The sequence below is a fragment of the Mesocricetus auratus genome, unplaced genomic scaffold (assembly GCF_017639785.1).
Source record: "Mesocricetus auratus isolate SY011 unplaced genomic scaffold, BCM_Maur_2.0 Super-Scaffold_2245, whole genome shotgun sequence".
NCBI classification, from domain to species: Eukaryota; Metazoa; Chordata; class Mammalia; order Rodentia; family Cricetidae; genus Mesocricetus; species Mesocricetus auratus.
The window spans coordinates 9,034,500-9,106,588 of NW_024429180.1; the positions used below are offsets into that span (position 1 = coordinate 9,034,500).

Here is a 72,089-nt window from a genome sequence, read left to right on the forward strand (position 1 = left end):
GGTTCACAGGCAGGAAGATGGCCCATGAAACTTCACAGCAGGGTGTGACCTCATTAAGATAAATGTGAAAATAGCTCACAAATCCCAAGTTACAGAAACAGGAAATCAAAGGCATCGCCTAATGCAAAGGCCCCTCCCACATTTGTGCACGGCATCTGTGAGTTTCTGTGAATGCTTTCTGCCTCCCCTTATGTCTCTGGCACTCAGCTACTCTGTCTGTCTGAGAAGTGACCATCCGAAGGGAGGGCTGGAAGAACACAAAGCTCAGTCGGCACAGAGGGATGCCTCCTTAGGTATTTCAAGGCCGAGGGGCACCCGCCTCCGAGCCTGAAGACCTGAGTTGGATCCCTTGGAGTCACTCTGTAGAACAACACCAGCACCGTCCGTTGTCCTCTGACGTCCTCTATGACACATGGGCACCTTCCTGACTCTGCCTAAATAAATACGTAAACGTGAAAAGAGTTGCCACCAGTAAAAAGATGCTCTATGTCTGTAAGCAGCCATTTTTAATGCAAGCTTTTAAGCAGGTGGAAATATGGTTTTAGTCGTTGTTAGCGTTCAGGCCCTGGGCCAGTTCAGGTCTGCACTGCAGCCACTAAGAGCACTCTGCTGTGTGCACGTGCTTACCAGTGCTCAGGCATTTACATTGGCCAGACGTAAGAGTCCCGACAGTATTTCATCAAGCCTCCGCTGCTCTGTAGAGCTCTGCCTGTGCGCATGCGCTGTACCCCCTTCTAAAAAGGCGAGCCCCTCCTGTCTCCAGCACCCCTCCGAGGCTGGGCTCGGCTCCCCTTCCCCTCCCCCAGTAAACCTCCCACGCGAATTTGTTGTGTGGCACACCACTCAACAACAGTAGTAAGTTTCTAAGCGTTTTATTGTTCCATTTCTTTAATCAGACCCAAAATTTAAAGGAGAAACCCACCCCCTGCGTCTCCTGCCCCTTTGGAGTTCCATGTATTTAGTTCTTAAACCTGGAAGTTGTAGTTACTGAACACACAGTTTTTCCATAATGTGACTGTTTCCTAAATCATTTATAATTTAACCGCAACCTGTTTTTCCCCCATTCATACTCAGAACACGACTTCAGAAAGTGTGTCTCCGAGGAACGAGGTCTTTCAGTCGTTCCGTGTCTCTCTTACTAGAGCATAGTTTGCAGTGCATTCTCTCACATCACGCAGGAAGGAAAACTACGCTTTGCTTGGTAGAACCGCTAATGACTGCGTGGTGATCTCTGCAAACAAGGCAGAGTCTTCGGGGGGGGGGGGTGGTGCTGTAGCATTTGCTGCTGTGTGATCCACAGCTGCACACTCGGTCACAGTTTGCAAACTTGCCAATGCAGGAGCTCTGAAGGTTTTATGATGCTACATAAATGCGTACCAGAATCCCAACAGCCAAAGTACCAGAATCAGGTTTTATGTGCTCCCGGGTCTAATCAGGTTAAAAGTGGTGGCACTGGGAACAGCCCTGGGTCAAGGGAATTGGTGACTACCAAGAGCCATAGCAGAGAACTGACTTATAGAATGCGTGGTTTGAAAAGGTTAAAGGAGCCATGGGTTACCAGCCTGAGACACACGTTGAAATTAGGTGGAGACCTCTGTAAAAGTCCCATCATTTCATTGTCGGCTGAGTTGGACCCGACAAGAGAGTTTTTTGTTCGTTTGTTTGTTTTTTTCCTTAAAAGTATTCAATGTGAGTGCAGACTGAGAATTTGAGTCTGTTTTTCTGTCACTGAATGACAGTTTGGTAGCACTTTGATAAAGTCTTCAGCTGCTCAGACCCCCACGTACTGTCAACAGTCTGAAGAGTCGTTTTTTCAAGTTTTCTTCTTTGGTTTGCTATCTGTGATGTTGATGGAGATGCTAACAGTTTGGTTTGGACTCAGAAAATCAGTATCTGTTCCCATATCAGATAGGGTCTGAAGGCCCTGGTGACACGATTCTTTTGTGCAAATTATTTAAAATTGGCTTTCTCAGATATCGCAGTGATTCTGAAATCTGCATTCTTAATTTTATCTTGAAATATGCTTTGATATGTGTTACTTACCGAGTGGTTTCACTGCTGGGACAGCACTTGCTTTGCTTTCCCAGAAGTCGCCTCCTTTAAGTCCTAGACGCCCCTTTAATTCTGACCTAAGATTGCATAGTACATGTGGTATTGAAATTTGTCATTCTACAGGCTACGTATGTTGTTAGGCATAAATCCCATTTCATAAAAAATGAGGCCATATCTTAACTACATTTTTAAAGGTCATATTTGCTACTGTTTCAACATTTTATGTAGCTAGACTCACAATCTAAAGTAGACCCTACTAGTTAAAATACCTTAGTTGTTCAGAAAATAGTCACATTACATTGATTTTTGTTTCTCCCCTAAATCTTAAGGAGTATTTATCCCTATTTTTTATTTGTGTAATAGTCTCCTTTCTCCTTTGATTTTATAGCCTTTCCTTATTTTCCATCATTATAATTTATAAGTGGCTCTTGTCTGGCCCACAGAGCAAATATTGATTAGCTTTTATTATACCACAAATTGCTCAGAAATTCTCTGGCTTAAAACAAAGAACTTTTATACTCCCTTTGCCTCTCTAAGAGTTGGCTGATGCTGCAGGTCTAGCCTGGGCTCCACTTGTGCTAGCCTGAGGGCTGGCTGATGCTGCAGGTCTAGCCTGGGCTTCATTCTGCAGCATTGCTTTTCATTCTCTACAGGTGAATGGAGTGTAGGTGGCAGGGGCTGGAAGGGTCTGAGTGGCCACCTTCCCTATATCTCTTCTTCTAGGAGTAGGGAGCCACACGGAGTGCTTTCCTCTTAAACATGGCTGAGCCATAGAGAGAGCAAGTGGAAACAGGGCACTTCAAGTCTTCTCTCAGGAACCGCACACTCCCGCCCACAGGCAATTGGCCAAAAACAGATTTCAAAATCAAAATTGAGTCCAAGTATAAACACACTCTACTGCACCCTGATGTGGGCACAGAGGCATGGAAGGGGGTGGAATCGGCGTGTCAGTCTGTCACATGGACTGCCCCTCATTTGGCTCACAGTTGACCTGTTAAATGGCTTTCACTAAACTGAGGTCGGCTTCAGTATTCCTTAGCTTCAGCCTTCTATGAAGCAATGTCAAACTGATTCATTAACGAGACAGACACTGCTTTCCCTTCCTTATTTAGTGTTTATTTTCTTTATGACTCATTGCCCCCTTTTATATTTGCGATGTTAATACAACAAACTGTTGGTACAGTTTGGACAATTGGTTTAAAGCCTTACTTATGTAATGTATTTTATTTCATTTTTGTATTCTGTTGGACAAGATTGCAAGACACATATGACACTTCACTGTCTTCGTAAGGTGGCCAATGACACGTTAAGAATAAAAATCAAGCGTGTCTCATGCTTGATATGGAAAGCATTCTTTGGTTAGGAGCTTTTGCTCCCACCCCGTATTTGTGCCTGTGTCCTGTGGTTGTGGGGACAAATGCAGTTACAGAGGTGAAATGCACACCCATTGCATAGAACACCAGTTCCCCAAAACTTGACTGATACCTACAGCCAAGTGACACAAGAAAGGAGTACAACTTTTAAAGGCACGGAGCTTTTGGTGTTGTTTTCTTAGTGTTGACTCTAACCTATCATGAATAATCATTCTTTTCCCCAAACTGAGGTTATGGGAAATATAATACATAAATAAATGCAGCTAAATGTCCTAAAGGAGTAAGAGTAGTACAGATCTACCAAAGGGAGACCGAGGTAGGAGAAGGTGACTCTTTTCAAATGTCTGAATCCCGCCGGGCATTGGTGGTGCTCACCTTTAATCCCAGCACTCAGGAGGCAGAGGCAGGCGGATCTCTGTGAGTTCGAGGCCAGGCTGGTCTAAGGAGCGAGTTCCAGAACAGCCTCCACAACAATACAGAGAAACCCTGTCCTGAAAAAACAAAAACACAAAACAAAGCAAAAGTCTGAATCCCCTTTTGTGACCATTGTTTACACTTGAAATTCCAGGCCCTTTGACCAGATCCCATGCTGGTCCCTTATCTGGTCAACGAGGAGAAAATGAGTGTGAAAATGGTGCCCTAAAAGACCAGCAGGGGGCATCCACAGTGAGTTTCCCTGGCACCTGGCTCAATGGGAGGGGTGTGTTTGGAGGGGCTGTCCCCCTTTCTTTCCCAGAAGGCTGACCTAACCTTGGGCTGGAATTTAATATGCTTCTCCTACAGCCCTCTCCATTGATTTGCCTGCCCTGAAAATTAGACTTTGCTCCTATTTTTGTATCTTGCAAAGTGTAAGTTTCAGACAGATAGATAGATAGTAGATTCTGGGGCTTTTGGCAGGGAAGTGTCCTAGTTCATAAAATATTTATGAAAAAAATTCTTAAGTTAGTCTTAAGTCCCTTCGGCATCATTCTGTGTTTTTGTGTGCGACCTATCGTGCCTTTGAGAAAGAGTTTGAGTGTTGGATATAATTATACCTTAAGACACTGCCCAAAATTATCTCCAAGTTTTCAAATGCTAAGATGCCACTGTGAAGTCTATCATTTTTCTTATACGAGTGTCACTCGGTGAATTCTTTTCCTTCAAGATGAGCTCTTGCCATGTAGCTCTGGCTTGGAGCTATGGAGCTATGGAGGCCAGGTTTGCCTCAGCCTCAACTATGTCTCTGAAGTACTGGGATGAGAGTGTGTGCCATGGTGCTTATCTTCTGCACCCAGTGAATTCGTAAGTATCAGTAGAAAGCAGATGCCGTGTGTGGGGCTGTCCCTCTTCCCGTGGTATTGCTATGCATTCCCATGAGGCAGCCTGTGTCTGTGCACGCTTTTCCACCTGGCTCTCCTCTTGGATGTTCCCCCCCCAGAGGTTTCTTACTTGGCACTCTTGCCTGTTCGTTGGGCAGTCTAGAACTCAGGATGTTGCCTGTTCGTTGGGCAGTCTAGAACTCAGGATGTCTTTGGGAGAATCATTGTCTACCATTGAGGATGCTGACATCGCTGTCTCGTTTTACCACCCATCCAAACAAATGTTTCGTGCTCCTCTGGATTCATTCCTTCCATAGTGGTCTAAACCAGGTTTCCTGTTTTGTTTTTTTCCTGGTTCTCAGAACTGTTAAATTCCTCCAAGGGAAAGGATGCTCATGCTATCTCTTCACTGCTTCATGGACTTTTCGCGTCTGACTCATTTGGTGTCAACTTTTGTTGTTTGTGTATCAACAGGGGGTGTAAAATAAATGACTTTTGTGTCCAGTTTGCTTTTCTTGTTCTTTGGGAGTGCTTGCTGTCCACAAACTATTTTGCCATCCTTGTATTTAGTATTGCGATTTCATTTCACATTGTGACGGGGCAAGACCGTGCAAATACTCCTCCATCTTGTAGTCTTGTTGAGACCATTGGAGGTTTAGCTACAGTTTGAACTCCTTGATGGAGAATCCTGAGGAACACAACACAACTCTATTCTAGAAACTCAAGGTCAACATGTCCCACCTAACTTATCCCAGCTTCTGTTAAATGGCTTGCTTGCACAGAACACCCCCTCCAGCTAAGCGCTAATCTTAGCTTCTGTCAAATTGCTTGTTTACATGCAGTCCTACCCTGCAGCTGGTGAGCAAGATGCCAGGATGTGGTTTCTGCCTCCAAAAAACCCTGTGCTTTGGACATTCGTACCGCACTTGTGTCTGAAGACCTGGACGTGGTCCAAGCCAGCTGGAATAGAGAGTATCATTTGGCTGTAAACTGTACCTGGATGGTCATGTCCGGTAGACTTCCTGTAACAAATTAAAAAGTGATTTTTAAGCATTAAGATTAGGCTAAAAATGACTCACATGGAGCTTTGCAGCCATGAATTATTATTTACAAGATCACTTTCAGAAGTAAAATCAACAATAAAAACGGGCTCTACACACCCCTAAGAATGCAGAGATATTTTACCAAACAGTCTTTCCTCTTACTTGCATTGAGTTCTATAGTGCCTTATACAGCCTGGGGTCAACGCTATATAAGTAACTTTGGTCTCACAGATGGACCTTGGTGTGTGGTAAAGGGCAGTGAGCTTGCGGCGACCTCGGGTATAAATAATTGTGTGGGTGGCTTTCGGGTAACGTTCTCAGGCATTTGAACCTGCTCAGTTTCTGCAAAGGGGAGCACGCTTCCTTCAGGAGACTCTGGATGCTCTTCTTATGCTCTCTTTCCATCGCAGTAGCAGGGTTTCTTGCTCAAGCCTCATTAACTGAAACTTCAGATTCACCAGTTTTAATAAAAAGCCTGCGTTCGCATCCTAGATCGCTTTCAAACGTAGTTTCCTCTAATCATGTGCTTGTTGTCCTTACTATTCTTAAAAAAAAGTCTCTGAAGAAAATAATTAATGGAGCATTGAATGATCGAGTTTGTACCATTAATGAACTAGAGAAGATAGAATACTAATATTCTTTTCAGGTGATATTTTTTAAAATGATATTCTGATAGATATGAGTAATAATGTGAGGAAAAAGTAGTTTCTGAGAAATCAGGGCCACATATTTATGAAGATTTGCTATGCCAAATGTGCTGTTTTGGCTCGCTTTCTTGGTATGATCACAAAATGGTTTGTTTTAAGATGCCATTACACAAGCCAATTATGGTATCTCTTTTTCCTGTAACAACAACTCTTACAAGTGACACTATACAGACTAAGCATACTGTATTTATGTATATGAATACACACACACACATATACATGTATAGATAAACATATGCATGTAAGAGTAGTTAATGAAAAAAGGGCTCCTGAATTTAAAATGAGCAAGGACTATTTGGGAGAATTGGAAGGAGAAAAGGGGAGGGATAAATGTTGTAATTATATTAAAATCTTAAAAAAGGTAAATAATTTAAAAATTCCAAAACATGTGCAAAATACTTAAATACACCATGACTAATTTAGTATGTGTTTCTATATATGCATGAACACATATACAGGCACACATAACTAATGCAAATTAAGAACTATTCTTTTAAAGCCCTAACCATAGAAGACAGTCATTAAGAGCACGCCATCTTGTTACCTTTTCATGAATGGAGGATTCCATTATATGGTCTTTTTTTTCTTAGAAGAACTTTTACTTGATAGTCATCATGCTTGAAATCTTATGAGAGAATTAGGTTTTTACAAAGCCTATGTATTTATTGGACTTTAACAAAATTGCACGCCTCTGAACGACTTGGGCATCAGCAGGAAGCGACCCTTGGGAGCCAAGGCATCACAGCTGGGAATAATTAAGCCTGATTAGTTTGCTGCAGAGAAAAAAATCAGACTGGAAAGAAACTTGTCTTGGTATGGGGGAGGTGAATTCCAAGCTGCATTCCCCAGCAAGTCCCAGAAGATTGTGCTTCTCCAAGGGGCTGGGGGAGAATGCGGATGCCAAATGCTTGGAAGTTTTCTCTGCTTACTTAGTGGCCATCTAGCCGCTGCACTGGGCCCCTGTGGCATTTGTTAGAAGCCCAAGAAAATTGGCTCAACTTTTCTTTGCATATATTTTGCAACTTTTTCATATATCCTAAGGATTCCTTCAGGCTTTCTATTGACCTGATAAATGGACTATTGATGGCTTAATAATAATTTCTGTTCACTTCACACAGATTGGGATAGCTGAGGTTTCTGAGAGCTCACCAAAAGCATATAAATATTAGTTCCTCTAGAAAACCGTCACATCAGAGGGCATAAGACTGGCTTGAATTATCTGGTAGAAGCTTTCAAAGAGGGCATTGCGAATTTAAACAAGTGCCATGCAGACGCACTATCCATCATTCCTGAAGCTGCCCACCCTCGATAAGGAATTGGTGCCGAAAGGGCCAGAGAAGCTGTGCTTGATAAAGCAAAGTAAATGAAATGATAATTGAATTCGTAGCTTTTATTAGCTTCTTTTTAAATATTTGAGTTATAGATATTAATTGAAAACATAACATTGCTTTCAAATAGGATGCTAGATCACTAACAAATTATGCATATAAATCAAACATGACGCTGTTACAGACATTTAAAAAAATCTATCCGCTTGCTTATTTTCAATTCTGTTGTCAATGGGTGCTCACATTTGTTGCTTTATTATAAATGATCCAGTTAAACCTTCTGCCGCAGAAATAGTGTGACTGGATAATGTGAGGTTATAGGCAATAATGATAAGAATTTAATCTTTCCCTCTTAGCAGGTAAATTATTTTTACTGTTACTTTTAATTTTTTTATGTGTGTGTATGCACACATGTGTGCATGTGTTTGTGTGCATGTGTGTGTGTTTACACGTGTATGTGCATGCGTGCGTGCGTGTGTGCATGTGTGTGCATGTGCAGGCACAGGCACACCTCATAGAGCTTTTGTAGTGAATGGACAACTTTCATAGTTGGTTTTCCTGTCATGGGTTCAGGGAAGCAAACTCAGGTTATTAGACTCAGTTGACAGGTGTCTTTACAGGACAAGACTTCTTGCCATCCCCAAACGAATTAGAGTTTAACAATCTAAATGATAATAATCTGTTATATCCAGATTCCTTACAATAGGTCTTCCTTCTGCTCCTTCTTTTCTGTCTTCCCTTCTCTCATTTGTTCCTTCCCTTTCCCAACTCTCCTCCTCCCTTTCTCCTCTCTACCCCTCTTCTCCTCTCCTCTGCTCTCTCTCCTACCTCCCCTCTTCCCCTCTGCTCTCTTTCTCTCTCCTACCTACCTCCCTCTTCCCTTCTCCTCCCTTTTCCCTCTCTCTCCCTCCCCTCTTTCCCTCTCCTCTGCTCTTTCTCCTACCTCCCCTCTTCTCCTCTCCTCTCTTTCTCTTTCATCCCCCTCCCACCTCTCCCTTTCTCCTCTTCTCTCTTTCTCCTTGAGGCACGCTGAAAATATCCCATACAAAGAACAAGAAGAACAAGATTAACATTGTTTTCTGAAACATACTCTAACTTCATCACCGTGAAGAACCGTTGGCTCCAAGACGGTTCCACTGAAGAGGTGAAGCATGCTACCTAGAAAAGATGAAGCCTGGTAGGATAGAAAATGCTGTCTTGGGTTCGCCTCCATACACTATATAACTGTGTAACCTTGCTTGCTGTCTGTGGCTCATTTTAATGCTTCAACTGCTTTTGGGACAGGTGGTGCCGCTTCATCGTACAATCTTATCAAACATGTCAAATATTATAACTAATTTCTAGTTTGTGCCAACTATTATTGCAGCTATAGAAAGTTCTGGTTCACATTCAGCAATCACTGCCTGAGGATGACTACTGGCTGGTTACTGGAAAATTATTTTTCTATATACCAAACCAGCAGTTCTGAACTTTTTGCTTCTTAAGTACAATGGAATCTTCAAGAAAGGAGGATGTGTTATAAGACAAAGACATCAAAATTTTGTTTTTCTTTCAAGATGAGTATGGCTATATTTGCCTGTATTACATAGTACCATGCAATGTAAGAAACAGATGATTCATACAAACAACAGCATGCATGAATCTTGAATCTCCAATGTGCCCTAAGCTAAGTAAAAGAAGTCGAATTCAAAGTGTGACTGCATTCACAGACCATTCTGGAAGAGTCTGGCTCACAATCACATCAGTCAGATTGATAGCTTGTAGGGGATGGGAAGCAGGACTAGACTTCTAAGGTCCTGAGGGAGGTTGGAGGTGATGGAATTATTCCGTATCTTAGTCATCATCGGGGCTCGGGCGATATCTTAGTGTATTTTTTTTAAAAAGGAATTGTTAGTTCCTATTTACTTTGCTATCTCCACAGGTATAGACTCCCACATGAAGATCACTTGGAGCTGACCCAGAGGTTTTGTTTTATTTGTTCAGAAATTTTGAACAAGAAAGGAACATTTTCTTGGTGCTGGCTGCCCTGAACTATTGAAGGCTGGAGGCTCCTAGACCAGGCTTGCAAAGCAGAGGCTTCCAGCTCCAGGCTCTGAGATCCAGTGGCCATCTGCTCAAGCTTTTGAAGCCTGGGATCTATAGCTCTGGGTGCTTGGGTCAGGGCTTATGGCTGTGGATTTTGAGTTCCATTGACTCAGCACCCAGAAGCTACTGGATGACTGGAGGGTTTCAGGTGGGAAGCCCTCAGCTTTTTAACCTTGGTGGTTCTCAGAAACTCTCCGAGAGATGAGAGCTTGCAGCTCTTACCTTCGGTTCCTAGGGCCACTCATCTTCCCACTCTGGGCTTCTGCAATAACTGTTCCTTGTGGCTCTCTGGACCTGGTATTCAGCCATCTGGTTGTTACTGTGAGGGTCTGTGGCTAAAAGACACACACATTGTTCTGTTAGTCATCTTTCTTCCTAGAGTGATGTTTATTTTCATTTGTGCATGTGTGTGTGTGTGTGTGTGTTTGTGTGTGCACTCACATATGAGTGAGTGCCTATAGAGGGTAGAGGAAGGAACTGGATCCCTTGGAGCTGGAGTTACAGACATTTATGCTGCAAACTACACAACGTTCCCCATAACAATACAGCAAGTACAGTTAACTGCTACACCATTTCTCCAACCCGTTCCCTTGTTCTTCAGGCAGCCGACTCATCCAATACCCACAGTAAAGATCAAAGTTGGCGAGGAAAAGCCATTTTGGAGAAGCTTTTATTGGCACCTCGTATTGCAACATCAGGAGTAGTCTATAGGAAGGAAGACTAGCGTGGCTAGAAGACTCTCAGGCTGCTTATACAGCTAGAATCAAAGGGACAAGGCACATACGTGTCCAGTTTCCAGGTCTACTGTCACAGCCTCGCAGGACTGTGGTGTGTTAATCCCCCAGTCACCAGGCATGTGCTCCCCTGGGTCTAAGTGAGACTCTACCAGAAGGGTAGGGTCTTCAAAAGACACTGAAGCTTTTCAAGGCAAGTAGTCTCTCCCTGGAGCTGGTTTCAAGCTGTCTGGAACAGTCTTGACTGAACCAAGGCCTGCTATAGCTGAAGTGACTTCAGTGGTGAGAGTGATTCAGTGGTGACAATGATTCAGTGGTGACAATGATTCAGTGGTCTTTGTAGCTAGTTTTGGAGCTGCTTTGATGACAATCCAGGCAGCTCAAGACAACCAGGCACAAGGAAATGGTGACACTTGTCTATCAGGTGGCCAATTTGAGGTCACTTAAAAGGAAAAAAACATCACAAAGGGCTTAGAATAAATACTTACCATGGCATTAACATTCACAACAGTACTTGTAAGTGATTAGCTCCTGGATGAAGTCCCTAAAAGAGGGTTGGCCCTTCTGATCTGTCTGACAAGCCTACTTACCTATCATACTGCTATAGCAGTTCAATTATTGTTCCTTATGTTTCCCCATAAAACGGGCAGGAAATTTGTCTTGGCTTTGGACTGTAGCGCTCCATGGAGAAGGTTTAGCTTCTCAGGTACTCACCTAGTATGTGGGCAAGACCATCCCTACTCGCGTTCCAGAGTCACTGAAGGAAAACGGGTGTATCAGCTAAAATCCACATGCTAAAGAGGGACCCCCCCCCCCGCACTCTGCTCTTTCTCTTTAAAAAATATTGGGGGTTCTTGAATTCATCATGCAAGAGGAAACAAGTTGAAGCCACCGCCTTTTCTTCCTTTGGGGTTGTGTGTGACTAAGGAAAACGCAGTCTATTCTGCTCTCCCGATGAACGGTGGGGGCTGACTTGTCTACTGCCCACACCTCAGCCGTGTGAAAGCCGACATCAGTCACCAGCCATCTGTGAGCCCACATGCACGGATCCTCCACGCTAACCTTTGTCAGTGAGACGGCCAGCACGCCAATCATTCTAACACTTGACTCTGTCTTGTCTGATCTTGCAAAGGATAAAAGGGATGCTCTTCACAGGTCCACTGTCACCTAGTCAAGTAACGTCCAACGCACAGAAGTACCCCCGGTAAATTACCGTGTGTCTTCCGGGCTTCGTGTCCTGCGCCGCACACTTCCTGAGTGGATTAACCCAGACCCCGGAACTCAAAGCGGCACTGCTGTACTGTGAACTTTCTGCAGTCAGCCAAGTAGCTATGGGCTGGAGCCGGAACCCTTTCCACCGCACTGTACAGCAGTGGTCTTTGTACTTTTCCTGGGCCTTTGAATGTAACGGGGTCAGGTTACATAGCAGTAGTGTCACCCCATGTCAAACTCTCTAATGGTGTCACCAGCAGAGCCAGTCTTACTCCTGAACTGCAGTGTGTGCTCTGCGTACAGGGAAAGCGAACCCTCCAGGGTTAGTGGGAGACCAGTGTTCCCTTTGAAGCACCAAACCACATTTTTTTTAAAGGAAGAAAGTCTTTATTTTGTGGGATAATGGAGGTGTCATCACATGGAACATTATCAGATCGTTTTTTTGTCAGTGACTTCAAAAGCTAAACACATTACCACATATGCCTTGAAGTTGAAAATCCTTGTTTTAAAATGCCATTGACGGCAGTATGACATGACAGAGGTGTACTAGCCTTTGAAAAGAATTAAGTAGGCAATTTCTCCCCTACCACCTTTTCCTAGTACCCTCCAGCTCTATCCTGTTGGCATGTTTCTTCTTTAGCGGATACAGTTCCCACTATTTCTGAAACTAGGCGAGTGATCAAGAAAAATATAAAAATGATACCATTAGAGTGTCAGTAGTTATTTATTATGTTAGTTCCCTATCCAGTTCTAAGTGGTTGACTCCATCGTCACACATATCTGCATGTCCTGCTCAGAATACTGAGGTTGGTAGTTTTGGCCCCTATTTCACAGGGGTTAGAATAGATTAAGAGATAATCAGGAAAGGACAAGTGACAGCTAGAGGTTGAAGGGGGCCAGCAAAACAGGCAAAAGTCTGCCACTCTTTTGTAACTGATGGCGTCTATCACAAGCCTGGGCCACGAAGAAATTAATTGGGTTTGTAATGTTTATATAATGTTTAGAACGCTAACAAAAGAAGGTGGATTAAATAAAATTTCCAGGGCCCAAAGGGAAAAAGATACCGAGAGGCTCAAGATTCATTTGAAAGCAATTTTGTCTGTATAACAAAGACAAGAGGCATATGAAATTCCCGAATAGTCCCTCTAATTATGAGCGATTGTTTTCTGTGTGCTACCATTTTATCAACATTTTAATTTCTCCCAGTCTCTGACAAATAATGTTACTTCTTATGTAGGTAGAAACAAACATTACAGAAATAGAATGTGTAGGCTTATCACAGGACAGTATAGCATTTCTGCATTTTAATTTATAAGTGATTAAAATCTATTAATAGTGGCCTAGTTCTGCTGGAAAAGAAGCTTTCTAAATTAATTGCTATTCAAACCAATCAAGACACGCAATGATTTGATAGCTTTTAAACACATTCATAAGATCCATTTGAATTTTATCATTAAGACTGTTTTCAGATGCATTGTGTTTTTATTTTTTGTTACTTAGACTTGTCTAAACATCTTAAGCTGATATTTATCAATATGTCACAATTAGCCAGGTCACAAGCTAGCCTCGTGCATTATTCTTTATGATAGAGGCCAGCTCAGAGGAGGAACTCATCTGTAGACCTGCTTGCTTATTAATAAGGTTTTAAAAATTATAACCACCACATACCCCAAGAAATAATTTAGGTACATAGATTTACCTGACTATCTTCCTGAAATAGTTGTTTACACCTGCATTATTTTCTGAGGATGTCAAAAGAATGAGATTATGCTTTCACTTAGTTTATCCTAAAATGAGAAACAATTTAAAGCAGGAAAAATATCTCTCCCTCTCAATAAATAAATGAAAGAGACCAAGGAAGGCATTAACTGTTTCACTATTCCATCCTGCATTGTTGATCTGAATAAATGCCCTATGTTTTTGTTTTAAAACATGTTTTAAAATGGTAAGCATCCTCAAAACTGTTGGTTTGTATGACACTGGGTCTCTTGCTGAAGGTTTGGAGGAAAAGAAAATCATCTGTATTTCTCCTCTCCTTTTTAAAAAGTCAGGCTTACAATGGATATAAAAATTTTAATGATTTTGCAAGTAATTAACTTCAACCCCTGTTGGTAATTATGTTAAAACCTTTTAGGTTTCTGATACAATTTGCAACAATTATCTGGGAAAAATCAAAAGAGTAAACTTGTGCACCATAGAATTGTGAGGGGTTTTTATTAACCCTGAAGGAGAATAAGTAGCATCGTGGAAGGGAGCTCACTTATTTAGATCTTTAGCACCTGGGGCTGAGCTCTGAACTTCTGGTAGTCAGCTGAAAAGGTCCATGAGAGCCATCGAAATTCTTCCAACTCGGTCACCTCACTTATGAAAGTAAAAAGCTGAAATAGGGAGATAATGAGCCGTGCATTTCTGGTCTCGTTTCCATCCACTGCTCTGATTAGAGTTCTGGTTCTCCCCCACCCCGCCCCGCTTGTGGACATGGCTACAAGGGAGAACACTAGCTTGCTGAGGACTGGCCATTCTCCCAGCCCTGTGTTTCTGTGAGAGACCCGGCGCAGAGCAGAAAGAAAGCCCCACTCGGTGTCCTTTACAGCCTCAACCCACACCTGATGGGCAAGGTGACTTCATCCTAGCCCACACGTTTATCATCTGTTAACTCGGAGCTTAAAGGGGGCCCAGGCAAATGAAAGAATTTCTTCCTCGGCCGATGTTCTTCAGGAAATTTCTCATAGTGCTGAAAACGGACGGCTCGAACTCCCAGTTGATCACAAAACCGTCGATCTGACATGGACTTCAAACATGAGCATTTGCTTACAGCAAATAAGAACATTTTTTATAATGTTGCACGTTAAATTTCATTTTCTAACGTCTGTCACGCGGTTGCCGGTTTACAGTTAGGGCACCCTGAGATGGGGAGTTGAATAGAAGAGCTCTGAGGGTATAACAAGGGAAAACACACGGATGATTCGGGGTGACGAAGGGAGAAGAGAAGGGCGGGGGAGAAACCTGAGGAAACTCCCTGTGCTCTTCAGTCCCTGGAAACACCCTGCTCAAGTTCAGCCCAGCAGGGTGCGTCTGTGCAGGGGCGGTGCATGTCACACCTTCCATTTGTCCCTATCACAGATTAGGGAACCTGAAATAGGCATAGACTGACACTACCTGCCATTACTTAGTTGCTGTGAGGAATGGGAGGCTTTTTTTAGGTGCCCTTTTTGCTTTTCTGGTGCATACATGAAGGGGTTCTGGCAAACGGAGGAGAATCTCTAACAAAAACAGCCAATAGTGCTTTGGGCAATGAAAACAAAAGAAATAAGCTAAGAGGTGTAGGCAGGGAATGGGCAGAGTCCTGACCGGGTTTGCTGCAGACCATTCAGGGCTGTATCTGCTGAACCATCACGGAGCTGATAAAACAATATTTAATGAGGTTTTTTTTAAAACAGGGTGTAGACCTCATAGCCTGCTTTACAGATAAGCCTCTGTGTTAGCAGGACACAGATGGCATGACCCACTGCGTAATTTGAGGAGAGTTGAAGAAAAAGGTGTTTTCTAAGGTACAGGCAGAGAGTCAGGACTCCCAAGCAAGCAGTGTGGTTTGGAGGGAGGGTGTGCCCCCATCCCTAGGTTTGGAGGAGAGAGGGAAAGATGCCTGTGACACCAGCCCTTTCTCAGTAGGTGGGAAGGATGTCTGTGGAATGCTAGCTCCATGCATCCCTCCTTCCTCCTCCTTCCTGTGTCTGCCAGCCCAGCTGTCAGGCAGATAGAGCACAGGACGATGGGGAGACCCTGCTTTGATTCCTGTTGGAGACTCTGCAGTACAGGGTTAGGGTCAGGAAAAGGACAGGGGGACACAGGGGCACATGGAAGTTTCTCACAGGGTGAATGATGGATTGTTAAATGATTTTAAAGCAAGTGAAATGTCTGAAACTACACCCACAGGCATTTCCAGACCCCTCCCCCCCAATCAGGAAGATAACACAAACCATTGCTTTAGAGTCTTCAGTAATGAAAAGGGACCCACCAGACCCCAGTTTCTTTTGCACTGGAACTGCCACATTTACTTTCAGATTTACTAAGAGAAAACAAGTCCTTAGTAGCTATTTCCTATGACCCAGAAACAAGGCTGCACCCCGGTGTCTCAGAGCCAGCTTTGGCTGTGTTGAGTGTTGGTTTCCCAATGTTTGAGCTCTGTGACCCTTCCCTCATTACACAGATTTCTTCCTTCTGATCATACATATCATCTAAATATATGCCCAGAGAACATATTTTTTCTTTTTCTTCAAAAATTAGCTCCAATTTATCTAATTATATAACATATACTCGCTATAAATAATGCCATAAACACCAATTAAACAAAAGAGTTAGTGAAATTACATTTAGTCTATCAACACAGGTACAATAATTGCCACACTGCTTTCTGTCCATCCAGTGTTTTTCAAGTCACACACATGTATGCACATAGACTTCCTTGTAAAGACAAAATAACTCATTAGATAATTTATATTCCCTTAAAATTTATTGAAATCCTGTTGAGATTTGGGTAGTATATCTAGCCAACCCGATTATCACTATGGATCTCTCTCTCTGTGTGTTTGTGTGTGCAAATATTTCAATGTGCCCTCAAGTCAGGATTACCTTTGAATGTCAAGCCTCAGGTGCTGCCCATCTGTGTTTTGAGAAAGGGTTTCTCACTGAGCTTAGCAATTGTGCAGTGATTTTCTCTAAGGTAAATCTCCGTCTTGGTAGGATGCTTTTTAAGATGTAGGATGCAAGGGGGAATACTCCATCCTGCAGAGAAAACACATTAAGCTCAGGAAGTAAACAATTCAAAAGCTTCACCAGGTCCCTAAAACTGGTCACATGCCCTAGGTCCCTTTCCTCCTCAACTATATATATGCAGGAAGGCAGCTGAGAGATAATCTCAGGCCAACCAACCCACCCCAAAGAGACAGAGACTAGATGAGCTGCTCTGAACACTTTCACACCAACTGCGCTACTAGGAAGTAACACTGTCCAACTTGTTTAGGGACCTGCAGGCTGCCGCTGGGCTCCAGGTCCCTAGCTTTCACGAGTGTCACACGTGCTGGGGTGGGCTTTAGTGATGCAGCTGCCTTTGAGTGGTTCTGCTCCTGTAAGTAACCCCTCACCCACACTGCTGTAAGTGACCCAGAATGAGTCATCAGTTCATCAATTTGACTTCAGGGTTATCTGGGCTTTGGGCTGCCATTGTCCCCTCTCTGTGGTGAAGAGATACTGGTTCCTGTCTCCTGAGGAAAACTGTCAAACAACAGCAATCCGTCTGGGCTGACAGCTAGCAGTAAGCCCTGGAGATCCACATTTCCTTCTGTCCAGTACAGGGATTGCAAGCACACGCTACTAGGCCTGGATATTTTTTTATGGGCAATCAAACTCTGGTCTCTGTGCTAGAACTACAAGCACGTTCCAGACTGAGATATCTCCCAGCCCACCACTGTAAGCTTTACAGCATAAGAATGATAAGCAGTCTATAAGGTTTGATGAATTCTACAATGCTGATCATACAGATGATGCGTAGTTATTTGGCAGTTTTTGCTATTGTGAATAATGTGACTATGATCTACTTGCATATGTTTTAAAATTTTTTATAATTTATTTATTTGTTTATATTTCACTCTATACTCCAAACACAGTTCTCCTTCCCACCCCCCATGCCCCCACTAGCCCACACCCAGTCCACTCCTCCTCATGGATAAGGGCTCCCATGAGGAGTCAACAAAGTCTGACACATATATTGGGGCGGGGCTAAGCCTCTCTCTCATGCATTAAGACTGAGCAAGGTATCCTACTATGGGGAGTGGGCTCCAACAAGCTAGCTCATGTACCAGGTTTGTATGGTGGTCCTACTGCCAGGGGCCCCTCTGATAGTACAAGCTTCCCAACTGTCTCCCACACACAGAGGGCCTAGTGCAGTCCCCTAGGGTCTTTACCGCTGTCAGTCTAGAGTTCATGAGTTTCCGCAAGCATGGCTCAGCTGTCTCTGAATACCTTGCTCATATACTCACTCCCTCCTCCCTCTTTTAGACTGGATTCTCAGAGCTAGGCTTGGTCCTGCATCCGTTGCCACCAGTTGCTGGATGAGGGTTCTATAATGATAGTTGTCGAATTCACCAGTCTGATTACAGGGGTAGGCCAGTTAGGCTTCCTCTCCACTATGGCTAGGAATCTTAGTTGGGGTTCTCCTTGTGGATTCTTGGAAATTACTCTGGCACCAGGTTTCTCCCTAACTCCATAGTGGCTCCCTCTATTAAGATATCTCTTTCATTGCTTTTCCATTCACTCCCTCCTCATACACACACCCACACGCACACACACACACACACACACCAGCGTGCAAGTACCTCCCCAACTACATACAGATAAATAAAAAATAAATATGCATAATAAAAACTTTAAAGTTTTGACACATGCTAGAATGTCTCTCTTTCCATTACTCCTGGCTGGCAGCCACCGGTCATCTCCATTGTGTTTTACTGGAACAGTACTTGTAGTACTTTTAACTTCTACGTTTCCTCCACATTGTCTCAATTAGGGAACATAAGAAAACCTTCAACTTGCTATTTTTTACTCATTGACTGCTTAAGGAAAGCTTGTGTCTAACTTTGCATCTTAGCAGGATGACCTCAAAAGATCTGTATGATTGAATTTGAGAAATAAGAAGAATCATCCTTTTTTTTTTATATGTGCACTCTTGAAACTCCATGAGATTTAAGACATTTAGTTCATGTTTGTCGTGGCTACAAAGTGCATCAAGTGATTTTACATGCTTTGACTTTCTCTGAGTTTGACTTTATTTGGTTCTAATTTGGATTTATATGCATGTTTCTATCTGAAATTATAAGAAACCCTGCTTTTTTTTCTTGTGTTTTATTTTCCACTTTTAGAGCATATAAATTCCCTATTGTCACTACACAGGTTGACGTTTATCTCTGCAAGCAGAACTATAACTATGTGTGTACAAACATTAGTTTTAAACAGTTGGTCAACGTACTGCCTGTGATTATATGTTATTATTTGATTACTTGACTAATGGAGAACATCAATGTTTCTTCCAGTACATTTTATGTACCAGGTTAGAAGTAGGTTTATATTTAGGTTTTCTTGTAGGATTTATATACAATTCAGAACCTTTATTAGCTCATGATGATTAGTTTCTATCGAACATACCATAAAATTACCTTACTAATATAAACTACTTTAGAAATATAGGTTTTGGGGGAGATTCAATTAAAACAAGATGATATTTTAGCACAGATATATTCCTTTTCACCTTTACTCTCCTATAGCAAGGAATGCAACTGTTAGACCTCCCAGCCTTCCTTCATTCTCTGTCTCTTTTTGTCTCAGATAAATTTCAATTATATAAGCTCCATTTCCTGTGGCTAGTAACTTCCTCCAGTCAGAATTCCTTAGCTTGTCATTAATGCGGGTATGAAATCGCTGTCATGTGGAGAAGCCAATTAGCAGACCAGGAAATGCTGTAATGTCATCAGGATATGACCAGAAACCCATCACAACCAAGTACAAGAGGAATTAACATCTCCAGGGGGATATTTATTAAATAAACGGTCCTAAATACATCTGAAAAATACATTATCTTTTCCCAAACTGTCTAATTACCAAGGTCCATTTATCTAATTAAGTGATCCTCACATATCCTATTTTTTTTCTCTTTTGAAAAATCCTTTATGTTGTAATGAATCAATAATGACGGAGCCAGCTGGTTAAATGGTTATCAGGAATATCAACTCATTTGTGCATCTTTGGGAGACAATATGAGTTTTTCCCTTAGAAGTTACTGTGATGAGAGGTGTTCTTAGTGTGGAGATCTAGGAGATGATCTACCTTTAAAACATGGAGCCTACTGTTGTTAATTGGCTGCTCTATGATCTCCTGCTTTCACCCATTCCGTGTTGTTTATTTCCCTTGCATGCATTCTCCAACCGGATAATGAGACAAGCTTGAATCTAGGGAGCCAGAGGTCAATAAACCATTTTCTTCACATATTTCCAAGCATCAGGTACCTCACTGAGTCAATGAGAGTTTTCTCTTGTTTCTTTTTCAGGCAGAGTTGAAGAACAAAGCTATCAGCAGCTGTCTCCTACCTCCGATGGAAGCGGTTGTAAAGGGTATCTTTGAGGAGGGCACCTTAGATACAACAAAGACACATTGCAGTGGTCTTTCTTTTGGATCTGCTCAGTCAGGTTCGAAGGGAAGTCATAATTAAATACAGAGATGGGGTGATTGCATCTGTTCATAAGTAAGAAAAGACAATCATGATTAACACTTCCAAAGATCATGCTAATGTGTTTGCTCTCTTGCTCTACAGTCATGTCAGCTTAGAGACTCAAATTGCTGTAGTAGAGCAGAGGCTGAAAATATCCTTTTCTTTCCACTGTATATGTGGGCAGAGACTAAGAAGCAAAAAGAACTCCTGCCCTGGTAGTAAAATTAGGCCTGTGGATCTGGGGGCTGACAGAGTTACAAGGTCAGGAACATCTTCAGGGTCAAAACAGGCATCTTCCCCAACTTCTGCATAGCAAGATTTGAACTTGTCTACAGACTAGAGACTAGAGACTGGCCTCTTCTTGTATCATTGTCTGTGTTGAGTTTCTGACCACATTCTTGAATAATGAGAGAGGCATGCGATCCTCTTACTTGAGAGTTTTGTCATCAGGAGAATCATCTTTGCAATACTGCTTGAGCTACTAGTGGAGAATTTATTTGTGTTTTTCTTGGGAGACAGAGGGATGTATTTTTTCTTATAAAAACAAAGGTGGACAACAAGTAATTTGGTGGTCAAAGGGGCGGGTCATGGCAATAGCTGCTAATGATACACAATCTTCGAAGGTTGAGTGTTTGTTTATTTATCTAATTCAAATAATACGGCTTACGAAAATTTTGTATTCCCATTTCTCAGCTTGCTTTGTACCTGATGTGTGCCTTTAGGGCCGTTGTTTTAATAGAAAGGACCACAGTCATTTTTTTTATTCTGGATTTTTCCTTTGTGTGTAGGAAGTACACACAGCAATTGGTTTTCTTATTATGTTTGCCAACACAAGAAATTTATTATCCATGAAGAAACCACTCTCCTGGTCTACACAGTCATGCCAGCTTAGATGACAACAATTATTAAATCAATGAAGCCAACCCTGATGTCTGTCAATCTTGGAGCTGATGTACTGTACAAATGTCAGAGAGAGAAGGGTGAATCTAACATTTTTCACGTCTCGTGCATGCAACTATGGCTGGATTGGGTTAGCTGTTTTTGTAGATTTATTTTGTTTTTAACCATGTGTATATGCATGTGGGAATATGTACATGTGAGTGCAGGTGTGCAGAGTTCAGAATTCTCTTCAACTAAAGTTACGGGTAATTCTGAGCTGCCCAACAGTGCTGGAGACTGAACTTGCATCATCTTCAAGAGCAATGCATGCTGTCAATGACTGATCCATCTCTCCATCCCTGGAATGTCTACTTACAGGAGTGATTCTCGAGAGATCATGAGGTAACTCACCTTTTTTCACCCAGGAACATTGGACAAGGTCTCAAATATTTTTGTTGCTTGCAATTGGGGGTGAGTTACAGCTGTCTTCAAGAAGACAGACAATGTGCTAAATATCCTAACCAAGTGCTTAACAGCTCTACAAGACAAATAAAAATCTACTCCCAAATTAATAATGACAGGACAGGAACACAGATTTGGGTTGTGTTGGTAAAATGAAGAAGAGTGGGTAAAAACTAAAGTAATGACTCATTTGCTGGGAACAAACAGTAATGGCACACATATAAAACTGTGAAATGTAATGTGCGATTTGAGAGTTAATATTAGTAATTAAGGCTGAGCTAAAGGAACCGCAGTTGCCAACTGCTCCCTATATTGAGTGCACGAGGAGTGCTTGGAGAATTACAGACACTAAAAGTGATGGAGATTTATTTTGTTTGATGAATTCTGGCATTGTAGATATCCACGTGTGTGTTCATCTATGTCCCTGACATGGGTTGCTAAGCAACAGTGAGGTAGAAAAGCAGGAAGTGGTAATGAGAAGACAACTCAGTGGAGAAGAGTACATTGCACACATGCGTGAGGACTTACATTTGGATCCCAGCACCCATGAAAAAAGACAGGTGAGAAAGTCTGGTGTGGCCCCTGGGCCCATAACCCCAGTTCTGTGGAGAGCTAAGGTAGGAGGATCCTTGGGGATTGCTAGTCCTAGCTTGGGTTCACTGAGAGAGCCCATTTCAAGGGAATATGGCAGAGAGCTATAAGGCATATACCCGCTCTCCTTTTCTGGCCTCCAAACATGCACAGAAGACCATACTTGTGCACACAGGTATATGGATACCACATTTACATATACCACAGTGAAGTACATGTATACACAACACACACACACACACGTAACAACAATTTATGAAAAATACCACAACTTTGAAAGAGAGCAAGGGGCAAGTATGCAGAAGGGCTTGAAGGGAGGGAAGAGAAGGAAGAAATGATTTAATTAGAATATAATTACAAAATAAAAGAAATGATTAAATATTATTATGAAATAATGTGCTTTGATGTAAACACATTCAGGAGATTGACTGTGTAGGGACAGGTGTTCTTGTGAGATTACTGGGTGAGGAGCTGCCCCTGTTCATCTATGTGCTCATGCTCTGTAGTGTCCACAGACTAACTGGCGATCTGCTGATGCGTGTCTCAGAACAAGTCTGTGCTTTTGGGTGAACTACAAGTGTGTGTGCAGCAAACAGCTTCTGGGTCCAGGTTATATATTAAGAATTTCTCAATGCTCGGTGCTGTAAGTGCACCTAAACATAGCTTTCCTGGAAAAAATGGAGGCCAATGTAAAAAATCTATCATCACTTTTCAGCCTACTAGAATGTCTCAGAATGAGTAATTATTAATTCTTAAGACAACTAATTTTTCTCAGGAGTCAATGAAAACTGAGGATTAAGAACATATTTATTTAATTAATTTCAAATTGTAAAGCTGTTTAAAAGTTATTAAAACAATTTAAGACTGGATGTGAGAGAAATGAACCCCGAGAATTATGATTTGAAAGCCTAAATAATTAAATCATTAGGTTCTGATTTGATTTTAATGTTTCACAATTACCTCTCACATACAGTCTATCTCCATGGAACTGCAGTGCTTTCCCACTGCTTCTTTGGAATGCTGACTTCCTAAATTACTAGCTTCCTAAAAGGCATATAAAAAATAAAAACCAAACAAAAACTCAAGAAACCACCAAATTCGAGAACAGATGATCATTAAAAATGTACTGTATATATTTTAGTACTTTTGGAAATTAAAAATAATCATTTTTCTAATATTTACAAAATACCTCTAGAAACAGGAAAACCCCATGGCCCCCATCTGAATGTCTCGTGAACACTTAGTACATACCACCAAGTTTACTTGGATTTCAATTTATTACTGATTATTAATATAGCCTTTTATGCATGTTTCTAAGTCAGAGGCACTCCTTTTTGCAGAATTGAAAATAAGAATCTGATTTGCTCCCTCTGCTGGAGAGATGATTTTGAGCCCTGCAAAGTGATGTACTCGTTTTTGCTTCTCTAACTAAAGAACTCAGTTGGTAATCAAAAGTCACGGCACCCAGGGAGGGAAGGAGAAGTCTGCTTCTACATTCACTGCTACATTCCATTTCAAAAAGAAGCCAAATAAAGAGACTTACTTTTGGAAAATGTTTTCTTGAAAAGGGAGAATTACATCTGCTTTCTATAACTTCCGTTACTGTTTGTTCCATGGGGTCTCTTCCTGCAGCTGCTTGTCTATCAGGATGGCCAGTGTTTTGTGTTCATTCGTAGCTGGTGTGGACTCTTGAGGACTGCCTATTAAAGCACCCGTGCCCGGCAAACACAGCAGAGCGTTCCTCCATTTTTCTCATTGTCTTGCTACTCCTGGAATCTTGGACTCTATCTTCTGGTGAAATTGTAGTGCATGTGTTCTAGGCAGCGCGTGGTCTATGTCAGCTCGCAGGCAGAGGAACAGCAAAAGTACTTAGCTAAGTGTTGGAAGTCTGCTGAATCCTTTCTGCAAATAGTCTCACTCAGTTCCTACTGAAGTAGACGAGGGCTGGCTTTTTCTCATTTTCTTTTTCTCTAGCGGTGCTGGAGACGGAATCCAGGGATTCACAAAAGGTTGCTAATCACTCTACCACTGAAATACTTCCCCAACTTTTGAGGGTTGGTTTTAAACACAACTTCATTTTTTTTACTGATGAAGAATTTGGAACCTAATGAAGAGCTTTAAGCCCAAACACCTGGAGTCACAATGTTAAACCTGGGCTTGTGAGTCCAGACTGGAGCCTGAATATTTAACCATAGTGAGAATGTTTGAATGATATCCATAATTTAATGTCACAAGCAAATGACATGTGTAGTTTCTGTACTAGTAGACACTTTTTATAAGTTACACCAAACCTGCCATTTCTTTTAATAAGCATCATATCAATTCAAGTTATCTAAGAGATGTAAGTTTGGAGGGGACTCTATGTTGTTCTCTGAGATTCTGCAGGGTAGACTGTGTGAAGGTTTTAAGGGGGAAATGTTTGACACATTGAACTTCATTTGCATGTTTATCTTGGGTCAAAAGGTCAACATTTGTTTGTTTCTTTTGCCATCCTTTAAAAGAGCTGTGACTCTGGAAGAGGAGTCATAAAAAATACATTTGAAATTTCTGCAAGATCTGCTCTGCCTTAACTACGGTTTTTATTGCTGTGAAAAGACACCATGACCATAGCAACTCTCATAAGGAGAACGTTTAATTGAGGTGGTGGCTTACCGTTTCAGAGGTTCAGCCCAATGTCACCATGGTGGGGAAAATTGGCAGCAGGCACACAGACGTAGTTCTAGGGGAATAGCTGAGAGTCCTACATCTTGCAGGCCGCCGGGAGTTGGCTGACAGTCACAATGAAGGAAGCTTGAGAAAAAGAGACCTCAAAGCCCGGCCCCACAGGGACACACTTCCTCCAACAAGGCCACACCTCCAAATAGTGCCACTCTCTTTGTGGGCCATGTTCTTTCAAAACACCACATACTCATTCTTGAAACACTTCCTGTTTCCAGATGTATCTTATTGTGTGTGTATGTGTGTGTGTGCACGTGTGTATGTGTGTGTGTGCACGCACGCGCGTGCTCATGTTTACACACATGACTACAATTACCTAGAAGATGGTGTTGGGTCTATTGGAACTGGAGTCAACAGAAGGCTCCCAGTGTTCTGGGAGAACAGTACTTACGCTTAACCATTAAGCGATCACTCCAGGCCCTGGAAATGTGCTATGTAGTATGTTCTGTAAATACCCTGGAAAATCCTATCAGCACAAAAGGTGATTTGATGTGTAGTTATATTCTTATCCACCACATATTGTAATCCGGTAGAAATCTACTTGAAAAACATCTTTTTACATCATTTAGAGGATTCAGTTCAATGGTCATAAGTTGAAGACTTTCAAATTAATGCATTTAATGATCTGCATATTGACTTCTTGCAACCTTAAAGGAAAAATAATGATATGCTGCTGCTTTCTGTTCATGGCCTCAAACTATAACAAAGGGCTGTTGACTGGGTAACCTCCCGAGTGAGTCAGTACCTCCTAACTGTCTCAGCAGGCGACCCCTGATTAATTGGTTTGACCACTTACATATCTGATTATGAATGACTCATAGGCCTGCTTCACTGAGTGAAAACAGTGGTATGGGAATTCATAGTGTATGCAAATATGAGCAAGCAACTCAGGGTTTAAAGTGTAGGGGCTATAATGGCTAATCAGAAACATTTTAAACTATGACTATAGTTAATCACAGGTAATTGATTTTAAAAATTGTCCACTGAGTTTTGTAGTTCCATGGTCACAGCCATAAAGTTGTACAATAATTTCTCCATCAGAAAAGGAGAAAACCACATTTCTGTTTCTATTATTGAAAGTTTTCCAACATGGCATAGAAACATCTCTTCTGGAGAATTGTGCCAGTGGTGTTGAAAAATCTTCAAAAGGCCCAGTTGGTAGTAGATATAACTTCTATACTTCCTTAAGAAATTAGAATTAAAACCAAAGAGAACTTAGTTTCTGATGCATTACCACAGGGAGGTGTTAGTGGATGTGTGGGTAATGTTCAGAGTCACTGAGAAAGTATGTGTGGGGATATTTCAGAAGTCCCATTATAGAGGCTCCTTTTAGAGGTGAAATCATTCTGTATTGCTTTCACTGTGATTTTATTTTTACTTTATGACAACCGTGACCTGAGAAAATACAAGTACATTTATATAAGTTACATTGTACATGAAAAAGTTATGACCCAAGGTGTGTGTGACTTTCCCGAGAACAGCACTTTTATGGTAGAAGATGAGTAGTATTTTGGGAAAGATATCCTTCAATATGGTAAATATCATAGTTGAAGAAGGTTTGTGTTTAAAGATACAGACAAATTCATAGGTTCTGCTTGTGTAGAAGGAGTGAAATAAGGGCATGTTAAGTAAATGGTGGTGTATTCTTGTAGTGAACTTCTGTGCAGCTCCTGTAAATGGTGAGGGCAGGTGAGGGATACATCTCTGTAGTGTCTGCTGTGCAAGCATGAGGACTTAATTTTGATCTCTAGAATCCATATAAGAGGCAAGGTATGGTGGTCTGCACCTGAAACTTAATGCTGCGGAGGCAGAGGCAGAAAGGTTCCTGGGGGCTTGTTGACCAGCCAGGCTAACACCAAGTTCAGTGATAAGTGAAGAGATCGAGTGAGGAGGAAACTAAATATCAATCTGTGGTTTACACACATGCACACTCACACACAGAGTCACACGCTTACATGTATGCCTGTACATACACGTGCCCCCACACAAGAACACATAAACACAAACACAAAGAAAAAACTAACAGTGAAGGTATATGCGAAGGCACTATTATTTAAAGATGTATTTATTTGACTTTATGTGTATTTATGTATTTTACCTGTGTGTGTGTGTGTGTGTGTGTGCACGTGTGCCATGTGTATGCTTAGTACTGGCAAAGTTCTGAAGAGGGTGTCAAATTCCTTGGGACTGGAGTTTTGAATGTTTGTGAGTACCCTTTGGGTTTTGGGGAACAGAACCCAGGTCCTCTGCAAGAACAACAAATGTTCTTAATGACTGAGTCATCTCTCCAGCCAATGGAGCCACTATGGATAAAACTGAATTCTAAATTATTCACAAAGAAACCTCAAAGAGACAAGAAGAATAAGAAAAGAAAGAGAAAGTGTGAATAAATGGAAAATTGTACAATTGCAGATAAACTTTAACATATTAATAAGTTTACTAACTGTTTATGATCTAAGGGTAAAGAGGAAAAATCAGATTTTGGCAGTGTCTCGTAAAATATCAAATTATATCCATAAGAAATTCATATCTAATGTAATGACATATGTTGATAGAAAGTGAAACGGGGAAAGTACAGACCATGTAAATGTTAAGGAAAAGGAAAGAGATGTAGATTTCTTGGTAGCAGGTGCAGTAGCTCTCAGCACAACAAAAGTTAGTAGAGAAAGAGGCATTATACAAAGACAAATTGCAAATGCCCGGTGAGTGCTTGGGACACACAAGGCCTATTTTAAGTGTCCGTCTTCACAAGCTGAGCACACAGCCCTCTCTCCAACACTCTGGCTTCTGTGTTAGCGAGGCCTTACGATAATCGCAACCCGTTTTTTAAGATGATGTCTGGATAGGACAGACTTGGCTGAATTATCTTCCTGGGGTGATTAGCTCTTCTTTTGGGTGAGCGGCTTGATCACTTTTTGTGTCAGCTCAAAGTTCCACGGGATGCCTTCCATCAAGCAGGGTCGTGTTCTTCACTTGGTTGCAGAAATGGCAAAGAAGAAAAGCTGAAACAGCAAAAACAAAACAAAAACCCAAAAACAAAACAAAACAAAACAAAACACCCCCCCAAAAAACCCCAAAACCAAACCAAACAACAACAACAAAACCAAGGTAAAGCTTTTTAAGAACCTTGAATTTGCTGTTGGAAGAGGCACGCCATCCTTTCTGCTCCCTTGACACTGAAAGCAAGGCCCACGGCAAAGCCCAACATCTGGGAGAGAAGGAGGACTATACGTACGGAAGTGTGAATAATTGGGGCTAACGCTGATGTCTAGTGAGCATCTGTCAGTCCCTCTCACTAATCAAAGCCGACATGCCTCTCCATTGATTTTTCAGCCAATTTTTGGTTGGCTCACATTAACTACTATATCCTACTCCACACAGGACCTTGAGATAGGCTGATTTGTAAGTCAATGTCATGATGAAGGATAACAGCATTCTACTCTTTTTCTTTGCCAAACTCCTCACGAGGCATTGTTAAAGGAAAGAGAGCTAGCTGTGGTATGGGTTGCATCATCTAGAAAAAAAGGAAATTTTTCTTATGTGTCCAGAGATTTCCCTATCCATCTGATAACTGAATGCATATAATAATTTGACATTTTTCCCTTACTATTCTAAGATAATGGCCTCACTGGGCAAGAGGAATTTGGATACTTTAAATGTTATTTAGTTTGAAAATAATTATATACTTTATTTCCTAATTCTTGAGGCATAAAATTGGAGGGTGGGCATTTTCACCTGCTTTGCCTTTTGATTCCTCAGCTTGTGGTAAACGTCATAAACTAGCAGGCTAATTCTTGGTACGACGACAGCACCCTTCTGTTTAATAGTATGACTAAATCAAAATTAGCTTTCCCAAAAATCAGTACTCTATTTTTTTTAATGCTACATAAGAAGTTATCATACTCTTCCTTACTGGCTCAAAGCGATGGGTATTGATCATCCCAGATGCAAAGCTTCGGTCTAGGACTGGCTTAGCTGCAGACAAAGCCTCCTCCTGGGCCAGGATTCTCATGTGGAACCTTATGTGGGAGGGCAATGTAAGTCACCATCTTACGGACGACTCACCGTGGGAGACCAGATGGCACAGCATGAGGATACACAGAAAGAAGTCCTGTGGATGAGCCCACTGGGCGTGGCACCGAGGCTTCCTGTCACACACAGGGTTCTGTCAGCAGATTTGCGAGTCTCTCATTCTGGAGAAAGATTCTTCTGCCTAGTCAAGGCTTTCTCCAACTCCAGCTCCAGCCAGGGTCCCTTCATGAGAAAAACCCCAGTCAGACCCATTCAGACAAACCATTCTCGGCATCCCACCTCAAATTCTAAGATCCACAGCTTTCACCAATGCAAAGAGTTCACTTCACGGATTTGAGCAGCCGTCATCAGATAGATGTACAAAATATTTACTGACTGATTCCATGTCTATTGAGGAAACTCCTGAGGATGGGTTACAAGGAAATGTACTCCTGACAGACTGTACCTCATATTTTTGCAAATATTTTCAAGCTTCTCCCTTATTGTCCCCCTCTGAATTGATATTAACCCAAGATAAGAGTTTGCTGTTTTGAAAACCAAGATGTCCATCTTATGCCCCATGTCCCAATGGGAAGAGGCTGTCACCACAATAGCCTCCACTTCATTAGCATACACATCTCAGAGCTGCCTTCAGACCTTTCTACCTTGTATTATAAGACTATGGTTTGCTGCATGAGCAGTCTTAGGTCAACACATTTTCTTCAAAGGGAAGTTCAAAAGACAAAAAAAAAATATGAGAACACTCATTCATGGATGGTTCCAGGTGAGTGACACTTTGGTGCCAAGGCAAATGAATTTGCTTACAGGCTTCACTGGGGGGAAAACATTCAATAGATAAAATCTCCAGTGAGAATGATAACACTGGAAATCTTCAAAGAATTGAAATGTCCTTGGCAAGGCCAGAGTTGTCCTGCTCTCCAGCTGTGAACACAGGGGCAATAGCAACAACAAAGAGAAATGATTTTCTTAGTGGGAATAAAATAATTGGGTCTAAATAAGAAAGTAATCCTAAGTTTAAGTTAAAAGGGAATTTCCACATCATTATCAAAATGAGTGGCTTTACAATGAGACGTTAGCCAAGAATGGCAGTTATCATTGTTTGTTACCACTTTTATCTTCCTATTTCCCTTTTATCATCTACGCATTCCACCTTTACAGATGACTAAACAATGATAAAATATATTCACTTTTCAATTTTAAACACTGAACCTCTTAGAAGAGAAAGTGGGAGGTGCCCTTGAACGACCTGGTGCAGGAGACCACTTCCCGAGCATAACACTAGTAGCACAGACACTGAGGTTGACAATTAATAAATGGGACCTTCTGAAACTGAGAAACTTCTGTAAGGCAAAGGACACAGTCAGCAAGACAAAAAGGCAGCCCACAGAATGGGAAAAGATATTCACTGACCCCACATCTGACAGAGGGATGATCTCTAAAATTTACAAAGAACTCAAGAAGCAAGTCTCCAAAACACCAAAGATCCAATTAAAAGGTGGTCTACAGAACCAAATAGAGAATTCTCAATAGAGGAGTCTAAAATGACTGAGAGACAGTTAATAAAGTGCTCAATATCCCTAGCTATCAGGGAAATGCAAATCAAAATAACTCTGAGATACCATCTTACTCCTGTCACAATGGCTAAAATAAAAAATCCCATGACAGTTTATGCTGGAGAGGATGTAGAGAAAGGGGAACATTCCTCTATTGCTGATGGGAGTGCCAACTCATACAACCATTTTGGAAATCAGTATGTAGATTACTCAAGAAAACGGGAATCAGTCTACCACAAGACCCAGCAATTCCACTCTTAGGCATATACCCAAAGATGCACATTCATACAACAAAGACATCTGTTCCACTATATTCATAGAGGAATTCTTTGTAATAGCTAGAATCTTGAAGCAACCTAGATATCCCTCAACTGAAGAGTGGATAGAGAAAATGTGGTACATTTACACAGTGGAGTACTATTCAGTGGAAAAAACCTAACAGAATCTTGAAATTTGCAGGCAAATGGACGACACTAGAAGAAACCACCCTGAGTGAGGTAATCCAAAAAGACAAACATGGTATGTACTCACTCATTTATGGATTTTAGACATGGATCAGGGGAGTGCCAGCCTACAATCTCACTGCCAGAGAGTCTGGGAAACATGGAGGACCCCAAGGGAGATATACATGGTACCCTAGAGAGGGGGAATGAGGCAAGATCTCTGAGCACATTGGGAACATGGGGGGGAGGGAAGGGGGGGAAGAGAGGAGGAGAAGAAGAGGGGAGAGGAGGACATGGGGGAACAGGAAGGTTGAATTGGAGAAAGAATAGAGGAGAACAGGATGAGAAATACCATAATAGAGGGAGTCATTATAGATTTGAGGAGAGATCTGGCACTAGTGTGAGATTTTCAGAGATCTACTAGGATGACACCAACTGGCAAACTAAGCAATAGTGGAGAGACTACCTTAAATGCTCCTCCCTGATAATGATTTTGACTACTTCCTTATATGCCATCCTAGAATCTTCATTCAGTGACTAATGGAAGCAGAGGCAGACACCCACACCTAAGCACTGAGCTGAACTCCTGGAACCCAGTGACAGAGAGGGACGACTGATGAGCAAAGGAGTCAAGACTGGACTTGTTTAACCTAAAGAACCAGATGATCTGAACCAAGGGGAGTTCTTGGACCCCAGACTTATGGCTGGGAGGCCAGCATGGGACTGATCAAGATCCTCTGAATGTGGGTGTCAGTGAGGAGGCCTAGGCAATGTATGGGGCCTTGGGTAGTAGATCAGTATTTATCCCTGGCATACAAATGGACTTTGGGTACCCATACCACAATGAGGGTTGCTCTCTCAGCCTGGACTCTTGGGGGGAGGGCCTAGGCCCTGCCCTGAATGAAATGACAGACTCTGGAGATCTCCCATGGAGGGCCTCACCCTCCCAGGGGAACATAGTGGGGATTGATGGGGGGCATGAGAGGAGGCCAAGGAGAGGGAGCTGGGATTGACATGTGGAGCAACCTTCTTTCTAATTTAAATGTAAAAAAATCTTAAAAAACCTATTTCACAAATGACCTTACAACTGCTGCTTTCAGTACTGGTATTCTCATGGCTAAATTGAAGTCAAGTAATGTATACGTCAGTGTGGAAGGAGCAAAATGCCTATTGGCTTAATTTAATCCCAACTAAATTGTGATATTTGTGACTTGAAGGGGTAAATTTAACAAGGCTTGGATTTAATTTATCAAGTAGACTGAAGTAGGTAAATAACAGCATGAAGCCTGATGCATTATGGGATCAGTAGGTAAGCCCTTCATAAAATTACTTGGGGTGTAGGAAAAATCAGAGATAGCAATTATACTTAGCAAGAAGAAGCATTTCTAGAGAGTGTGAAACAATTAGTCAGATTTACAATCTCAAAGTAGAAAAGGGAAAATTACTTAGGTTCAACTAAGAAGCATCCTAAATCATCATTACACTTGAAGGCAACTGGCTAAAAATGCTTGGTTTATCTTGACCACTAAATATTTCCATAGAGTTTGGCTGGAACTGAGAATATACAGCTCAGCATCTGCAGTGAATTAAAACATGTAGGACTCTGCCATTTGTGAATGTCTTTTGGAAGAAGACTTTCAGAACACTGGAGAGTCAGTGTTAATCTATAATAAGGCTGTGTTTTGTGGTGTTCTTACCAATACATCAAAGGTTGGAATATACATTTAAGGAGGATGAAGATGTATTCAGCAGTAATTTTAACTAAGAAATAGGCAGTGGTACTTTAGTTATTTGGCTTTATGTCAAAGCATGTCATTGCTCATTTGTTTGTTGAATAGTCTCAAATATTTGTGGGCAGGTTTATTTTCAAAGACTTAATGTCTCTCAAACATTGCACAAAAGATTTTGAAATGTGCATCCTTATGTTAAAATATCTACTGAGAAATGTTCTGTCACTGATGTGTCTGAAAAATTACTGAAAATGTCAAGCTGTTCATATTGGAAGTGTGTGATGTCTTCATCTAAAATTTTGGATGGGAAAGAGGAGCACAAAATCACTCCTGCTTGCCAGGGAATTCTGTCCTTTACTTTGTCTCAACACTGCTTGGAGATAAGTAGTCATCATTTGTACACTTTTAGCAACAGGCTAACTAGTTCTTCATGGCGAAAGGGTAATTATTATTTGTACTAATTACCTACTAGATATGTGGCTTGCGGAGAAAAGCGAGTGGAAACAAGAATGCTTACAGTTTCAGTAGACAGACCTGGTGCTGGTTTTGGGTTAGTCATGTGACCTTAAGAGTTTATCAATCGGTTTCGATCTCTCTCTCTCTCTCTCTCTCTCTGTCACATACACACACAGACACACACACACACACACACACATGCACGCACACATGCACACACGCACACACAGGTGTCTGTGGAGAATTTTTTTAGATGGTCCATGGATATTAGTACTCAAATAGTACTCACTGGATAGGTTAACAAGAGTGACCGCCTTTCAAGGATCAAATAATCAGAACTTCAAAACCTGATGTACTATTAATAACAACCAAGGTGGAAACTCGGTAGAGTCATGAGATTTGGGTCAGTTTTCCCCTTCATGGCCCGTTTTGCACGTTATTCTCTGTTAGTAACAAATCTCCCCTTCTTTTCTAGAAGTTTATTGGGCCCACTTAGCTTGTGAATTAAACATGTTTAAAGAGTAAGTGCAGTTGGCAGTGCACCCAAGGAGATATTCACTTCCTCGCCACGACGACGATCTTTATTTTTGGCAGAATTGGGTTTTGCTGACATTTTGGCCATTGTTTTGTGGATACAGTTGTCCTGGCTCCTCTATAACTGAAGAGGCCCTGCTCTAACAGAAGCTTCATATTGAGTTCACTGAGGGCAAATACTGCTTCGCATTTATGGTTAGCTCTTGAGAATTTATGCTTGCCTCTATTTTATCTTTTAAACAACTAAAGTAGACAGGGTAGGTGATTTGTTACCATTATATAGATAAAGAAACTGCAAATCACAGATTCTAAATGTCATATCCAGAATCTATTAACCACAGGATGGACCAGGGAAGCAATCTTTGGCTGCTTGACTCTGTGGTTTTTCTGTTAAGCTATTAGGACTCTCTATAGACAACTCAACTAAACATGTGCTAGTTGTTTGGGTGTGAAACATTGTTGGTGTTTATTATGATTCTGACCTCAAGGCAAAAATGTTTAATTGTAGGGTAAGTGCTGTTTGCAATGGACAAATCATTCATAGCTGGGCAAGTCAGTTCGGAGTCTTTTGCAGATGAGTCTTTGTCCTGGGTAATGTAAGGTGACTGGACCTGAATGCACCAGTGTCCTGGAATTACAGAGTCCTCTCTAGGCAAAATTGTGAAAGCAAATGAAGATGAAATAATATTTTTATTTTCCCTTTATTGAAAATATGTTTTTTTTCTCACATGGCATACTTGGTTATAGTTTTCCCTTCTTCTGCTCTTCCCAGCCACTCCACACATCCCCTCCTATCTGGATCCACGCCATTTCTGTCTATGTGGAATCCTATTCTATAAGTAAAAAAAAAACATTTGAAAGATCTTAAGTCAGTAATCAGAAGACGATATCCCTCAAGCAAAAGCCTGACAATCCAAAACCTGTCAAACTTTCATTGTGGTGATACAGGGAAGAAAAATAAAAGGGAATTACCATCCCTTGAACAACTGACTCCATGTACTTTGCCTTTTGCTTGAGAAGTTCTTTCAATCCTGTCAGGACTTCAAGGTTGATAGTACTGCACCATTTTATACTGGGAAGGACCAAGGCTCAGAGGAGTCAGTCAGCAGTAATGTGGAACTCACGTTAGAACAAAATGTTCCCAAGCAAAATGGCACTTTCCTCCTATTCTCTTAATAAATATGGATTCCAAAGCCAAATGTCTACATATCTTTTATCATCTCAAAGGATGTGTGTTTGTTTAAATCTTATACTAAACAGAAAATGGATGCTTGATTAGCCAACATTTGCGTTTGCCTGAGGAATCAAGAGAAGAGACAAATGTGGAGCCAGGTGATCACCACCAGTCAAATTCTGACTGCTGTGTGTTGACTGTTAAGACTGTTGAGTGCTCAGCCCCAAGTGGGACATCTGTGCTACCCTGTCTGTCACCTAGGGGGCAGGGACGGAGTGCCAGAAGACTGTGAGAGCTAAGGGATAGGAATGGTACACGGAAATGCGGTCTGCTGGATTTAATATGGGTGTTGTCACCATGAACACTTAACATCCTTGATCATTTGCACAATGCTTGCACACACACGCGCACACACACGCATACACGCATGCGTATGCACACACACACACACACACACACACACACACACACACACACACACACGGGGAAATAGCAGGGGACCAGTTGAGAAGAAGGAGATCACCAAGAGAGGGAAGACAACAAGAGAGAGTGACGAGGGAAAGTATGATCACAATACACTGTGTACAAGCATGATGGCCCAAAATAAACTAATACTTCGAAATCTACTTAAGTTGAGAATGCAAGATGCATTAAATAATGACAAATAATTGATCCTTGTGCATAATCTAAATTTGATATTAGGGAAATATATCTGAAATCCCTCTTTTAGGATCTTCTTTAGTTCTCCAACACTCTATAGCATTTGACCCAAGTGTATGAAAGCTCCTTTTCACAAAAGCAGAGTGCCATCAGATTAGTCAAGATTTGATAACATGAAAATTTAGAAGGCATCATCTTGTGTAGCAACCTGTGATTGAGTTGATTTAGTATTCATGAGATTTTTAAGTTCTGTTTACAATTTTTTAAATGTAATTACCCTGGCATATGATTCAAAGCAAAGTGACCCCTTAGCACTATAATTTAACAACTACAAAGATTTATCTTCTCTGAAAAAGAAAAGTATGATTGACTGCATACAGCATCCCTAAAAAAGCCATCCAACTTTGCTTCTTCATATAAAGTTTTCAATTTTAAAAGTATAATCACTCATTAAGGATTCATTTTCAATATGACTGTTTGCATTTTAACTATTGCTTGGTAAATTCTCTTTCCGACATTGGTGAGATGATTTAATTTGCAGTGGCTTCTGGATTATGCAGAACAACTGTAATAAATCAGCACTGTGAAAAAATCCTGAGTACCACTGTATTAGCTTCAGGCCATTCAAACTCAGCAAAGGCCTTTGTTCTGCACCAAAAGAAATGTTTAATTCATTGCTACAGGTAGAAAAAAAGCGTGTTTATGCTTTTGCTGGTATTTTGCTTGAAGATTAATCTTTTCTTCACTACCGGATCTGCACAAAAACAAATTTATTTGAAAGGAATTAACTGTCACGCAGTGTGTGGGTCTCAGTTTCTTAAAGGGAATAGGAAATGGCTGAGGCCTAAACAATATGTCAGTCTGAGGGCAATGTGCTTTTTGGTTTCTACCCTGACAGATTCCCTCCTGGTCTCCGGAGAGGTGAAGAGAGATTGCCTGCATGACAGACGTTGCCTAAAGCAAGTTCTCAAGCCAGGATTCATATTATTCATTCTACTGAGTGTTAATTTCCATAAGTTTGCCAAGAGTCAGAGTTCAATCTATTTTCTTAAAACAACATCAACAACAACAGCAAACAAAAAGCCTTAATGCCCCCTCCTTTTTTTTTTAAACAAATGAAGTTATGTGTCTCAGATAATGAAGGGAAAGAGCAGAGTGAGGAAGGGTGTCGATGGAGCTAATTTTTCTCTGTCCAGTAAGCTGTATAGAATTGGACTTTTTTTTTTTTTTTGGTTTTTATGAGACAGGGTTTCTCTGTATCGTTTTGGAGGCTGTCTGTCCAGCCTGGCCTCGAACTCACAGACATCAGCCTGCCTCTGCCTCCTGAGTTCTGGGATTAAAGGCATGCGCCACCACTGCCCGGCTAGAATTGGACTTTTAAACAGGTTTAAAATTTAATATTAAAGTATGTATCTTTAGCTGTATGAGAGAATATGGAGGGACCCCCTTCCCCATTTCTGGCTACAAATAAGAAGCAAGAAAATCCAGCATGGAAAAAATTATATTAGAAACCAGGAGACTGTGCCCTCCCCCAATATCAGCAAAAACAAAAGACAGCATAAACTTAGTCTGACATGAAAAGAATTGACTGATCTTGTCCATGTTGATGTGTCCATTTTCATTGTCCAATGTATTCAGTGGTGGGTGGCTGAACTAGAAGAAATTGCTGCCCAAGGATCCCGTAATAAAGCTATGGGAGTCCATAACCTTCGTGGGTAGCAGTTGGTGATATGTCGCTATATGGAATTCTGTCTTGAAACCAAATAATATTCTGCCGAAGCATTCCAAAACATAGTAAGTATGTGAACACTAAGAGTTTGACAGTTTTTCAACCAAGAATTACATGGTAAGCAAGTCCTATGAGGTCATGGGACTTTCCCATTCTAGAATTAGGTGGAAGGGAAAGGAATTAGTCCAAACTGCATGAGTGGCCTGTGTTCTAGATGAGAATTATTTACAGTGTTCCTTCTCTGATACGTGAGTACCGGCGCTTTCCATTTAAAACTCAGTTTCTAACAAAAATTCTACAGTTTCTACAGTACTGTGTTTTGACTTTGTGTTCTTTTTTATTGAACACAATATAGCATCTGTATTATTTATGTATGGAAACACAAAAGTATAGGGGGCACACATTTCAAGGGTCACGTGTGTCAATAAGGCCACTACAGTTTAGAGCTCTCATTTGTACATTAACAATAACAAGAGGAGGTGGGATTTAAGTTTACAGTCTCACACTTTTTCTGAAACTACTACGGTGATGAATAGTTTCATTATTGACCGATTGATTCTACATCGTAATTTTTCTAGTTGACGCTCAGGCCAGTTCCCACCCAGAGTTCCCATGGTTTAACCTTACCTGAGTGGCCCAGACCCAACACGCAGCAATAACTATTATACCAGTTCTTATGAGTCAGCGTCTGCATCCCATGCCTGGTCTATTTACAGATGTTTTGTCTTTGTGATTCCTTACCAGTTTATCTGATTTCTCGAAACTCAATTTCTATTAGCCATGAGCAACAGGCTTGACTAAATCATGCTTTCACAATAGGTAACATAAACACCTTTTCTTTCAGGATTTAGTATCTTATCACTTTCGTCCACAAACACTCAAATAAGTGACCTAGGTTGAAGGATAAAGCCCTTCTTGCCATAGGACAAAGACACATTATTTGCTGAGCTGATTCAAATGGAATTGGTGTCAGTGGAAGAGGAACTGTTTGAGACGATCTCTGGCATACTCGTGAGAAACGTGGAAAATCAAGAGAGCTTGAAGAGGTAAGATGCAGCAGAGAGCTTTAGGGCAGAAGGCTTATAGGAAATGAACCGCCCAGCAGGTGGGAGCAGTAAGGAGTACCACATGTCTTCTCAGAAGGGAGAAGAAAGGTCATTTCTCTATCCTCCCTTCTCTCCTAGCTAAAGCCCACCTCCTACTTTCCCATTTCCTTGTCACAGACCTCTGTCCTGCTATCCTCCTTTCTTGAGTTCACCCCTTCCCCAATGGTATCTTTTTCCTTTCCTGGTTTCTATGGTTACTCCACATTTTACACTCAGATCTAAAGATTTGTGGCTAGGACCCACACGTAAGAGAGAACACGTGGCATTTTTGTCATTCTAGGTCTGGGTTATTTCACTTAATTTACCACTTTCTAGCTCCATCCATTTAACTGCCAATTTCATTATTTCATTTTTTTCTTAGCAGCTAAATGTGTGTCACATTTTCATCACCCACTCATTAGCCGGGAGATGTTTCATGTTTCCCATTTCCTCCCTGCTGTGACTGGAGTGGCAGAGAGCATGGCTGAGCAAGTATTTGTAGAGTTTCCACAAATTCTGTATACTTCAGTTCTCTCACCCGCACGGTTATGGAAGTAAAATTGCCTTTGCTGGACTAAGTATTGTAAGACTCAAATGGGCCTGTGAATTTAAATTTGTGTTAAGTATTGAATGCAGTCACCCAGTGGAGAGAGATCAGGAAACTGTTACTTTCTGAGTAAAAGAGAATTTACCAGATTGATTGTGCTCATGGGAAAAGAACTTAGCCAAAATTTATGCTCCCAGGAACTAATACTGCTTATATTGAACTTCATACATTTTTCTCCCTGGTTCTGGAAATCTAGACCTTTCCTCATGTCTCCCTGCAACTGGCGTACATTCATCTTTAAAGTGTTCTCCAATGGCGAGATTAATTTTACTCCAGAAGAAATGTCAAGCATTCTTAAATATCTCTAATTTTGGTATATATTTTCCTGGAAATCTTGGAACGGAGGATACTGAGTACAGGAGAGCCAGGAAAAGTTATCTTTGGCGTGCCTAGTGAATTTGACTTAATCACTATTGTCTTTATGGTACTGCTGCAAAAACTATGGAGACTGCAATATGCCACTGTTCCGGTAGATGGCAGAAGCACCCTGCGCTCTCCCTTGGAGTGGGCTGCATTTTGAAACTTGTGTATTGAAGGCATGAACAAATGGTTTCAGCCTGTTCTAAAAATTTGCCTTTGTTGTGTTTGGGACACTGTAGATGTAAAGGAAATTGTAGCATTCCATCACAGACACGTCTGATTCTGACAGGTTCTGCTGAGTGTCTGCAGAATAAGAAATGGAAATAGGACTCCACAGAGAAGAGTGCCATCGTGTGGAATTAGCCATCCCTGTATGCTAACGTGATAGCCTGCTCAGCCAGGCTGCTACTGTTTGCTCTGCTTTAGTAAGGAAAACTGGATATAACACGGAAATCACTTTAATTAGAAGAAAGATACGTGGAATTTGATAATTATAGACCCACACACCAGTTATTCGGGTGGGACTCTTCTATAGAGTTAAAAGACAATGAGACATAGGCATCAGTATTGCGCCGCTGGGGTGCAGTTGTGTAATACTGTTATTTTCAGAGACTGTACATGTTATTACATGGATTGTAAATTAGGCAGCACAGGCACTAATGATTCTGTTGCTATTCTTGCCGGCTTATGCCCCTGTTAATTTTTACAATGCTGTAATTTAAACTAGTATGCATGGATGTATTGACACTTAATGAGAAACAAGGAAGGTAGGATTTATATTCTTGTAACATGGCATACATTAGGCAAAATTCAAACAACTTCTCCTGCACTGACTCCACGTAGTAAGGGTGCATGCCATCAGAATTCATCAAGATAAATATCTTCTTTATGTCTTCATTACAGAAAACGAGCTATCCTCCTGCTTAGAAAGAACACATAATACTGTTGTTCCTTGCTTTGTTGGTATTTTCAGCTGCAGTGGAACATTTTGTCTAGTTTTCCCCGGGAGCTGTCTGTGCTTAGTAGGGGACTGCTTACCCAGGATGAAGGGGTCGCACGGAAACACTGAGAACTAGTAACCATTTTCTGTGAGTAGGTGGGAAGATTTTAGGCTGATGATAGCCTTGATGGCTAACTATGTGAGCTGAGCAGTATCATACATGGAATGAATGCTGAGGCTTGTAGCTGGGAAGTGAGAGCAAGGAGCTGTGAGACTGATTTGGGTAGTTCAGGAAATAGTTGTTTAATAGAGTCTGCATGCCTTGGCGCTTTTCCAGCGTGGCTTTGGGAAGGCTTTCTGTTTAAAGGCATGTCTGGAGGCACACGCTACATGGATGCCTTCAGGGACTGCTACCCTGTGAAGACCTCTCTGACTGCTTCCTGAGTTTTGCTGATAGCTCAGACACAATTAGATTGTAAATGGGATTTGGATGGCCTTTTGCTTTTAATGCATTATCTTACACATGCTTACAGTAACGCTCTGTGGGCATTTTCCTATCCAGTGCAGAAATCTTTCATGACAAGCCCATTCTGCCTAGGATTTTATTATCTCAACGTGCATGGTTTTGAACTGCAGTTGTAGGGAATTTATTGTGCCTTCCCTTCTCTATTAGTTAACACCTGAATCTATTTTGGTACTAATCCTTGGAATACCTCATTATTTCTCTTTCTTTGTGCAAAAGAATGTTTAATTCTTTTAGCAGTGTTTCCCTGTGCGTGTGCTTATGTATGTACTTCTCAATGCCACAGGATTTTAACAGCTACGGAAATGACTTTGTTTATAAGGTTTTCAAGTATCTGTTTTTACCTTGCACGTTTTTGTAAATTCTAAATACTGCATTATATCCGTTTTGAAAATGCATAATTTTAGCCCAAATGAACTACGAATGTGGATATAGTGAGAAACACATCTTTACAATGTCAACAATAGATTGACTGGAGAGATGATTCAGTGATTAAGAGTTCTGGCTGCTCTTCAGCAGACCCAGTTTCCATTCCCAGCACCCCCATGGTGGCTCACAATCCCTACAGTTCCATGTGACTCTACACCCTCCACTGGCCTCCACGAGCACTGGGTAGGGACATGGTGCATGGATGCGCATGCTGGTAAAACACAGATATAAAAATGAAAATGAATAGATCTAAATATGTTTTTAAAAAGTGGACATATTCCATTTGTGAGTTCAGCTCAGTGTTTAGCTGTGGAATCAGAATCTAGTTGCAGAGAGGGAGGAGTGATGAGCAAAGGGGTCAAGACTGGGCTGTTAAAACCCAGAGAAAAAGCTGACCTGAACAAGGGGGAGCTCATGGGCCCCAGACTGATGGCTTAGAGGCCAGCATGGGACTGATCCAGATGCCCTAAAGGAGGATATCAGTTTGGAAGTCTGGGCAATCTATTGGGCTTCTGGTAGTGGATCAGTATTTATCCCTAATACACAAATGGACTTTGGGAGCCCATTCTCCATAGAGGGATACTCTCCTAACCTAAACACATGGGAGAGGGCCTAGGCCCTGCTCCAAATGATATGACAGACTTTGAAGATCTCCCATGGAATGCCTCTCCCTCCCTGGGGAGCAGAAAGAGGGTGAGATAGGGGGGTAGGTGGGGACCAGGGGAAGAGGGGAGGGAGAGGGAACTGGGATTTGTATTAAAACAAGCTTGTTTCTGATTTAAATTTTAAAAAAGGGGGAAAAAAGGACAAAGAAAAAGATCACATGTGAAGACAACATCATTCAGGAAAATGGCGCTAGTGAATTTGATCATATAATTTTTACATATAATATTATTATACATGTTTATTAATAAGCTTTATTTATCATATTTAATTAGGGTAAAAAAGGTCCTCTATTCCCTTCAATAATTTGTGCAAGTTAGTACTGTTTCACAGAATCTCGTCAGTTTCTTCTTGTCAGTGTAGCTGCTCATATATTTTGACTTTGTTCGCTGGCACGGGGACCATGTTAAATGTCCTTTTGACACTCTTTCCACTTCTCTAATGACACAGTCAATCTGCCATCTGCTTTCCAAAGACACTGGACAGCGTTTCTTAATGTACCAAAGTTTTTTCTTTTAAATGCTTCTCATCAATTTTGTGGCTTTTGCTTTAACATTCCTCCATGCATAAATTATGCCACTAGTGCATCTTATTCCAGCCTGAGATACCCCCAGCTCATAAACAAAACACCACCAGGAAGCAGTTATGCTGCACAACACTCTTGCTTCTCATATTAATTTGCAATGGAAGCGTCTGTCGAAAAGTCACTCACAGTGTCCACACTACTCATCTAAGCTTCTCTTTCAAGTTCTGAATATCAGGCTGCTCTTTATTTAACATTTTCTAGCGGAATTTCATTCAATAATTTAACAGCTATTTACTGAATACACTATGAGGGTCACAGTCCATGTCCTCATCCCACCCCTAAGGTGGAAGGGAAGGCAGACATTAAAGGCAAAGTTCAAAGAACCAAGAGCATTGTGGAATAGCAGTGGCTAGTCTGAAAAAGGACAAGGAAATACATTTCTCCCATCTATCAGAAAAGTATAATAAATTAACTTCAAATGTAGTGGCTTCAGAAAGACCCACTGTGCTCGCAGATTCAGTGGACCAGAGTTCAAACGTGACCCAGTGAGATGAGTGGCCTTTTGCCCTTGATGTCTGGGAACTCAGCAGGAGGAGTCCTAGGGAGTGGCTAGAATCTTCAGGAAGACATGCACTCTGATGTCTGGGTCATGATGATAGATATTAGTCAGAATTTTAGCCGAGGCAGCTAGATACAACCATGTAAGGCTGCGGTATCTGACTTAAGCTACTTATAAAAACCATGGTGGATTTTCAACATGAAGGTCCATAGAGACAGAGAGCAAGTCTGGCAGACAAAAGTTACGTTTGTTTGGTGACTCAGCACCTAAACTCGAATAGCATCACTGATGACACATTCTGGTAGGTACAGTCAAAACATCCTAGGTTAAGGGAGAGGAGACTTATACTTGCCCTCAAATGATCAATATTATGTGAGTAATACACAGAAATACATATGTACATATATAAAACACACACACACACACACACATAGTGTACTTCAGTCATTTTGAGAGAAATCAAGTTTGACATAGTATCTTTTAGAAAATGATATTAGGTTGAAGTTGGTTGGAGTCCAATAAATGTGATGTAAGAACACAGTGTAGTCAGAGGAAGTGCTGAAAATGAGGACCTTGGGATGAAGAGATGCATAACTGGGAAAACAAAAGTCAGTTTTGTTAGACATTGATCATAAAAAAAAACAAGATGCAAACGAAGCAGAAGCAACTGCAAACTGTAAGCACTGGTTAAGGTGGACCAGTTGGGGATGTCTGTATATATGTTTCTCTTACTGTTTGATGAATAGAGGCTGGAAGATAGGTGGGACTAGGAGATGAGAAGAATTCTAGGAAAGGTAGGCAGGGAGACACCTTGAGGAGATGCCATGAGGAGACCCAGAAGACAGGATGCACCAGGCGTTCTCTGGTAAGATAAGGTCATGTAGAAACACATAGATTAGTAGCTATGGGTTAATAATTAAGAGAAAGCTAGCCAGTAAGAAGCCCCAGCCATTGGCCAACAGTTTTATAATTAATATAGATCTCTGTGTGTATATTTGGGTCTGAAGGGCTGTGAAACCTGGCAGGACAAAGAAACTCCAGCAACACAGACCTCAAGCAAATTCTCTAGTTATGGTGAAGACAGACACACCTCTTTCTTCAAGCAAGAGGATATCATGGGTAGGAGCAGTTTAAGAGTGACATGATAAGATTTATGGTTATATATGTCAAGATCCTGTATTGCAACATGCAAGTATAGACAATTGGGTCTCTAAAGTGACTCCTCTAGTGGCTGGGGCTACAGACAACTGGATGGGTTTAAGATCTAAAAAGATGTAATTAATTGGAATGGACATGACTTTGGAAGTTGTTTGTAAAGGGTAAGAGCATGATCACATTTGGGGACTGTCTAGGTGTATCTACAAAGATGTGGGTAGAAAGAATACAGTTTGGGGGCAGTAGATCATGAAGCAAGTTTTGCCAACAGGGTTTTTTTTTATCATTTTTTATTTTAATTTTAAATAGCTTGTTTTACATGTCAATCCCAGTTCCCTTTCCCTCCCCTCCTCCCGCACTCCCCTCCCCCCCACCCTCCCACCCTATTGCCAAATCCTTCCACATAGGGGATAGCTAGAGTCTGTCATTTTACTCTGGGTAGGGTCCAGGCACTCCCCTAAGAGTCCAGGCTGAGAGAGCATCCCTCTTTGTGCTATAGGCACACGAAGACTGTTTGTATACCAGGGATAGACACTGATCCACAGCTCAGGGCCCCATAGGTTGCCCAGGCCTTCTCGCTGACACTCACATTTGGGGGGTCCAGATCAGTCCCATGCTGGCCTCCCCACTGTCAGTCTGGGGTCCAAGAGCTCTCCCCTGTTCAGATCAGCTGTCTTTGCTGGTTTTGCCAGCCCATTCTTTGCCAATTTGCTCATCACTCCTCTCTCTCTGTCACTGGGTTCCTTGGGTTCAGTTCAGTGATTAATTGTGTGTTTGCCTCTGCTTCCATCAGTCACAGGATGAAGGCTCCCGGATGGTTATAGACATCAAGTTCATTATCAGGAATGGGCATTCGAGGTGGTCTCTCCACTATTGCTTAGCTTGCCAATTGGTGTTATCCCTTTAGATCACTCGAGGTCCCTCTGGTGCCTGATCTGTATTCTATCCTATGATTCCCTCTTCCTCCTATTCTACCCCCACCCCCTCAACTTCCTGTTCCCCCATGACCAACTCTCTTCCTCTTCACCCCCTCTCTTCTTCCCAGGTCCCACTGCCCCCCACCCCTCGCCGTGTTCCCCATCCATTCAGGGGATCTTGTCTCCATCCTCTTCTCTTGGGTACTATGCATATATGCATATCTTTTAGGTTCTTTCCTGTTTCCCAGACTCTCTATCAGTGGAAGTGCAGACTGGCACTATCCTGATCCATGTCTAAAATCCATATATGAGTGAGTACATACCATGTTTGTCTTTTTGCGACTGGGTTACCTCACTTAGGATGGTTTCTTCCAGTGCTATCCATTTCCCTGTGAATTTCAAGATTCCATTGTTTTTTTCTGCTGAGTAATACTCCATTGTGTAAATGTACCACATTTTCTCTATCCACTCTTCAGTTGAGGGGCATCTAGGTTGCTTCCAGGTTCTGGCTATTACAAATAATGCTGCTATGAACATAGTGGAGCAGATGCCCTTGTTGTATGAACTTGCCTCATTTGGATATATGCCTAAGAGTGGAATTGCTGGGTCTAGTGGTAGATTAATTCCCATTTTCCTGAGGACTCTCCATACTGATTTCCAAAGATGCTGTATGAGTCGGCACTCCCACCAGCAGTGGAGGAGTGTTCCTCTCTCTCCACATCCTCTCCAGCATAAATTGTCTTCGGTGTTTTTGATTTTAGCCATTCTGACAGGAGTAAGATGGTATCTCAAAGTTGTTTTGATTTGCATTTCCCTGATGGCTAAGGATGTTGAGCACTCTCCTAAGTGTCTCTTGGCCATTTTAGCCTCCTCTATTGAGAATTCTCTGTTTAGTTCTGTACCCCACCTTTTAATTGGATCCTTTGGTGTTTTGGAGACTTGTTTCTTGAGTTCTTTGTAAATTTTGGAGATTATCCCTCTGTCAGATGTAGGGTTAGTGAATATCTTTTCCCATTCTGTGGCCTGCCTTTTTGTCTTTTTGACTGTGTCCTTTGCCTTACAGAAGCTTTTTAGTTTCAGATGGTCCCATTTGTTAATTGTTGATCTCAGTGCCTGTGCCACTGGTGTTATGTTTAGGAAGTGGTCTCCTGTACCAACTCGTTGAAGAGTATCTCCCACTTTCTCTTCTAAAAGTTTCAGTGTGGCTGGATTTATGTTGAGATCTTTGATCCATTTGGACTTAAGTTTTGTACAAGGCGATAAACATGGATCTAGCTGCAGTCTTCTGCATACCAGTACCCAGTTATGCCAGCACCATTTGTTGAAGATGCTTTCTTTTTTCCATTGTAAAGTTTTAGCTTCTTTGTCAAAAATCAAGTGTTCATAGGTTTATGGGTTAAAATCAGAGCTTTCGATTCAGTTCCATTGAATTTGTAGAGCAATCCAAGAACATGGGAGATCTTTCCATTTTCTGGGATCTTCTTTGATTTCTTTCTTTAAAGACACAAAGTTCTTGATATACAGGTCTTTAATTTCCTTGGTTAACATTATCCCCAGATATTTGATGCTGTTTTTGGCTATTGTAAAGGTGATGTTTCTCTGATTTCTTTCTCAGTCACTTCATCATCTGTATATAATAGGGCCACTGATTTTTTGAGTTTACCTTGTATCCTGCCACATTGCTGAAGGTGTTTATCAGCTCTAGGAGTAACCTTGCGGAGTTTTTTGGGTCACTTATGTAAACTATCATATCATCTGCAAATGGTGAAAGTTTGACTTCTTTTCCTATTTGTATCCTCTTTATCTCCTTTTGTTGTCTTATTGCTGTAGCTAGAACTTCAAGTACAATATTGAAGAGATATGGAGAGAGTGGACAGCCTTGTCTTGTTCCTGATTTTAGAGGAATTGCTTTGAGTTTCTCTCCATTTAGTTTGATGTTAGCTGTTGGTTTACTGTATATTGCTTTTATTATACTCAGGTACATTCCTGTTATCCCTGATCTCTCTAGGACCTTTATCATGAAGGGGTGCTGGATTTTGTCAAAGGCTTTTTCAGCATCTAGTGAGATGATCATGTGGTTTTTCTTTCGCAGATTGTTAATATGGTGGATTACATTGATAGATTTTCTAATGTTGAACCATCCCTGCATTCCTGGGATGAAGCCTACTTGATCATGGTGGATGATTTGTCTAATGTGTTCTTGAATCCGGTTTGCGAGTATTTTATTGAGTATTTTTGCATCAATGTTCATGAGGGAAATTAGTCTATAGTTCTCTTTCTTAGTTGTGTCTTTGTGTGGCTTGGGTATCAAGGTAATTGTAGCCTCGTAGAAAGAGTTTGGCAGTGAGCCTCCTGCTTCTATTGTGTGGAATACTTTGAGGAGTATTGGAATTAGCTCTTCTTTGAATTTCTGGTAGAATTCTGCACTGAAGCCATCTGGGCCTGGGCTTTTTTTATTTGGGAGACTTTTGATGACTGCTTCTATTTCATTAGAAGTTATAGGTCTGTTTAGATTGTTTATCTGCTCTTGATTTAGTTTTGGCAAGTGATATCTATCCAGGAAATTGTCCATTTCCTTTAAATTTTCAAATTTTGTGGAGTACAGATTTTCAAAGTATGCCCTGATGATTCTCTGGATTTCCTCAGAGTCTGTTGTTATGTCCCCTTTTTCATCCCTGATTTTGTTAATTAGCATGCTCTCCCTCTGTCTTTTGGTTAGTTTGGACAGAGGTTTATCTATTTTGTTGATTTTCTCAAAGAACCAACTCTTTGTTTCATTGATTCTTCTCAGTGTTTTTCTGGTTTCTACTTGATTGATTTCAGCCCTCAATTTGATTATTTCCTGGCGTCTGCTCCTCCTGGGGGAGTTTGCTTCTTTTTGTTCTAGAACATTCAGCTGTGCTATTAATTCTCTAGTATGACTGTTCTCCAGTTTTTTCATGTGGGCACTTAGTGCTATAAACTTTCCTCTCAGCACTGCTTTCAGAGTGTCCCATAAGTTTGTGTATGTTGTGTCTTCATTCTCATTGAAATCAAGGAAGTCTTTAATTTCTTTTTTTATTTGTTCCTTTACCCAGGGATGGTGCAATTGTGCATTGTTCAATCTCCATGAGTTTGTTGGGTTTCTGCGAATTGTGTTATTGTTGAATTCTAATGTTAATGCATGGTGGTCTGATAAGATGCAGGGGGTTATTCCAATTTTTTTGTATCTGTGGAGATTTGCTATGTTTCCTATTATGTGGTCAATTTTAGAGAAGGTTCCATGTGGTGCCGAGAAGAAGGTATATCCCTTTGTATTTGGGTGGAATGTTCTATAGATGTCTGTTAAACCCAGTTGGGTCATAACTTCTATTAGTTCTTTTGTTTCTTTGTTAAATTTCTGTCTGGAGGTCCTGTCTAGCGGTGAGAGCGGAGTGTTGAAGTCTCCTACTATTAGTGTGTGAGATTTTATGTGCATTTTGAGCTTTAGTAATGTTTCTTTCACGAATGTAGGTGTCTTTGTATTTGGGGCGTAGATGTTTAAAATTGAGACTTCGTCTTGATGTATTTTTCCTTTGATGAATATGAAGTGTCCTTCTTCATCTCTTTTGATTGATTTTAATTTGAAGTCTAATTTGTTAGATATTAGGATTGCTACACCCACTTGTTTCTTGGGACCGTTTGATTGGAAGATCTTTTCCCAACCCTTTACTCTGAGATAACGTCTGTCTTTGATGTTGAGATGTGTTTCTTGTATGCAGCAGAAGGTAGGGTTCTGTCTTCGTATCCATTCTGCTAGTCTGTGTCTTTTTATAGGCAAGTTGAGGCCGTTGACATTGAGGGATATTAATGACCATTGATTGGTGATCCTTGTTTGTGCTTGATTTATTGTTAGTGAAGTTATTTTGTGTAGTTTCTCCTCCCTTTATCTTTTGGTGTTTTGTAAAGTGTGATTATATATTTCCTGTGTCTTTGTGAATGTAGTTATCTTCCTTGGCTCTAGGTTTTCCTTCTAGCATTTTCTGTAGAGCTGGATTCATGGATACGTATTGTTTAAATCTGGCTTTGTCATGGAATATTTTGTTTTCTCCATCTATGGTAATTGAGAGCTTTGCTGGATATAGTAGTCTGGGCTGGCATCCTTGTTCCCTTAGCGTTTGTAGGACATCTGTCCAAGATCTTCTGGCTTTCATCGTTTCCATTGAGAAGTCAGGTGTAATTCGGATAGGTCTGCCTTTGTATGTTACTTGGCCTTTTTCTTTAGCTGCTCTTAATATTTTCTCTTTACTCTGTAGGTTTGATGTTTTGATTATTATATGGCGAGGTGACTTCTTTTTCTGGTCGAGCCTATTTGGCGTTCTGTAAGATTCTTGTACTTTCATAGGCATATCTTTCTTTAGGTTAGGGAAGTTTTCTTCTATGATTTTGTTGAATATGTTTTCTGTACCTTTAAGTTGAATTTCTTCACCTTCTTCTATACCTATTATTCTCAGGTTTGGCTTCTTCACGGTGTCCCATATTTCCTGGATATTTTGTGTTAAGGATTTGTTGGTTTTGAGATTTTCTTTGGTTGACGACTCTATATCCTCTAATGAGTCTTCAACACCTGAGATTCTCTCTTCTATCTCTTGTATTCTATTGGTGATACTTGCATCTGTAGTTCCTGATCGTTTACCCAGCTTTTCTATTTCCAGCATCCCTTCATTCTGTGTTTTCTTTATCGTTTCTATTTCAGCTTTCAATCCTTCAACTGTTTGAGTTGTTTCCTTCATTTTTGGTTGTTCTTTCTTGGTGCTCTTTAGATTCTTTGAGAGATTTATTTCTTGAATTTTTCCCCCATTTCATGGATTTTTTTGTTCGTTTTTTCTTCTATTTCTTTAAGGGATTTCCTTGTTTCTTCTTTGAGGGTCTGCATCATCTTCATGAAATAATTTTTAAGGTCTGTCTCCTCTTCTTCATCTATGTAGTGCTTTTCAGGTCTTGCTGGTGTTGGATCCCAGGATTCTGGTGGGGTCATGTTGGTGTTTCTATTGCTGAGTGATCTCTTATTCTGTCTTCTTCCCATCTCTTCTTTCAGTGGGTGCTGGTGGGGTCTTTCTGTCTCCACTGGTCTCCTTCCTTCCTGCAGCTGAAGCTGGAGATGCTGAAGCTGGACTCGCTGGGGTTGGGGTCTTGGATGGGCTGATGTCTTTCCTGTGTGGGCGGGTCTTCTGGATGCCAGGAGTGGCCCAGAAGATCAAGGGGGATGGGGGATGGGCGGGCGGTCCCTGCCGGAGACCCAATCTCACCTGAAGCTGGACTCGCTGGGGTTGGGGTCTTGGAGGGGCTGATTGCCAACAGGGTTTTGAAGAGCTTTAAACATTGTGTTGAGATGTACTGTAATAAGTGGGCTATATGGATCCAGAGCTTAGGAGGGATGAAGCAACCATTTTAAGTCATTGGGTAGATGATACCTACAGCCATGGGTAGATCAGAAGAGGTCATCATGGAAGTGAAGTGACTCAAACCCGCTTACTTAATGATTTGATAGAACTATATCAGGCAAGCAAGAAAAAGTAGCCCTGGAAAAGGAACTAGACTTTGAAATATGTTTTAGGCACCTCTACAGAAGGAGCTATTACTTTAAGAATCAATTTGGAAAATTATTGAAATAGAGTGGATAGAATTTGCTGAAAGATCTAACTATAAGTAACCCCTTTCCAGGACCTTAGCTTCTATAGCATAAAGGAAATTCGTAGAATTGAGGCTGGGAAAATATGTAATCCACTAACAGGGAGAAGTAATATGTATATTAGCAACTCTATGAAATCCATTTTTATACAGGTTTAGGTTCATGTGTTTAAGATAATATAGTCTGTGTACTATATAAATCGAAATAGGCAATACGAGTGAAAATGAACAGTGAGAGCCACTTTTCAATTCTGCAAACCTATTCTGTAATTATGTCTAACATAAATAATAGATTTTTTTTTACCATATTGACTATATACATTCTGCAGTACAGAAGGGTGATTTGGGGAGAGAGTATCTGTATCTTTTAAGTTCTTCTCTAATTCACTTGGAAAAAATAAAGGAACAAAGGATACATAACTTCATAGTAATTAAAGGGTTGCTGTGGTTAATTAGATCTAATGAAGTCTGATTGGATTGGTGAACCTTCTAAAGCATATCTAGAGACCTATTGCCTATCCGAATGTCTCCAGCTGACCTTTTTTTGTTCTTTGCAACTCTGTTATAGTTTTCCTAGAACAATCCTAAAAGTCCCACATTGTTAACGGCTCAGTCGCTAATTTGACAATATTAGGAGCGAGTAGAAATATTAGGAGGTGGCACCTAGTGGGGAGTCTCTACGTTGTTGGGCATGTGCCCTCAAAGCAAATTGTGTGATGATGACCATATCTTCTATCTTCTGTCTTTCTCCCAACCTCAAGGGGAGTGACTTCACTCCAGCATACGCTCCATTACCTTGACTCTCCATCAGTGTAATGGGAGACCACAAAGACTGCTGAAAAGGAGGGGACACTAACTTGGGTTCAAGGCTGCAGGAGGTTCACCCAAGGTCAGTTGACTCATTCCTTTCAGTGCTGAGTCTAGGTAGTGGCTTATTGGAACACATGTGACAGAACAAACAAGCTCAGTGTACGACAGCCATTGAACACCACGAGAGAGAAACGGCAGAGGGGTAAGATCCCAATAATCCTTTTAAGAAAACAACCCAGTACCTTATGTTCCTTCTATTAAGCCTCACCTCCTGAAAGTCATATGCCAGTTGCATCGGTTTCTGAAGCTTTTGAGATTCACTTCTAGACTGTTGTAGTCACCATGATGTAACGCAATGCCACAGGGCCAAAAACAGTGTGAACAGCCAGTTAAGAACAGTGATCTCTTAAACTAAGGAGAAAAACTAAGACTTTTTCTTTGTGGGTTAATTACTGTAGGAATTTGCTGCAGTGTTGAAAAGCTGAGGAGCCTAAGTTCTAAGGGGATTGTCAGTAAAACTATCATATATGTACATATATACATAAATATGCTATATAATATAATATAACATTGGTTATATATACTACTATATATGTTGTTGGCTTACCCTTTTGAAATACTTATTCATCTTGATGATGCATAATCACAAATATAATCATTTATTTTATTTTAAGTTTGTGATTTGAGACAGTGTCTCTCTACATAATCCTGGATGTCCTGGAACTCACTATATAGACCAGGCTGGGCTCCAACTCACAGAGTCAGCCTGTCTCTGCCCCCTCATGGGCTGGGATTAAAGGTGCGTACCACCACTCTCAGCTTGAATGATAATCTTTTAACAAAATGATTTTATTTTTCTGAGCTCAAGGCTATATTTTTCCTCAGTGTAGAGTAAGAAGAGGGGACATGCACATTATTGAATGTCCACTGGTTTAGCACTTTCCAAACTGCACTGGTTCAGGGGACCTTCTGAAGGTGGAGCTTATGACTAGAATAGTTACTTATAAACTTCATTCCTGCCTGGGTTCATCATAGACCACAAGCTGATTTTCAGTAGTTTTAATGAATTCATTTGCTGGTATATATCTAATATTTACAATCTGTGTCTTACAATTCAGTTCTCCTCTAAAAGATGAACACACAACCGACCTCAAGGGGTCTGTGGTGAAGCACAAACTGCTACTTAAGTCAGAAGTTTTCTCTGATGTCCCTGGTCATGAACTAGAATTGAATTCGAAAACACATCAGGATGTTTGGTGTTTGCAACTATCCTGTAAAGGAGCAATGCGGTGTGAATAGGCATGGAAAGGCTGATATTTCACTTTTGCATAGGACAGGAGGTGTCTGGGAGAGTGTGAGGAACCATGCTAAATGTGTTGAAAATATTAATGAAAGCTTTGCCTATGAGCTTAATTTCACATGCTAATAGCTGCACAGTGTGAAGCATGGAGCTAGATCTCTGCGTGTGTGTGACCATCAGTGGCTCTCAAGACCATGGCTGACTATGTGCCGGATCTCTGCGTGTGTATGACCATCAGTGGCTCTCAAGACCATGGCTGACTATGTGCCAGATCTCTGCGTGTGTATGACCATCAGTGGCTCTCAAGACCATGGCTGACTATGTGCCAGATCTCTGCGTGTGTGTGACCATCAGTGGCTGTCAAGACCATGGCTGACTATGTGCTAGATCTCTGCGTGTGTGTGACCATCAGTGGCTGTCAAGACCATGGCTGACTATGTGCCAGATCTCTGCGTGTGTGTGACCATCAGTGGCTCTCAAGTCCGTGGCTGACTATGTGCCAGATCTCTGCATGTGTGTGACCATCAGTGGCTCTCAAGTCTGTGGCTGACTATGTGCCAGATCTCTGCATGTGTATGACCATCAGTGGCTCTCAAGACTGTGGCTGACTACGTGCCAGATTTCTGCGTGTGTGTGACCATCAGTGGCTGTCAAGACTGTGGCTGACTCGGCGAATGATCCGTAAGGATCATTTCCAACAGAGGTTTGGGACCCATGTCGCGGTATTCCATTTTTTTTTCTTTTTCAAAAGTACTGGGTTGAACTGAAGGCCTTATGAGTGCAGGTTAAACTTCATGAGAGTCAGCTCCACCCCGGGCTTCCTAGAGTTTCTGACTCAACAGCTCTCAATTGTGAATACGCATTTGCACTTCTAGTTGTCCATGAGATAATGCTATAGCCACAAGTCTTGGAGAAGCATTTGGAGAATTATTACATTACGCAGACCTGTCCTCAGTGTGTTTAGAGATACACCCGAGAGAGCAGGTAGCTTACAGTAGCACATGGCAGTGAGTACAAAGGCAAGAGGAAGACTTGAGTTCAGATTATTGAGACTAACACACAATTAGCTTTATGTTAACTGGCGAGTTAGTGATTTGCATCGAGCAAGCCAAAGCAAACATTTGATGCCATATCAGAGACACCCTGTTCCCAAAGGCCAGCAGTACGAACCTTCTCCCAAGAAAGCCTGGTTGCAAAGTCACATCACCTGCTTGTCTATGTTGATTGTGGTCATCTGATAACTGCTATTATTCACAATTCATCTTGCCTCCTGTACAGACTCACTTTGTATTACTTAGGAATTACTTTCTTCTCTAATGCTTTCAGATAAATGGTAACCATATTTGTGTTTCCTGACTGTTACATGAAACTTCATTTTAAAGTTTGGGTTTCATCAGTTTTCTTTTTAAGTATAGCTGCAAATACAATGAATTACATCAGAGTCTAAATAAAAGTCCTTTTCTTTCTTTTCCTTTCCTTTTTTTTCTAGCAAGATTTATCTTCTGACCCAATTTAAGCAACATCAACTGTGAGATTATTTCGTTCATTGTAAAGAGTGAGAAGAAAACCTCTAAACTTTTGAAGACAGATTTTGTTAGCACAAAGAAACTATGTGACGAGTCTGTAAGTATTTTACTTGAATCATTAGAGGCTAGAAAAGTTGTCTGTTTCAGAGTTAGCTTCTGAGACTGAAGACCCATTTCACACAGTGGAGGAGTTGTCCTCTGAGGTCAGGTATTTAGATTTGTCCTAAGCTGGGAACAATTGTCTCCCAAACCACATTTTAGAGACTCATGAATGCCTGTGCCCCATACTTCCATCGTCTGCATTGCTTTAGATGATTCTCTTATCTCCTGGAATCCTGCCTGCTGTATTCTTCTGTCCCTTTGCACGCGTAGATTCTTACAGGGGAACAAAAATGTTCCTTGCTAGTTATATCTTGAGACAATTTATGAATCTGGGTCTTAATATTCTCTTTATTCATCTTCCTCATGTATCTCTGGGTTCTGCCTCACCATTCCTGGTGGACATGGAAACTTCCTATGACTTTCAACATTTCTTTGGGACACCATGGAAAGACGCCAGCCTCCTAACCTGAGTTCTGTTCTTTACCGAGAACCTAGACCAGCTCTTATCTTTACATGAGATGAAGATGACAGCTTAATCAATAAGGTTAAACATGCTCACGATGTTACATGTTCATTACTGTCCTGATACTTTGTGTATTAACATATTATAACCATGAAGATTTTTGTGATTTTAATTCTGTTCGTGTGGGGTCAATTCCTTGCACTGTTTGTGTCTTTGTGTGTCTGCCTCAATACCAACTTGCCTACATTCTGCCTGACAGCCATACTTATTTAAATACTAAAATGAGAAAATTTAAAAAGTAGATTCTTATTGGGTGAAACAAGACCCTCCTTTCATCCAAGCACTTGAGAGGCTGAGAGGCCAAGGCCAGAGGGTTGTGTGTGTTTGAAGCCGGCTTCTGTTACATAGTGATATGCTACCTCAGGAAAAAAAAAGCAGTAACAGCAAAGTAGACCCTTGACACAGTAAGTAAGAAATACACATTCTCAATACATATTTACAAGTGCTTTCATGCACCCTGAGTCCGGCCACACTTCACTCTTGGGTCCCCCTCTGCCCCCTGCTTGAGGTGAGTGTGGGTTCTGCTCTGGCTCCTACTACTGGCCATCGCCCACTCCTTTGATCTTCCTGGGCCTGCTGCTTGAGTAGAGTGGACCCTCCTGGCAGGAAGAACCACCCCCAATCCAACCATGCCTCACCTTTTGTTCTCCCTCCGCCCTCCGCCATCTGCTTGAGTGAGGAGAATACAAGGAGAGAGGCCAGACCAGCCAGAGTTGCAGACACTGAAGTCTTGTCCCACACATACCACAGGGAGACTAGAGGAGAGGGAGAGACTCCACCTGCACATACTTGAAGAAGGGATAGGAAGACGACAGTATAAGGACACACTCAACAACAGAAAGACCAGAATCTAGGGACCCTACACAAGCAAGACCTGAAAAGCCCAATACAGATGAAGCAGAAAAGACAGACCTTAAAAACTATTTTATTAAGATGACAGAGACCCTTAGATAGGAAATGAGAAAATTCCTTAATGAAATAGAAGGGAAAAAACACAAGTCAAGATGTAACACCATGGGGTAGGAAGCCCAGAAACCTCTCTGGTAAGAGAAATACTTAGATTAGCAATTATGGGATAAATACTTAAGTCAGAGCTAGCCAGTAAGAAACAAGCAAGGCCAACAACTTCATAATTAATATAGCCTCCTGTGTGTTCATTTGGGACTGATGCGGCTCTGGAACCAGGCTGGCAGGAAGGCTTCTCTTTACATAATGGTGATCATGAGTGGGATGATGAATTTCCATGCTGAATGACAAAAGCTTTAAAGGAATTTTAGAAACAAAAGAATGGAGAAAGCATGGGTTTTTGGTAGCAGCATTTTTCTCAGGTGGGCTCTGTTTTGCTGTCGACAAGCAAAGACTCACACAGCTGGCTTAAGGGGTCTTCCTGACTCAGCATAAAAAACAAAACAAAACAAAACAAAAACCAAGGTTCTTTTAAGAGACTCTGCTAATGATTAAAAGGTGTGTACGTACAGCTGGAAGTGGCAGTGACCACATCTCCAAGCCGGCAGCTACAGCCACACTTACTCCCGCCATCTTGGAAAAACGGCAGTTTAAACAGCCACGGTTTTAACAGATAAGACACATGGCCAGAAAAACATAAAGATTTACAGTAAAGTAAGACTTGGATGAAGAAAAACCTCTAAAGGTTTACAGTGTGTTTAAAAATATACGTAAGATTGAGGGAGAAAAAGAAACGGCAAAGTGGTAAATATAGAAGCTGGATGTGGTGGCGCAAAGCAGTAGGAATTGCTCCAGAGGCAGAGGCAGGCAGGTTTCCAAAGAGAAACCCTTTCTCAGAGAAAAATAAATAAAAGTAAAAGAAATAGAGTAATAATAATAGATAAATAAATAAGCCACGTAAAGATGGAAAATACACAGAGTGTGGATACTGTATGCTATGGTGTTTTCCAGTTTTTTGATTGTTCAGGAAGGAACAACTGCTAAAGTACACTTGATTATAAATGCTGCTGAATTAATTCAACTTATATCTTTTGAAAATGCCTTGACTTCAAAATTTAAGTATAAGGATATGTTACTTGGGAAAGGAATTATTGTTTATGTTTCTACAGAAAATGAAAAGCTGAGGATTCCTTCTAGGCTTCTGTGGTTTGATGAACCAAGACCCCCAGAAGCAGCAGCCCAAGTGATTCAACATCTAAAACAGCTAAGATGATGGAACCTTACAGATCCGAAAATAAGGACTTATACAGGTTTCTGAGTTTTTTCATGATCCCCATGGTATGAACAGCGCCCCTTCCAGCACGAAGCAGTTTGGAATGAGCGACGTCCTAATTCCCATCTTGTTTACAAATCTTTGTTTTCTTTGAATGGGGTTGTTTATAATTGGTTAAGTGATCACAACCAATCTCTTTTTAAAGGGAAAAGGAGATTATGGTATGGAAATGAATACTTTGTATTGGTATGGTTTTTCATTTATTGATACAAATTCAAAGTCAATTTCGTGATATGTATATTTCTCCTCTTGATTAAGTATTGTGCTTATACTGTTCTTTTAAAATGTAATGCATAATTAAATACAGACTATAGATAGTTACTTATAATGGTCAGGACTTATACTTAGGTAAGTTAGGTTTTCTAGATACACAGAAATATATTTGAGATAGATAGTCTTCAAAATTTTCAAAGACCTTCAGAAAATGGCATTTAAAATGGTTTAGGGCTTTTCTTGACAATGAGAAATGTCTGCTCCTGGCAGCACCAATTACATCTGAGAGGAAGATGGGCATCAAAGAAACTCGTTATGGAGTTTTCTTTCAACATGGCAAGATTAGCTATTTGGGCAAGAAACTGCTCTTGCCTAGACTGTTTGACTGTTGCTGTATGAACTGGATATGGAGGACCCACGGGAAAGTGACTGTTGAACTCAAATAGTCATTCAGGGTTCCTGCTTCATGGAAGAGTCTACGAGACTTTCTGCAAGACACAGAAAAATGACGGACAGACTGCTGATGCAGATGGACAGTTTGAGATTTCCTGCTTTGCTGAGAAGTCTTCCAGACACACTGTGGCCTATGGGCTGAAGATGGATGTCCCAACTGTGGGGAAACCAGACCTTGAGCAGAAACCCACTTCCCCTTTGGCCTGGGAGCAGGCAGCTGTGTAATGTTTACTGAAAACAATTCAGTGCTAAAGCTCTTGATAGGGCTCAGATAAGGGCTTACTCACTGAAATACCATGCCTTTCACACCCCCTACGGCTAGATGCCTCTTCCTGTTTCCCTGCGGTGTCTCCCCAATTCTGGGGCCGGAGATTAAACCACCAGCCAGGAGGGTGAGAATTCTGGAAAGAATGGTATGTAGATGAATGGCAGAAGTCCTTAAAAAGGGAAGCTCCTTTTTCTTAGAGAGACTTCTCCTGAGAGCTCTCTCCTAAGCGGACTGGGGTCTCCTCCTAAGTTGACTTGGGAAGCATAAATTTTTCTTAAAGCAACCGACCGGTCTCTGTGTCATCTATCCCGACCACCTCGCTACATTCTCGGATGCAGGCCACACAGCAGGTGTGACACCAACAATGCAGAGGAACTTCAGGTGACTGTACAGGTAGCAAAATGTCTGTCAATCCTAGTGTTTATATATTATCCTTCTGTGGTCTTTGATGGAGTTGAAGACAGATAATTATAGATTTCCTTAGTTATGATAGAAGATAAGCTATACATAGAACTTTGGACTCACAAGGATGGGATGGATGATATTTTCTTTAAATCTTGCTGAATGTTGATAGACAAAATATTGTAACTGTGTTCTTACTTGATAACTGTTCTGTTATATATAATTTGACTATGTTAAAGTTAAGATCTTTATTTTTGTTTAGACAGAAAAGAGGAGATGTTGGGGAAGTCCTGTGTATATGTCAATAAAGCACTGTTGGTCAATAGGAAACAAAGATAGGTGGGACTAGGAGTCCAGGAGGACTCTGGGAAGGAGAAACACAGGAAGTCAAGATGTAACGCCATGGGGTAGGAAGCCCAGAAACTTCTCCAGTAAGAGAAATACTTAGATTATCAATTATGGGATAAATAGTTAAGTCAGAGCTAGCCAGTAAGAAACAAGCAAGGCCAACAGCTTCATAATTAAAAAAAAGAAGGGAAAAAACAAACAAAAATGCATGAAATGGAGGAAAAGACAAACCAAAAAATTCAAGAAATAAACAAATCTCTAAAAGAATCTAAAGAAAGCCAAGGAAAAATAACCAAACAAGTGAATGATACAATTCAAACATTTCAAGGCTTGAAAGCTGAAAAAGAAACAATAAAGAAAACACAGAATGAGTGGATGCTGGAAATAGAAAAGCTGGGAAAATGATCAGGAACTACAGATGTAAGTATAACCATAGATGCAAGAGATGGAAGAGAGAATTTCAGGACTTGAAGACTCACTACAGGAAATATAGTCATCGACCAAAGAAAATCTCCAGTCCAACAAATCCCTAACACAAAATATCCAGGAAATATGGGACACTGTGGAAAAGCCAAACCTATGAATAATAGGTATAGAAGAAGCTGAAGAAACCCACCTCAAAAGTACAGAAAACATATTCAACAAAATCATAGAAGAAAACTTTCCCAAACTAAAGTAAGACATGCCTATGAAGCTTATAGAATACCAACAAGACTAGACCACAAAAAAGTCCCCTTGTCACATAACAATCAAAATACCAAACTTACAGAATAAAGAAAAAATATTAAGAACAGCAAAGGAAAAAGGCCAAGTAACATATAAAGGCAGATCTGCCCAAATTACATTGAACTTCTCCATAGAAACTTTGAAAGCCAGAAGGTCCTGGATAGATGTTCAACAAACACTAAGGGAACATGGATGTCAACTGAGATTACTATACCCAGAAAAGCTTTCAATCACTATAGAATGAGAAAACAAGATATTCCATGAAAAACCATATCTAAACAACAGATATTCCCAAATACAGTCCTACAGAAAGTACTGGAAGGAAAACTCCAAACCAAATGAAGATAACTACACTCACAAAAACATAAGCAGTATATAATCCCACTTTACCAAACACCAAAAGAAAATTGGGGGGGGGGAGGCAAATACACACATAATAGCACTACCATAAATAAATCCAAAACAAGAATCAACAATCAATGGTCATTAGTATCCCTCAATGTCAATGGTCTTAACTTGCCTGTAAAAAGATCCAGGTTAACCGAATGGATACAAAGACAGAATCCATTCTTCCGCTGCATACAAGAAGAACATCTCAATGTCAAAGACAGATGTTACCTCAGAGTAAAGGGTTGGGAAAAGATTTTCCAATCAAGAAACAAACACCAAGAAAGAAACTGGTGTAGCAATCCTAATATCTAACAAATTAGACTTCAAACTAAAATTAAACAAAAGAGATGAAGAAGGACATTTCATATTCATCAAAGGAAAAGTCAATCAAAATGAAAACTCAATTTTGAACATCTATGCCCCAAATACGAAGACACTCACATTTGTAAAAGAAACGTTTCTAAACTTCAAATCACACATAAAATCTCACACATTTACTATGGAAGACTTCAACATCCCACTCTCACCACTAGAAAGGACCACCAACAGAAACTTAACAAAGACACAAAGGAATTAACAGAAGTTATGACCCATTTGGAATTAACAGACACCTATAGAACATTTCTGTAGGAGTAAGTCTGATGCCTCCATTAAACATGTGACTTATTAGAGTCGCAAACAGATGAGGTAATAAAAGGGCGGTTTACCACACCGCTAACCACACCCACTTTAGGCAGGACTAAAGACGTATACGGCTGGACGTAAAGACGTATACGTACGTAGGCTGAACTATGTCACTAACCAGGCCCACTTTTGGGCATGGCTAGGGGGCGTTACGGGGGAAGGCATAAAAGACAGCGCACAGGAAGTCTCGCTCTCTTTTCCTGGAGTTCGGCTTCCGGCTCGGCAGAGGAAACGGCTTGTATCGTCTGGGTTACTTGTTTGGTATTTTGTGAGTATTTCTACATTAAATACTTAGCTTTACTTTTAGTAATTGTGTGTCTCGTATCGTTACAGCATCCGTTGAAGCCTACAATTTGGTGTCGGGGTAAGGTTGCTATGCGTTCCCCTATGGTTTTTCCAATATCTGTAACAGAAAAACCAGCAACAAAAAAACAATCAAATGGTCCCATTGCTTATCACTGGGAGCCTATACAGATGAAGGAGCTAAAGAATATTAAGGAGGCCATTGTCTTGTATGGTCTTCATTCTCCCTTTGTCAGAGAGCTCCTAACCTCATGGGCTACTGTAAATAAAGTAACCCCAAAAGACTGGGCCCAATTAGCCTCTGCAGTGCTCGAAAATTCTTGTCACATTCAATGGAGAGCTTTATGGAGGCAAGAAGCAAAAGCTATAGAAATTCAGGAATTACAGAACGGTCATGAAGTACCCCAAGACAAGATTCTTCGGGAGGGTCCTTACGCTGACACGCAGGTTCAATCTGCATATGACGAGCACATGTTGTCTTTGTGCCGTACAGCTGCTTTAAATGCCTTGGATAAGGTTTGTGAAACAGGAGAGATAATGCAACCCTACACCAAGGTATTACAGGGCCCAAGGGAAAGGTTCACTGAATTTTTAGAGAGATTATCCAGAGCAGTAGAAGTACAGGTAATGAATCCAGAATCCAGGCGTCTCCTTATAGAATCTTTGGCATATGAGAACGCGAATCCTCAATGCAGGCAGGTAATTTGGCCATTAGAAATAAGATCAGCGCCATTGGAGGAATGGGTCCTACATACAGCGAACCTGGAATGTAAAAGTCAGGATACAGGAGCTTGGGTAGGTGAAGCTATTTCTACAGGCTTGAGGAGGCACCAGGATGCCAAATACCCTACATGTGATGATATAGAGGCCTGGGTAGGGAAGGCAATCTCAAAGAATTTTAATAGGCATAAAGATGCAACATGCTTTAACTGTGGTAGAATAGGGCATCTTAGTAGGAACTGTAGACAACGCATTCATAGAAATAATGCTTTTACCAGGAATGCATCAAACAGAAGGCCTAAGCCTCCTGGTCTATGCAGGAGGTGTGGGAAGAGGCGCCATTGGACTGATGAATGCTTTACCACAATAGACAGACAAGGTAGATCTTTAATGCCGGGAAACGGGCTTCCGGGGCTCAATGGAGCCCCGAAAAGGAAGATTATCCTGTCATTCCCAGTGACAGTGGAGGACAGCCTCTCCCAGGACAATTAGAAGATCCACTGCCCATTGTAAATAATACGGCACTGGATAATACATTAGCTCCAGAGGATGAATCAATTACATCAGGAGGAGATACAAAACATATATTTTGGCAAACTTCTATACAATATCATAGACCCAAGCTACCAATTAAGGTAAATAATAGGGTGATTTACGGATTACTGGACACCTGAAGTGACGTCACTATCCTTAATCAGCAGTCCTGGCCACACAACTGGGCTTTAAAAGAGGTTAATGTTCAATTCTTAGGGATTGGAACCCTATCTGAAGTTAAACAGAGCGTTAGATGGATTGACTTTATTGGGCCAGAAGGACAGAGAGGAAGGTTAAAGCCATATGTTGCAGATATTGCTATAAACCTCTGGGGTCGTGATCTACTCCAGCAATGGAATACGCAGATTAACATTCCTCCTGTTTCAGCTAGGAATTATAGACAAGCTCTTAGTGGTAGAAAGAATATAGTAAGACAGTACAGAAAACAGATGCCAAATGTACAGGCTGTACAGAAGCAAGATGCTAGTGCCAAACCTACAGAGCAACCAAAAGCTCTACCATTAAAATGGATGACAGATGAACCTGTCTGGGTGGGTCAATGGCCTATGACATCTGAGAAGTTAGAGGCTTTGGAGAAGTTAGTTCAGGAACAGCTAGATGCTGGACATATTGAGGAATCAACTAGTGCATGGAATTCACCTGTTTTTGTTGTCAAGAAGTCTGGTAAGTGGAAAATGGTTACTGATCTTAGAGCCATCAACAAGGTAATTCAGCCTATGGGGTCTCTACAACCTGGGATGCCGTTACCTTCTCTAATTCCTAAGGATTGGCCAATTATAGTTATAGACTTAAAAGATTGTTTCTTCACCATACCGTTACAAGAAAATGACAGAGAAAAGTTCGCCTTCACGGTACCTACCTATAATAATTCCCGTCCGGTACAGAGATTCCAGTGGAAGGTACTACCTCAAGGTATGTTAAACAGTCCAACTTTGTGTCAATATTTTGTGAATAAACCTCTAGAAATAATTCGTAAAAAATTTCCACATTCATTAATATATCATTATATGGATGACATATTATTGTCTGATTCAAATAAGGATACTTTGGAAAAGATGTTTGAAGCAGTAAAGGAAATTTTGCCTCGCTGGGGATTACAAATTGCCCCAGAAAAAATACAAAGAGGAGATTCTATTAACTATTTAGGTTATAAAATAGATGTTCAGAAAATTAGACCACAGAAAGTACAGATCAGAAGAGATCGTTACCAGACTCTTAATGATCTTCAAAAACTATTAGGAGAAATCTCTCAATTACAGACGATTATCGGTGTAGAAGAGCATGATTTAAAACACCTGAAAATGGCTTTAAAAGGAGATAAAGACCTAAACAGCCCACGAGTACTATCAGCTGAGGCTGAAAAAGAATTAGAATGGGTAGAAAAGAGAATATTAGAAGCACATGTGGACCGTGTGGATCCAAATCTGGACTGTATTTTGGTTATTTTACCATCTAGAGAATACCCCTCAGGAATATTAATGCAGAGGGAAGACATCATTCTAGAATGGGTATTTCTGCCACATAAACAGAATAAAAAATTGAAAACCTATATAGAAAAGGTCTCAGATTTGATATTAAAAGGTAAATTAAGGCTTCGTCAACTGACTGGGAAAGACCCAGCTGAAATTATTGTACCTTTAACGAATGAGGAAATTTCCTCCTTATGGAAGGATAATGAGTATTGGCAAATAGCTTGCAGTGACTTTTTGGGAAGTATTAGTAATAACTATCCCAAAACAGAGAGAATCAAATTCATAAAGAAAACAATTTGGATTCTTCCACGTATCGTGAGGCAAACACCTATTTCTGGAGTTCTTACCTTCTACACGGATGCAAACAAATCAGGTAAAGCAGGGTATAAATCAGGAAAAACAAGTAAAGTAGTTCAAAGCCCTTACAACTCCGTACAAAAGGCAGAGCTATATGCCATTCTCATGGTACTTAAAGACTTTACAGAGCCTCTCAATATAGTCACGGATTCTCAGTATGCAGAAAGAGTTGTCTTGCACATTGAGACTGCAGAATTTGTTCCTGATAATACAGAATTAACCTCATTGTTTTTACAATTGCAGGAAATCATCAGAAACAGGACTCTTCCTATATATATAACACACATCAGATCCCATACAGGGCTGCCAGGTCCTCTGGCACAAGGCAATAGTGAAATTGATCATTTATTAGTAGGTAATGTGTTGGAAGCTTCAGAATTTCATAAGAAACACCATGTTAACAGCAAAGGTTTAAAGAAGGATTTTTCTATCACCTGGCAACAAGCCAAAGAAATAGTAAGAAATTGTCCCAGCTGCTCATTGTACAATCAAACTCCATTACCAGCAGGTTGTAATCCTAAAGGTGTTCACAGAAATGAACTTTTGCAAATGGATGTATTTCACTTCCCAGAATTTGGCAGTTTGAAATATGTACACCATACTATAGACACGTACTCAGGCTTCCAATGGGCTACTGCCCTCAGCTCTGAAAAAGCTGACTCTGTTATTACACACCTCTTAGAGGTAATGGCTGTTATGGGTATACCTAAAACAATAAAAACTGACAATGGTCCAGCATATGTCTCCAGTAAATTGGAACAATTCTTCAAATATTATAATATAAAACATGTAACTGGTATACCTTACAGTCCCACAGGACAAGCAATAATTGAAAGATCTAACCGAACCTTAAAAGAGATGCTTCATAAACAGCCAGGGAAAACAAAGACACCTAAACACAGGTTACACAATGCTTTACTAACGTTGAATTTTCTTAATGCTGATGAAAAAGGACAAACTGCAGCAGAAAGACACTGGACTACAGAGAAGACTTCTGAACTGAACCAACCGGTGTATTTTAAGGATGTTATGACCTCAGTCTGGAAACCAGGATATGTGTTACGTTGGGGAAGGGGTTATGCTTTTGTTTCTGCAGGAGACGAAAAGGTTTGAGTTCCTTCAAAATTAATTAAAATTCGATCAGAACAGAAAACATCTCAGGAGGAGGAAGATAACAGCCCATCTACAAATTCATAGTCCACCATGGGTAAAGTGACCTCCTAAAAGGAAAGAGAAGTGTTTTGTTTTTGTCTTCACAGGTAAACTCAGCAAAGAATACTGGACATATGGATTCCTGTAGAAGAAGGAATAGCTACCCTGGGGACCATCAAACAAACAGTAACTCACTGTGTGGTATCAAAGTCTAAATCTCTCTATATTGTTTTTTCATAGTACCCTTTTATCTTTATTTCTTCACATACCTCAGTCCCCATTCATTTAACTGAAGCTGGCTTTGGAGTTGGATTGGCTCTCCTACTCTAAACTCAAGCATATTATTTAAATACAATTCAGAATTTCTGTATTATATCAAAGAGCCATTGATATAAGACAGAAGAAATAAAATGAGGGACTGTTATCTGTGGATTTCTTTTTCTGAACAGTCTAATTTCCTCCAGGTTTTCCATCTTCCCTATTGTCACCTCTTTTGTATGCATACATATGAAAGTTAAAATATTTCTTTGTTAACATTAATGTTTGAGTTTTCCAGAGAACAAGGGATTTCCTGACAGCAATCTTCAACTGCTTCAGAAAGAGAATGAGGATCCACTTCCTTGACTTCACCTGATTCGACTGGAGGCATCTGAACTGCCCTCCACCTGACAAGCACTATCCTGAAACTGGCTTGAAACTACATCACTCTATATAACTCCGGACCAAGAAACTGAAATAGCACATCTTCTACAATCTGGCAGGAGCTTCAAGATGAGAGCTTCAATCAACACTAGAACCCCAGTCAGAAACTTCAATCAAGCATTTCCTGCCACACTGAGACTGTCTGATCTACTGAGATTTTGTTATACTAACATTTTCTTTTCACAGGTCCCCATGAGATTATCATCGTCCCATCTCAGCAGGAAGTAGTTTTGAGAATTCCACGCCCCCTCTCCCTACTATCGATATTATAAGATAGTCTACACCTGTTAGTGTTAGTTTTCAATTATTTTAGAGTTGGGATTGGAAGGAGATGTTCATATTTGGGTATTTCTTTCAGATAAGTTTAGGTAGATAGAATAGATGTTTGATACATTTTGTTCATGGACACAAGTTAGTTGTCCTTTTTAGACTAAAAGGGGAATTGTAGGAGGAAGTCTGATGCCGCCATTAAACATGTGACTTATTAGAGTCGCATACAGATGAGGTAATAAAAGGGCGGTTTACCACACTGCTAACCACACCCACTTTAGGCAGGACTAAAGACTTATACGGCTGGACGTAAAGACGTATACGTACGTAGGCTGAACTACGTCACTAGCCAGGCCCACTTTTGGGCATGGCTAGGGGGGCGTTACGGGGGAAGGCATAAAAGACAGTGCACAGGAAGTCTCGCTCTCTTTTCCTGGAGTTCGGCTTCCGGCTCGGCAGAGGAAATGGCTTGTATCGTCTGGGTTACTTGTTTGGTATTTTGTGAGTATTTCTACATTAAATACTTAGCTTTACTTTCAGTAATTGTGTGTCTCGTATTGTTACAGCGTCCGTTGAAGCCTACACATTCCAACCAAAACAAAAGAATATACCTTCTTCTCAGCACCACACAAACCTTCTCTATAATTGACCACATACTTGACAATAAAGCAAACCTCCACAGACACAAAAAAATTGGAATAAGCCCCTGTATCTTAACATACCACCATGCTTTAAAGTTAGAAGTCAACAACAACCAAATTGCAAAAATCCAACCAAGTCATGGAAATTGAACAATGTGCAATTGAACAATTTCTAGATCAAGGAAGAAATAAGAAAACTAAAGGCTTCCTATTATTCAATGAGAATGAAGACACAACATATCCAAACTTATGGGAACTTTGAAAGCAGTGCTAAGAGGAAAGTTCACTTCACTAAGTGCCCACATGAAGAAACTGGAGAACTAGAGAATCAACAGCACAACTGAAACTCTAGAACACAAAGAAGCAAACTCACCCCGGAGGAGTAGACAGCAGGAAATAATCAAATTGAGGGCTGAAATCAATAAAGTAGAAACTAGGAAAACATTACAAACAATCAATGAAACAAAGAGTTGGTTCTTAGAGAAAATCAACAAGATAGACAAATCTTTATCCAAACTAACCAAAAGTCAGAGAGTGAGCATAATAATTAACAACATCCGAAATGAAAAGAGAAACATAACAATGAACATTGAGGAAATCCAGAGAACCATCAGGTCATATTTTGAAAAGCTTTATGCCACAAAATTAAAAAATCTAGAGGAAATGGACAATTTTCCGGATAGATATCACTTGTCAAAATTAAATCAAGAAAAGATAAGCAATTTATATAGGCCTATAATCCCTAATGACATAGAAGTAGTCACCAAAAGTCTCCCAAGCAAAAAAAGCCCAGGGCCAGATGGTTCATTGCAGAATTGTACTAGAAATTGAAAGAAGAGCATTGTTCTACACAATAGAAGCAGAAGGGACATTGCCAAACTTTTTTTACGAGGCTACAATTACCTTGATATCTAAATCACGCAAAGACACAACTAAGAAAGAGAACTACTGACCAATATCCCTGATGAACATTGTTGCAAAAGTACTCAACAAAATACTGGCAAATCGAATCCAAGAACATATCGGTAAAATGATCAAGTAGGCTTCATCCCAGTGATGCAGGGATGGTTCAACCTATGAAAATCCATCAATGTAATCCACCATGTAAACAAACGGAAAAAGAAAAACCACATGCTCATCTTGTTAGATGCCAAAAAAGTCTTCAACAAAATCCAACACCCCTTTATGATAAAGGTCCTGGAGACAACAGGGATAACAGGAACATACCTGAATATAGTAAAAGCAATATACAGTAAACTAACAGCTAACATCAAACTAAATGGAGAGAAACTCAACTTGAATCCTCTAAAATCAGTAAAAAGACAAAGTTGAACACTCTCTCCATATTTCTTCAATAATGTGCTTGAATTTCTAGCGAGAGCAATAAAACAACAAAAGGAGATCAAGGGGATACAAATTGGAAAAGAAGTCAGACTTTCACTATTTGCAGATGATATGATAGTTTACATAAGTGACCCGAAAACCTCTACATGAGAACTCCTACAGCTGATAAGCACCTTCAGCACAGTGGCAGGATACAAGATTAACTTAAAAAAAAGCAGCCCTACTATATACAGATGATAAATGGGATGAGAAATCAGAGAAACATCACCCTTTATACTAGCCACAAACAACATAAAATATCTTGGGGTAACGCTAACCAAACAAGTGAAAGACATGTACAGTAAGAACTTTGAGTCTTTAAAGAAAGAAATTAAAGAAGACACCAGAAAATGGAAAAATTCTCATGCTCTTGGATAGATAGGATTAACATAGTAAAAATGGCAGTCTTGCCAAAAGCAATCTAAAGATTCAATGCAATCCTCATCAAAATTCCAACACAATTCTTCACAGACCTTGAAAGAGTAATACTCATCTTTATATGGAAAATCAAAAAACCCAGGATAGCCAAAACAACTCTGTACAATAAAACAATTTCTGGGGGCATCATCATCCCTGACTTCGCACTCTATTATAGAGCCATGGCCCTGAAAACAGCTTGGTATTGGCACAAAAATAGACATGGAGACCAATGGAATTAAAGTGAAACCCTGATATTAACCCATACACCTATGAATAGCAAATTTTTGACAAAGAAACTGAAGTTACACAGTGGAAAAAAGAAAGCATCTTCAACAAATGGTGCTGGCATAACTGGATGTGGACTTGTAGAAGACTGCAGATAGATCCATTTTTATCACCATGCACAAAACTTAAGTTAAAATGGATCAAAGACCTCAACATAAATCCAGTCACACTGAACCTCTTAGAAGAAAAAGTGGGGGGTACCCTTGAAGGAACTGGTACAAGAGACTGCTTCCTAAATATAACTCCAGTAGCACAGACACTGAGATAGTCAATTAATAAATGGGACCTTCTGAAACTGAAAAGCTTCTGTAAGGCAAAGGACACAGTCAACAAGACAAAACAGCATCCCACAGAATGGGAAACAATCTTCTCCAACCCCACACCTGACAGAGGGCTGATTTCCAAAATATGCAATGAACTCAAGAAGCTTGCCACCAAAACACCAAACAGTCCTATTAAAATGTGGAGTGAAGAACTAAATAGAGAATTCTCAATAGAGGAATCTAAAGTGGCTGAAAGATACTTGAGAAAGTGCTTAACATCCTTAGCCATCAGGGAAATGCAACTCAAAACAACTCTGAGATACCATCTTGCACCTGCCAGAATGGCTAAAATCAAAAACACCAATGACACTCTATGCTGGAGGGAATGCGGAGAAAGAGGAACACTCCTTCATTGCTACTGGGAGTGCAAACTTGTATGGTCACTTTGGAAATCAGTATGGCAGTTCCTCAGGAAAATGGGAATGAGTCTACCTCAAGATCCAGCAATTCCTCTCTTGGGCATATAACAAAAGAATGCGCATTCATACAACAAGGCTATCTGTTCAACTATGTTAATAGCAGCATTGTTTGTAATAGCCAGAACCTGGAAGCGACTTAGATGCCCTTACCTGAAGAATGAATAGATAAAATGTGGTACTTTATACAATGCAGTACTACTCAGCAGAACAAAACAATGGGATCTTGAAATTCACAGGCAAATGGAAGAAACTAGAAGAAGCCATCTGATGTGAGGTAACCCTGTCACAAAAAGACAAACATGGTATGTAGTCACTCACATATGGGTTTTAGACATAGAGCAAAGGACTACCAACCTACAATCCATAACGCCAGAGAAACTAGGAAACAAGGAGGACCCCAAGAGAAGAACGCATGTTCCCCTGAAAAGGGGAGTGGGACAAGAACCCTTGATTAAACTGGGAGCGGGTGGGGGGAGAGGTTGGAAGGAGGAGAAGGGGGAGAGAACAGGAGGACTGAGGTAGGGGAGGAATAGAGGAGGACAAGAAACGAGATGACTTTATAGAAGGAGTCAGTACAAGCTTGGAGAGAGATCTGGCACAGGAGAAATGTTAGGGGATCCGTAAGGATGACCCCAACTAACAAGCTAGGCAGTGATGGAGAGGCTGCCTTTGATGTCCTTCCCCTATAATGAGATTGATGACTACCTTGGTTACCTTTCCTAGAGCCTTCATCCAGTAGCTGATCGAAGCAGTAAAAGGCACCCACAGTTAATCACTGAGTCATACTCTTGGAACCCATTTGCGGAGAGGGAGGAGGGATGAGCAAAGGAGGCAAGACCGCGATGAGTAAACCCGCAAAAACAGTTGACCTAACCTAGTGAGAGCACAGAGACCCTAGTTGTAAAGCTGGGGAACCAGCATTGGACGGAACCAAGCCCTCTGAATGTGGGTGCCACTTAGGAGGCCAGGGCGGACTATGGGACCTCTGACAGTGGAGCCAGTGTTTATCTCTACTGCACAAATGGACTTGAGGAGCCCATTCGCTGTGGAGGGTTATTATTGCAGCCCAGATATGGGAATGAGGGCCTGGGCCCTCCCCCAAATGATGTGATGGATTTGATGATGACCCGTGGAGGGCCTCACTATCCCTGGGGAATGGGTGGGTGGGGGGTGGCTGGGTACTCGATGGGGAGCACGAAAGGATGGGAGGGCAAGGGAAATAAGAATGCTTCTGAAAAAAAAGAAAACAGAAAAAAAAACCACAAGTGCTTTCACGGATGCTTTCTACATCAGTACACCTAAGTACTTAGTTGGAGAAGCAGTCTGAATGTTAATGAATAAAGACAGAGACCTAAGTTGGTGCAAAATATCTGCCGACCAAAATAATCATCAGTGCCTATCAACAACCCCAGAGAAGGGGAAAGGCAAACACAGTAGTGGGTGCTTCTCGAAACAAGCTTGACCAAGCCTTATATGATGTGCGCAGAGTTCTCCGTCTGCGTGTGCCATTTCCTCTGCCTAACTATGCGATGCTGCCTGCACTGACTGACAGCTTACAGGAGAATGAAAGGCAGCAGGAAGTTAGGGCTTTTATGAAGACATATTGAAGAGCATCCTGACATCAAAGTTTCTTAGCAGTTTATCTGAGATAAGTGCAATGAATCATACAGAAGATGTACTCAAAGTTGATTCCAGGGAAGGACTCTGAAAGGAGGCTTTATGGCGCAGTGGTGTCTCGAGGCATCATTCCTGGGGAACGTGGCATCCATCACTCATCCTGCTGGAGTGGAGTCCGTTATTTTTACTTTTATCTATAAACGTCTTCCAAACCAGCTGTGACTAGAATAATTTCTGTTCATTTGCTGGAAGTATGTGTGTTTAAATATTTTTTTCTGAAATTAAGGCTTTCCCCATTTTTCTAAGAGGGTTTGGAACTATCCTGAAATTGTCAAAAATAACAGTATTCACAAGACCAAAAACTGAGCTGGGATCCCAGATTACTGTTGTTATGCCACGCTTGAGCGTACAAATAAGCAAGGCTTTCATTTCTTGTGCTTTTTTGTGGGCTCTCTCCTTTTTGCATGTGTGTTTGTTTTGTCCAGTGCTGATGTGTTAGTTTCAGTTTTCTTATTTTTATCATTATCCCTTAGAATCCTGTTCGTTTTCTCATGGGAGACAGGAGTAGTTCTGGATGGAAGGGGAGGTAGGGAGGAACAGGGGGTGGTAAAGGAAGGAGAATCCATAATCAGTCCATATTAAGTAAGGAAAAAAATCAATTTTTATTAAAAGAGAAAAATGACCTCTTACAAGAAACAAGAGTTGAAACAAGTCAAGAAAAACCAACAGAAGGTAACTATTGATGGTTTCGTCAAGGCTCAGAGAAGCCATGCAGTCCTGAGGAATCAGTGTAGAATGTAGCTGCAGGGAGGACCTTAGTGAATCTTGAACCAAGAGAACCGTGTCTGACTCGTGCATTGTGGCATGTGTCTATGATCAACGGTGACAAGCATCAGTTAGGAAATGTCCAAGTCATGAAACCAAATGTGAAGTACGAGTGCTGGATAGTTTGTCCAACATTCAAAGCAACAGCTTAGCACCAGAATTTCCCAACTCATTCAGAACCTTAAAGTGTCTCCC

General features: G+C 40.9%; 1 long non-coding RNA gene across 1 annotated transcript; it reads left to right on the plus strand.

The window, feature by feature from the left end:
• Positions 1 to 21,188: 21,188 nt before the first annotated feature.
• Positions 21,189 to 23,770, plus strand: LOC121137310. The gene is made up of 3 exons (XR_005874614.1): positions 21,189 to 21,373; positions 21,830 to 21,993; positions 23,365 to 23,770. It is a non-coding gene; the product is annotated as an uncharacterized LOC121137310 (long non-coding RNA).
• The last annotated feature ends 48,319 nt before the right edge of the window (positions 23,771 to 72,089 follow it).